Source organism: Dendronephthya gigantea, unplaced genomic scaffold, assembly GCF_004324835.1.
Source record: "Dendronephthya gigantea isolate DGI-Jeju-01 unplaced genomic scaffold, DenGig_1.0 000066F, whole genome shotgun sequence".
NCBI classification, from domain to species: Eukaryota; Metazoa; Cnidaria; class Anthozoa; order Malacalcyonacea; family Nephtheidae; genus Dendronephthya; species Dendronephthya gigantea.
The window spans coordinates 1-58,578 of record NW_021163076.1 but is presented as its reverse complement, the minus strand read 5'-3'; the positions used below and the strand labels follow the sequence as shown (position 1 = coordinate 58,578).

Genomic DNA, 58,578 nt, shown 5'->3' with positions numbered 1-58,578 from the left:
AAAATACAAATGAAGTACAAAGGTTTGGATCCAGCAAAAAAAGAGGAAGTGCTCAATACAAAATTCAACTATAAAAAGACAATGGGAGAAGAACAAAAACAGAAACTATTAGAGAATAAGAGAAAAAAATACAAAGCTCTAGATCAATCAAAGAAAAACCAATTGCTTGAAAAAAATTTGAGTTATAAGAAAACAATGGGAGAAGATCAAAAACAGAAACAGTTAGAGAATAAGAAAATGAGATATCAAGCAATGGATATAACAAAAAAGAGGGAGTTGATTGCTTCAAGTTCTAGTAAAATTATGGAAAATCGCATTTCCTTGGAACCAAAACAAAAAAAAGACTTGCTGAATAGAGAGAATGAAAAACGAATGGAAAAGAAATCCAAGTTTAACAACATTGAATTTTGCATTGAAGAATTTAAGAAACAAATTAAAGCTGGCCCATGTTATGTCTGCTGTGTGTGTAACCGAACATTATATAAAAAGTCTGTAATTATCTTAGAAAAACATAAATATCCTTGCCAGGATTACTTTGTGTTTCAATGTTCTTTTGATGGCAATCATTATATCTGCAGAACATGCCATGCTAAATTACTTAAAGGTCAACAGCCTTGTCAAGCTGTTGTAAACAATTTATTTGTTGATGAAACCCCCACTGAACTTGCTGCATTGGAGAAACTTGAACAAATTCTTATTGCGCAGAGAATAGTGTTTGAAAAAATTGTAATAATGCCGAAAGGACAACAAAGAAAAATGAAGGCGCAATATGTAATGTACCAGTTGAATGTAGTCAAACATGCAATGTTCTTCCCAGACCACCAGACAGATCTGGTATAATTTTACTTAAATTGAAAAGGAAACTTCAATTTAGAGGTCATGTTTACTTTCAAGCAGTTCGCCCTCAGTTTGTAATTTGTGCATTAAACTGGCTTGTAGCAAACAATCCATTATATAGAAACATTGAAATTGAATGTGACAACATCAGCCCAGAGCAGGCATTATAATACGGAATTTTTACAAGGACACACATTGTCTTTAGGTTCAATAATGTGTTCAGTGGCTGTCGAATATGTTCAGGGGCTGTCGGGCGGAAACGCGTCTCGGCCTCTAGATCATATAATTTTAAATTCCCAACTATCCAAGCGTATTTATATTCTTTATAATAGAAACAATAATTATTTTAAATAGTCAAATTAAAATTATATTAGACATTTTTGTCCATGAGGCATGATTTTTAACTACACACTTTTCCATTTACAAGGACACATTCGCCTTTTACAAGGACACAAAGTGTGTCAAAAACACGCGTATTATAATGCCTGGCCCAGAGTTGACTAATTTGAACTGTCCTGTTACAGATCAAGAAAATATAGACGAGCATTTGCAAAGTAATGTAAATCGAGAGCAGCTTGATCAAGATGCTGAAGAACAAGATGATCCATTAAATGAATACCGCTCAGCTGCAAGCGAAACTTGTCTTCAGTCAATTTTGCCAAATTATCCTGTTAATCTGGAAAATATGGACTGTAATAATTCAACTGGAAGAGAAGTTTTCAACATTGCACCAGGTGAAGGTAAACATCCCTTATCAATAATGACTGATAAACTTTGTGAGGAACTTTCATTTCCAGTTCTCTTTCCAAAAGGGAGATTTGGGAACACAGCTGAACGAAATATAAAATTATCTCCAATAAAATATTTCAATGCTAGGCTATTGCATCATAGTGGAAAATTTGCAACCAATCCAGAGTATCTTTTCTTTGCACAATTTATCATGGAGCAGAAGAAGATATCTGATAGTATAAATATCGCTCTTAAAAAAGTACATGGCCGATCAGTCACAGCATTACAAGTAAAATCGAACAGTCAAGCTTTTCAAAATCTTCTTTTGCAAGATCAAGCATATTTGTTTTTACGAGAAATTCCTGGTTCGCCTCCTTACCGGCAAAAATTCATGTATGAAGTGGTAGCAATGGTTAAACAGCTAGGAATACCAACATGGTTTATGACGCTTTCATGTGCAGATTTAAGATGGCCTGAGCTATTTCAGATTATTGCAAAAACCAAAGGCAACAACATGACAGATGAAGAGGTAGAGGCTCTGTCCTATCATGAGCGATGCTCAATGTTAAATTTAAATCCTGTTATTGTAGCTAAACATTTTCAATACCGAGTTGAAACATTTTTTAGGCAGGTATTGCTCACAAATGCAAACCCAATTGGTAAGATAGTATATTATGCACTCCGTATTGAATTTTAAATGAGAGGTTCGCCACATTTACATGCCTTAATATGGACATCTGATTGCCCAGAATTAACAAACGATACAAAAGATGCATACATAGATTACATTGACCAACACGTTCAAGCATACCTTCCAGATATTGAAATAGATCCTCAACTTTATAACTTGGTAAAAATATACCAGACACATAATCACAATAAAACCTGTAGAAAGTATAAGAACATTGCATGTAGATTTAACTTTGGACAGTTTTTTACTGACAAAACTATTGTTGCTGAAACCTTTGGCTGAAGATTTGGATGATGAGATTAAATCCAATATTCTAACCAGACGAAAGGAAATTTTGTCTAAAGTTAAACAAAAAATTGATGATGTGTTAAATCCAAACAAATCTACTTATGAACCAGATGCTACTCCAAATGACATTTTAAATGATATAGGTATTACAGAACAAGACTATAAATGGGCTATATCAATTTCTCCAGATTCCGACTACGAATTGCACCTGAAAAGACCATTAAACAGTTGTTTTATCAACAATTACTTTATTGCTGGGTTAAAAGGATTTGCAGCAAATGTTGACTTGCAGCCAGTGTTTAATCATTTCAAGTGTATCACATATGTTTGTTCTTACTTTACAAAGGATGAAACTGAATGTTCTCAAGCAATTATAAATGCAGCAAAAGAGGCAAAACAAGCTAACTTAAGTGTAAGACATGGCCTAAGAAAAATAGGTGCAGCTTTTCTCTCGACTCGTGAAGTCAGTGCTCAAGAGTGTGTTTATAGATGTATGCCTGAACTCTGGTTAAGAAAAATATTCCCGAAAACCGTCTTTGTTAGCACGGATTTTATTCAAAATCGCGTTAGAGTTGCAAAGGCCCCACAAGAACTTGATGAGTTAGATGATGACAGTACTGATATTTTTAAGTCTAATATTATTATTCGTTACAGTGACAGACCTAAAAACATTCCTGTTATTAATGATATGTGCTTGGCGTTGCACATATCATTTGCTGCACACTATTTCAAAGATTACAAAAGTGATTTTAACGAAGTATCTGATGCTCAACCTGAAGTGCTTAGCGACGATTTCATTGAATCCCAAAATATCGATAATCATACCATTGGACTTCCTGATAGAATAAAACTTATGAATAGCAAAGAAGTTATGAAGTGCAGAAAAGTTAAAGCTGTTATTCGGTATCACACTCCAAACAAAAGAAAAGAGCCTGAAAAATATTTTCACCATCTTCTTATGTTGTATTTTCCATGGCGTAATGAAGAGGAACTCCTGGGTCAAGACCAAACATATATATCTAAGTTTTACGCGCCAGATGTTCAAGCTGTGGTACAACGAAACAAAGAAATATTTGAGCCAGATGGTGACGCTATTCATGAAGCACTAGAAAATGTACGAAACTTTGATGGCGTACTTCACTCATATGATCCAATAAATGACCAGGAAAATGAAGATTTGCGACAAAGTTTACCCTGACGATTCTGATGAAACCAAGTCTTTTAACGAATCGTTGCCACAATATCTTGCGTCAAATCCCGAATCAGTTCCGCCATCCTCAGGAATATGTTCTTACAATCAACCTTCAGACATAAGTGATGATGATTTACGAAAAACTGTAAGATCATTGAACAACGAACAACGATATGCATACGACTTAATTCTTTCCTGGTGTAGAAATAAAATGGCAAACCTAAACACTCTTAAACCTTCTCAAGTAGATCCGATACATATTTTTGTCACTAAGGGTGGAGGTGCAGGTAAATCACACTTAATTAGAGCTATATATCATACTGTTTCAAAAACATTTAGACATGCTCCAATGAATCCTGAATTACCTTCTGTATTACTAATGGCTCCGACTGGTGTAGCTGCCATAAATATTAATGGAACAACCATACATACTGCCCTAGCAATTCCAAGAGAATGTGGCCACAATGTACCTGCAATGTCTGATCAGAAAAGAACGCAAATGAGACTATCCTTGGCTGAATTGAGACTAATCATAATTGATGAAATATCAATGGTCTCAAACATAGGTCTGCTACATATTCACCAAAGATTAAAAGAGATATTTGTTACACCCAGTACCAAACTTTTTGCAGGAATCAGCATACTTGCTGTCGGTGACTTCTTTCAGCTGCCGCCAATTCAAAGCGCAATTGCATTTTCGAATTATAAGAATGATGCATTAAATCTGTACCATCCATGGCATGTCTTCAGAATGACAGAACTAACACAGATCATGAGACAAAAAGACGACATCGCCTTCACTCAACTATTAAATAGAGTGCGCACCGCTTCACATACAGACGATGATATCAAGTGTATTCAATCCAGAAAAATAACTCCAGGTGATGAAAATTATCCATCGGATGCATTACACATATTTGCAGAAAATGCAGCAGTAGATGAATACAATGTTGATCGCCTAGAACAAATTCAATCACCACAGTATGTTTTAGAAGCTTCAGATCAATTTCCACCCCACCTTACAAAACAGGATATCGAAAGAGCATTGTCTAAAGGAAGATCTGAAACAGGAGGGCTTGACACTAAAATCGTTATCAAAGAAAATGCAAGAGTTATGCTCACAACCAATGTGGATATTAGCGATCGACTAATTAATGGCCAGTTAGGTACACTAATAAAAGTTTCTGTTGACAACGTTAGCAATAAACCCTCTACACTTCTTGTTAAATTTGATGACCGTAATGCTGGAGTATCTGCTATACGAAATTCGTCCAGTAGTTTTGCAAGAGAAAACAACCTTGTTCCTATTCAACCTATACTAGCGAGGATTAAAGTTAGACCAGGAAAACCATCATCTCCCGAAATACAAAGATTACAATTTCCTTTAACTCTAGCATGGGCTTGCACTATACATAAAGTACAAGGATTAACTCTAGATAACATTGTCGTCAGTTTTGATTTAAAAAAGCAAAGATATTTTAACTATGGTCAGGTATATGTAGCACTTAGTCGAGTAACATCTTTAAATGGCCTCCACATTTTAGGAACACTTGAAAGTAAACATATTCGAGCTAATCCTAAAGTGCAGGAAGAATACGATAGATTGCGTGAAACTTCGAGTCTGGACCCACATATTAGAACAGATTTGTGTAACAAAGAAGCTGTCTCAATTTGTCTTTTAAATATTAGATCATTTAAGAAACACTGCCATGACCTGAGTAATGACCCAATCTTGTGCAAATGTGATGTGCTCGCTCTAACAGAAAATCAACTTTTAGCCAGTGTCCCAAATGATGACGTCAGCTCAATCCTTAATGATTTTTCTGTACATAGACAAGATCATAATTCTGATAAGTTCTTAAGTTTAGCTGTTTGCTACAAAGACACTATTACACTAAGTGATACAGAATATTTCAGTTCAATAAATGGCTTAAAATTTTTACTTAACTCCAGTGGAAATAATTTATCCTGTCTATTACTTTATCGTAAACACGGAGGTAACATTCAGCAATTCATAGCTTGCCTAAATTACATAATAACTAGCTTGAATATTGACGTCATATTTGGAGACTTTAATATTGATTACTTTAACGAAAAGAGTATTTCTCCTTTGAAAGTACTCGCCGAGTCTTTAAATTACGTGCAACTTGTAAGTAAACCAACATTTGTTTCATCTGGAAGTCTTCTCGATCATGTTTACGTAAAACAGTCAATAAGCAACAAAATTGAAGTGAACATTGTAAGTGTATATTATTCTGATCACGAGGCTGCTAAGATAACGGTGAGATTTTGAGATATACATGTAATTTCAGTACTACGCAAATTTTAAAAAAGTTTCTGTGTAGAACCAACTAAACTCTTATGGTATTAAATTGCAGAAAGAGAAAGAAAACATTGTATATTATAGCTCAAAGGAAAAGCCAGTCATCCTGGAAACTGGCTTGGGGATTCTGATAGATCCCCAAAGTGAATGACGCGAAGAGTCAGCTTCAAATTCCATGCACACAAGGTATATGTTCAATTAGATTTAAATTGCATTTGTATACATGTACATTTATAACTATATAATAACTTAGTTCACCATGTATACCTCAAATACTTAATTTCAAATTTATTTTTTAGAATGGAAAATTTGAGAATGAGACAGTTGGAAAACTATCAACATTTATGCTCAGGTATGTTCCAAAATAGTTGCGATTTATAGTTCATCTTTAAAGATAAGGATTTATCCTAAGATTCAATAGTCTGAAAGTGCAATGCACTGTGGGAAACAATTGGGAAAAAATTTACCTGTATTTACATAAATTGAAAACCGTGTGACGTAAGCACTTCAAGAGACTATTGTCATCTGGACTAACTCCATGCACGTTCACGTACTAAAGCGCATGCGTGGATACAACGCGCAAACACACGGTGTAATCTATACCGTGTTTTACATTGATACATTACTAAGTGCCAAGTTTCAGTTGAGCATTTTTAAATTTGTTTAGTAATATGGTCAACCAAATCACTTAATACAACGAAATATGGTCCACAATTAATTCCCATGATACCTAGAATGGAACGCTGTTATCAATGTTTCAAGTTTGATTACAAAGTTCATCGTGTTATCTCCAAAATTGTACGTTCTTCATACCATGGATATTCCACAAGTTCGATGCAATACAATCATTAACTGTTCGAGGACAATGGCCAACGACTTGGCCAACGTATATACAGAATGTCCTTCTTTACCTTTAATTTTATAGAACGAACATCTGACACCTGCATATCGAAAGTGTGTAAATGTAATTGAACTATCGACGCCTGATTAAACCAAAGATTATAAAGCCAGCTTATACTAGAAATTTTTGCCATTTTTGCTAATGTGCTATCGAATTTCTGTAATACTTTTAATGGTTCTTCGATGTATATCTGAAAGTATTTATATTATTGCTAACCGAACTGTCTCTTTCTCTTCAATAAAATCTTCTAAATTGTATTCGAATTGATTATAATTGCCTTTTCTTGCTGTGTGATTTTGTTTTATAGAATCTTAGCTTTTCTGCACAACAAGATTTTAGTGCCACCAATTGTGATACCTAAACATACCATTTACGTCAGACAATTAAAATATCTATCAAGGAGGCTTGCACCTACTTAGGCTTAGCATCACATTCCTTAAATTGCTGGCACAAAAATCAAATCCAAATATTAATTACTTTGTATTTTTTGCACAACCCTGTTCACTGTCGGCATGTCAGAACTACTCTTGAGTTTTTCAAATGCGCAAAAATCCTGTTCAGCCATCACAACGATAAACTCGCGTGCCCATACTCCGTCATGATAGGAAGCCTTCAAGGTCAAATGCGCTTTTGTTCAGACATGGGCGTAATATATGCAAATATTCTAATTTTCAAGTTGCTGTTCAAGTAACCAACGTTGATTACTCTCGTTTTAGTGTTTTTCCCAAAGATATAAATATAGTGTCTGAATCTGATACTAAAGTATACAGTGTGTCTGCAAATGCAATATGGAATTCAGTCTTGTTTGGCCGAAATTCGAGACTTGAGCTTACATGGCATCAGAGTTCATTGACATTGCGTATCATAACGTTATTGTGTCAATTTACTGCCTCGGGATCTATTCAGTACATATTACTACCAAGTCAATGGAAACATAAAGCAGGAACATTAAACAGTACAATGCATTGGCTTGGTATAACTCTAATTATTATTGCGCTTGCATTGCGTAAACGTTCATAGCATATTAAATTGAACCCAGTTTTCTCGGCAAGTAGACGTCAAAAGACTGGGAACGTCCTAATATTTCGTGCGCAAGCGTCTGACAACGTCCTAGAATTACCTTTTTGGGGAAAAACTAGGTTGTTCTCAGTCTTTCTCGCCCAAAACTATGACGTTTCCAGACACCAAGACATCAACTGTGCGTAAATGATGATGTATTCATTTTATTCCTAACGTGTTGACAGATAAAAACATTCCTAAACCAGAGATTAATATTGTAATAAGGAAACAGCTGCTGATACTGTAAATAACAGGATATAAAGCTGGCCAGTTAGGCATGCAACCAATTTTATGATGGTGAGCATGTCTAAAATACCACATCCTAGTTTACGCTTTATGCTTGCCTAGTTTTCTGTTTTTACCATTTTTTGCCTAGAATTGTAATTCTTATAAAATTGGGTTCCCAGGCACAACTAGCCTCATTTGGAACCCTGTTAAATAAATAATTGTTAAATAATTATTATTTACATAGAGCAGTTTACACGTTTCGAAGTCATGCATCTTCACCTCAATCTTGACCTCATTTTATGTAGTAATCTGAACTTAAAAATGACTCGAAACGTTCTTTAATTAATTAATTTGACATTTGTTATCACCTGTAGCTTAGATTTAAAAACCCGGATTTGCAGGCTATCATCTGTCGCGAGGCAGTCGTTTACCCCGGAATTGTGTGAAAAAGGGACTTCTTCCATAAAAAAGTTGTGTAATGGGTACACCAAAGTCGAAAGGACTACGATTTGTTATTGGTCATACAGCCAGCAAAATGACAATCAAATTTCAAACTGCTTCCGTGCTACGACAGGCATCATAGTTTATTTGAGCTCAAATTGCATGAAAAACAATCAACGGAAATCGAAGCCTGAAACAGTAATTCGAAATCCGCAGTTCTCGAAGTTTCATTGGGTGAGAGCATATCTATGGGTGAGAGACTTTCGTAACACATGATCCAATTTCTCACACAATTCGTTCTTGTTGTGAGAGAAAGGTGGTTTTACAGAGGTTTTACAGCTATTATAATTCTTTAATTATATAAACCTTGCCTTGGTAGCAGCGACAGAGAAATGAGTTCAAAGACAAAGAACAAGGGCAAGGCTACAACGACTTCAAATTCAAAGAGTACCAGTAAACAGGTGAAAACCACCGTGTCCGTCGAAACTCCAAAATTGGTCAACCATACAAGCAAGTGCGCGATTTCCAAGCCAACATACACACCTGCCGTTTCAAGTCCTCTCATTAGAAATGAAATGATTGCGTACGTCCATCAGCTTTCGCCGAAGAAAAGGAATAAGCGAGACACAATGGACTATTCGACGACGATCCTACAAACATCCACATCGACCATAGAGGGCTTGCTGTACTCGTGTGCCAAGCGGCCATTGCTGGCGGAAAGTGAAGGATCCCGCACGCCAATCAAAATTCAAAAATTTACACACACAAGTGATGGCTGCAAGGTGATTGTCAATGATATGACGAAAATTTCGAAACCCGAGCAAACTGAATACTCCTTCCAATTCATGGACGTCCCAACTGTGCCTGCAGCGGAGGTGGTCTCAGTGAAAGACATATTGGAGGCGCCCAGCAACGAAGGTGAGCTCGTGTCAGTCCGTGGTAAAATTATTCAGATCAGTTCGCCAACTCTTCTCGCTGCAAATCAGTTGCAAATCGCTAGTGCTGTTTTAGCTGATGCCACTGGAACAATAACATTAGATTTGTGGCAACAACATATATCCGATGTGCAAGTTGATCATGTTTACAACATATCCCCCGTTCAGGTCCGTAGATGGCAAGGCAACAAAAAGATTTTAACAGTCACCCGCACTGTCATAAGTGTAGACGACCAAGATGATGCTGTCGCGCAAATCCAAATCGACGCCAATATCGCCGAACAGCACGAACAAAAATCAGCTCGCACACTTCAAGTGGAAAACATCCATGCCATTGAGACCGTAGAGTCACATTTGCAATGCGTGAAATGCTCCAGAAAAATACTTCAAGCAGCAGGGCGGGTCGTTCGTTGTGATAGATGTGGGTACACCATGAGAACAAGCAACTGCTCCAAAAGCCGCTTCGCCGCGATTGTTGTAAAAGCAGAAGGAGAGCTGCTCTATTTAAAAATGTTTGATTCTGTATTACAAGCTTTCTTCCCCAATTACGACAACATGACAGATGCACAAGTTGCTGAACAATTTTTTTTTTGGTAGACAATATCAGCCTAACATACGACCCATGAAGCCGTACTATAACTGCAATGACTGTTCAAGTTGATACCAGTGAAGCTTAATTAACATGAGCCTATAAACAGAGGTAAATTACGTTAAGTATTCCTGAGAGAAACTTCCTAGTTCCTATTTTAATTTCTTGATTTCCTGTTCTGAATGTTGTCATGTTAGCTAATTGCAACAGAACAGGAAATTAGGAACTTTGTAAATTCCCTCAAGCAATTTTCAAGTAAGTTCTTCAAGGAACACCTTTAGTTTTGATGTAGTTTACCTGTAATTAGTGTAATAGATACAGTAACGAACATCAAGTTTGACTGAGAACTCTCAGAAAAGTTGTTTTTGTTTACTTTTTGTTCTGTTTTGTTTACTGTGAACAATACTATTTTAGTTTGTCACAATATATATCAACAATAATACTGTAACTACTTGTGTTTGCCTTTTTCAGAGCTAACTCTGTTTAGGTAGTAGCCAGTTGCAACACAATCTGATTTAAATGCATGTTTGCAAAATCTGCAAATGCAAAATCTGATTTAAATGTAATTAGATATTTTGGCTAACTTGATTTGGGTGTTGCAACTTTTACGTGAATATTTTTAAATAACATGCATTTAAATAAGATTTTGTTGCAACTTGCTGCAACTTTGCTGCTTGTATTACTGTACTTCACATTAACTCATCAGAAAAATATTTGTCCATTGTATCCAATGGACATTACAGAAGTGAATATATTAGCTTCATTCATTGTTTTTTATTCTGTTTTGTTTATATTGCACAAGGTTCCTAGTAATAAATTGACAATAATTGCAAATGCATTTACATGCTTGTGACTTCTGTTAAGCTCATGTTAGAATGTAAGGCAACTGTATCACAGTCAGGGCACAGGGTACTCTTCATAAAAGCGAAACAGGGAAATCGGCTGACACTTAAGTACAAATGTTCATCGTACTGTTAATTTCTGCCCAAGCTTGGGAACTACTGGTTCACGCCCCCCCCCCGCTCACCTTCAAAACCTGAGCTCTGGTGCTGAGTTGTATCTGTCGGGTTCCCTTACGCTATTTTGCAAATTGCTGTACATATCTCATTTTGTCATGTTCTTGATCATGAAAATTAGTATCCTCTCCGGCTTCGGGGCGGTGCACATCTCCCAGTAAACCTATCCATCCCATCCCTAATTCCAATGACACTCAAAATAATATATTTGCCCAATCACCTCTACCACTGTCAAAATGTGTTAGTATAGGTAATAGCATGGTTTCGAGTGCAATTACGGATAAACAAGCACAAGTGAGTATTTTAAAGACTGATTTCTAGTCTTTAAAATACTCACTGTACATCTTTAACTATATTTGCATCAGAAACCAAAAGATGATCTACAGTCTGGTCTGCGCATCGGTTCTGCTTATAATAAAAGCGAGACTCTTAATATAAACATTGCCCAAATTTCCATCTTTTGAACTTCTTTCAGAATTAAAACTCTGGTTTATATTCATTTACAAGCATAGCAAACCAGAACAGTGTAAGATATTCAGTTAGTATATCATATTTTACAAATACAGCAGTTCGAAATGTAAACAAACCATTTGTTTACTTCCCGGACTGAAAAATATAGATGAAAAAATTTGCACTCTTACCTTCGCTACTTAAGCATTGTCTTTTTTATGATATGCTCGTTGCATTCTAAACTTATTAATTTCCTCCAAAACTTTCAAAACAAAATGTGAAAAATTCAGATATTCGTTCCCAGGCTCTGTTGACTGTTCTAGTTCTGCTCCCAGTCCCAATTGCAATTTGTATAGGTAATTGCACTCCTTTTTAGCCAATCAGCACACAGGCGGCCCAATCGCGGGTAGAGTGGTTTACTAAAACTATAGATATAGTAATACTATATGTACAATATATTAAACATTATATAATTCTGTCTGTGATGTATATATTTCAAATATAATTTATCTACATGTACCTTGGGTGTTCTCATTTTATTCCTGCTGTGTTCCGTCGAAACTCACGCTCTGTAGTGGTAGGTACATGTAGATAAATTCTATTTGAAATATATACATCACAGACAGAATTATATAATGTTTAATATATTGTACATATAGTATTACTACATCTATATAGTATTAGTAAACCACTCTACCCGCGATTGGGCCGCCTGTGATCAGCAACCAGAAATTTTTGCACCATATTATCAGTTACGAAAATTAAGCCTATATCATTAATACCCCAGCGACTAAACGCTCCACGGAGTGTCTTGTTATTATAAGATTGAGAGTAACATCACACATTGGTAGATTGTTCCGTTGAAGTTACTTAATAAAATTGTAATGTGGATTACGACGAAAAAATATGTACAAAAGTAGGCATTTTAGCATTTTTATGGAAATGTATACAATACATTTGTTAGTGCAACCCGAGTTTACCTAAGTGAACAAATATTACCAGAATTCAGATATAGTACACGCATGCAAATTGCTAAATAATCTGTGCTACCATAATTACTAAGAGTCAATTGCTTGACCACTACCCAGCACTGAATCGCCCACTCAACCAAACGATTTATAAATTTTACTCAATTGTATATTAATAAAACTGCCGAAAAACAAACTTAATAGACTTTTTAATATTTTCATGCTGGTTAACACCTATATATACTCATAAATTCAAAACATCTTTTTTCTGTTGAAAACAATATAAACTACACTAATCAAAGTATTACACTTACACTTGTTCCAAATACCGTATTTTTTTAACCTATAAAGTTCATTAAGCCACAGATTTAAGTCCATTTATCTCCATTTATCAGCTTCCATCCCAACACCTGCAATGGAATAATAATGCAAAGGTTGAAACATCTAAATGGCATCCTCAAACATATCAAAGTATATACTGTAATATTTGCACGGTAAAGCTACCTAGAACTATTTCGCATATAAAGTTAATCAAAGATCGAAACACCATATTGCTTGTTGGCAATCGAAGCCGTCTTGGTTGATTTAAAAAAAAACACGTGGCATGCATATATATATAATTTATATTCTACATTCTTTGTGGTATTGAGCCAGAGACTGTAAAGTATCCATAATGTAATATGTTTCAAACAAACAAGAGAAAAAAATTACTTGATTGTTTCGCTGTAAACAACTGAACAAATCTTAAAATCAACCAAGATGGCGCCTAGTAACGGGTTGCGACATCATGTGCAAGCAAAAATAGTTAATATATGGCAGTTTTTACAAATAGAAACAAATATCACACACAAAATATTACCTATAAACCATCACACACACGAAATTGTCTAATTAAAGGGCTGACAACATACTGCTCCTGACTTTCGTACTTTGTTGCTGAAAAGGCACACTTGGTTGCAATTCGTTGAATCGGTAAAAACCTAGATGTTCCACCTGGGATCAAGTGGGTTTTGCTTGTCACACGGAGAGGGTTTAGGTTTGCAAAGGGACCGGATATTGTATAAATGTACCACGTTACACATGCAAAGACATGCTTTTTGCAAACTCCATTGACAAACATCGAATGACAAAAATAGAAGTCAACAGTGCCAAAACTCTTCGTGGTGCTATCTTGGTTTATGCCCCCATCACTATTTGGCCATGAAGCAAGAACTCCTGTAGATTGTTTGCTACGATGTGCCATTTTGGAACCGAATTGAGTCTGGTAAATGCTTACTGTTCCGTATTTCGTTATTGTCTTGCTTAAATTACTTTTGATGATTTCTACATCAGGAATCATTGCCTTGTAAACTTCCAGTAGAATACATAGATCATCATTATCCAGTAAGCTTTCCTTACAATGTGTTGGTAGAGATAATGCACTTAAATTACTCCTATTGGCTGCATGAAGTGGCATCTTTTCACAAATTTGAAAATATTCTAAGAAATTGGAAAATAAAGGCGTCTTGCAATCATTCTGCCAAACATCGTCCCCAGTGAGTTTCAAAGAAGCCATAATGTTGTGAAAGAAGGGATTATATGTCGCACATAATGAAAATTTCACCAAGTAGTCTGGAGGTAACGATCTTTCTCATTAGCTGCAGCTCAATAGACCTATTGTTGGTAATAATACTTCCAACGATCCCATTGTAAAGTTCGAAGCTAAAGCACCAAAAGCTGTGAATGGGTCTATAATCTAGAATGACATCTTTGAGATGGCAGTGAAGGTGCATATTTGGTGTTACTGCTTTGTTTCCATAGAGTTCTTGAAAATTTCTGCAGAACTTTAACAGCATGCCATCTGCCATGACAATGTCGTCTTGACTGAGCACCGGTTTGCAAAGATAGCCACATGCCAACACAAATGCTTGCCAACACTTTAAATGTTCAGCTTGCAGTGTATCTTTCAGTGCATACATAGAGTAGACTAATGTCCAGTTCTTCCATTGTTCTGCCGTGTACGAACCATGGTTAGACGAGATATTCTTTCGCAAACGTCCTATCTCTGGTGGCACCTCCATCTTAGCCAACCATTCTTCAATTTGTTTTAATTGCTGTTTGGAAAGATTGCCTTCGGAGACCCATAACTTAAAAATATGTTTTGCAGTTCCCAGAAAGAGGTTGTGCATTGGATCTATTGCACAAAATCTAATTACATCGAAATACTCCAAGTCAAGCAGGGCACTGTAATAATTTATTCCAACCTTTTTAGACAGCTTAACAATTTTTGACTGCGTTTTAATTTTCCGAAGCTTCTCTGCACTCCTTCTGTGATCTGCATTTGTCCGGCGAACCCAGCTATCACGATCAAATCCTGAATAATCGCATTTCTCGCCAAATGATCCAGGAAATCTCTTCTTACATTTGGACTAACCAAATTCTCCACTGTGTCCTTTCAAGCTACACAACTTTCTCGATGCTGGGATATCGGATGATGTGCGCAACAATGCTGCTTGAAATGTGAGTGGCACAACAGTGAGACTTGATGGCAGTCGTACACCTTTCCATAGTGCTTTTAGCTCTACAACTGCCGGTCGTAGAAATTCGTTTGGGTTTTTTGGTTCGTGCTTCATGGATGGAACTATGCCAACAACGATTACATTTTCCCACTTAAACCTCTCACTGCGGGGTAAATTAAGAAGCACCAAATACAAAACACCGACAGAATAATCTTTTCTATGTTTCATTGGTTGAAAATAATCAAAATTTAACATTAGACCATAGTTTCTTGGAGCATTCAAAAAATCTTCACCGTAAAAACGTTTGAAAATCTTTCCACAATTGGCCATGGTATACATCCGTTAGAACATCATTATAATTGCCACTTGTTCCACTTGATCTCCATTGCTCACACTTTTCCACAAATCCAGGTTTTTTTACCATCTTTTTCAAGGTAATTATAATACTGTTATAGCAGTAATAATGCAATGGATAAAATTTGGTTACATTGTCCTTCAGTGTAACTTTTTTGACCAATTGGGTATTGCAAACGTGACTTTTTCCTCTGGAATATAGTTTATTCGAACATCGCTTGAAAAAATACTGACCACTCCTATCAACTAAACATTCTCCATATTCATAACACTTGTAACACTTTGGGCAAACAACATATTTGGTAAAATCATCCCTGTCGATTTCTAGAAACTTCCTTAGCATATACAATGACGTTGGAAAAACCGCAATGAGCTCTTCGATAACAGAATCTGAAACGTGGATGTTCAGTGCACGGAAGAACTGAAACAGAAACTTTAATACCATGCCAGCCCACTATCACTTATGTGACAGATACTCTGCCAAATAAGCAAGAAATATAAAAGCCACTGCAACAAAGAGGTGACAAAATGCAGTTTACTGCGCTTCCTTTCAGGAGTAGGGAGTGGTGGAGGTGAAGAGATATCCTGATCAAGTAACTCTCCTGGTATGTCTTTCCAAACTTCGTCTTCAGAGTCTTCAATCTCTCTGTCATTGTCTTGGTCACTATCTTGATCGTTGTCTCCAATCGACGCTTGAAGAATTTTCAGACTGCAAACAAAAGTAATGTTCTCGTCATACAAAGATTAGTTTAAGAAAACAATACTAATATTTTCCTTGCTGATTAGCTTATTTTACTGCAAATAACTAGTGCAAATGCTAACGTTATCTACAAATATCTGGTAAAAATGTAGTTCCTTAGCATTGCTTTTAAGTACATGTGGGCCTGTTTGTTTGTTTGCTTGTACACTAAACTTTTTATCGTTATACGTGTAGATCGATCGTAGTCATTTACGTGTAATATTCAAGGATTCTAGCTAAAGGAGATGTACAATCCAAGTGATGTATATATACAATATTAAGACCTAACCAGGAACGGTTGCGAAGAATGCAACACTAGGTCCTCTGGCAGGAATCGAACCTGCGGCCCTGTGATTGTGGTGCAGTGCTTTAACCAACTGAGCTTAGGTCTACAGGCAAAATATTCCAGTCATTTAGTGCACAATTTATCAAGTTCATTGTTCCCCATTTAGTTGCAGCTCGTTCCTTGCGCGTGGTACTGTATCTTTTGTTCGCGTATTGTAATTATGAATGTCAGTTCCTCTAACTACCGCATAGTTTCAGTCAGGGTCGTGAGTAAGATCGAATATAAAAACACAACGCTGTAATTTTCCTTTAGTAGAAAGATCTAACCAATTCAGTTTCGACAAAGCTTCACTTGATGAGGAGCGCAGTGGTGGTTTATTTTGCAGAATTTGTATTGAATTCATTAATGTTGTTCTTATCACTAAATATATTGCTAGCATACTCTAATATAGGTGTGAACATTGTTGAGATATACAATTTCCTTGTATAAATGGGTAGCAGATGCTTCAACCTTTTTAGAACACCCAACCTTTGTGCGACTTTACTCTGAATCTTTACTCTGAATATGAGTATGCCATAAAGTAGGGTGTACAGTATGGAATCTGAATCTGATCACTATGATTATGCCATGAAGTAGGCTGTTTTATTATTGTAACCAAGTTGCACTGCCTGTTAATGAGTTAATGCTGTCAACCTCATTCACATTAATTGCAATATACTGCATCTTAGGCAGCCTCGTACCCAGGCGCTTTATTGGAAAACATAAAGGCTGCATTCATAGTAATATAGAGATCTGTGGCTGAGATGTGCGAGCGCGCAGGGGTGCTTGGGGAGGACGCGACGGGAGAACGAAGCGCCTGGCAGAATATGCAGATTTCCGGCTCCCACTTTTGCAAAAAGTGATAAATGCGTGAAGGCTACACCGCGACAGTATGTAGATATATTTTGAAGAGGAATTGAACCTGCAATATAGCAAAATTATGGATGATTTGGAACGATCGTTTCAAGAACTATCATTTGAAGGTAGCTTTATACTGAATTTTTTTATTTTACGACTATTTTGACAAATCTCGTTTCGTAAACAGTGTATGGCTATACTCCTCTGTCTCTGTGTTTATACTATGCAGTCGCGCAGTATTTAACACTATTAAATTCGTCTTAATTTCCTTACAAAAGTATCATCAAGCTCGGAGGAGGAAAGGTATACGTTTGGTATCGAAGAATCAAGAATTGAGTGTTAGAGGTGAGTGCTTAGTTGCCTTGAGATTTAAATATTTCCTCTATTGATATTAATTAAACAATAATACATTTTTATTTTCATTCTATATCAAATATGCTATCAAGTTGCAATTTATATGCCTGTTACTAGTAATATACAATAACAAACTCCAGGTCAGATTGTTACCAGCACCCCACAGAAAGAGGAAGGAAAAAAATCATTTCAGCAGGGAAACATGCTTCAACCCCAATGCTTGGAGTTTGTGTAAATTTAAGAATAAACATAAGTACATATTACATATCAAGACTCAATTGTCAGAAACTGGGGCTGTTATTCATAAATTATACATATTTGTGCTTTTCATAGGTAGTGGAAGATATAAATTACCAAATTTATGCTCTGAATTAGAAAGGTTGTTGGACTAATGACAATTCTGAAGACTCCAATGTCCATGAAAAACAGACATTATTAATGAGTTTACATGGCATTCTGATAATAAAAAGAATACTTTGACTCGGGGAATTAAAGAAATTTTCCCACATTCTACAAAAAAGAAAATAGTTGTTGGATGTGAAAATATGTATCTCCTTTTGAGAGTATAATGGAGTAAATAGGACTATGGAACAATATAATTTATACATGTATTATAGTAATTTCTTGGAATACTGTACACAACCTGCATCTACATTGTGTAATGTATATAAGTATATTGCTGTAGGGATGAATTAAGTCTATTGTTTGCTTTGTAGTACACCAGTTGAATTAATTTCATGTACAGTACAGTATACCAAAGAGTGTTGGTGTTATAAAGGAATATTAATGAATTACTCTCTACATAGGTTTCAATAGTTAATTTTTTTTAACATTTAATGCAGTTATTTACACTAATTTGTTAATGAAACCACATGGTAGTAAACCATAATATTTCTGTAATGCAGAATGATAATATTTCTGTAATGCAGAATGAACTTAATGCAATGGAAAATGGCTTAGATGAACAGAATCAACTGCTGCTAATGCTGCATTAGATGATGGAAACATTGAACTGGCTAATGAGCTTTGCAAAAGACCATGTGAAATTGCAACAATTTTTCAAATTAAACTCAGCATGATAAAAACGTACCAGGTCAAAGTCAAAATTCTTAGTGTTTCTGGAGGTATTAAAATAACAGATTCCCAAGAAAAACAAATTAATAAAAAAGTCAAACAGATGGAAGAAATGTGCAACCTAAATCTGATGTAAATCATTGCGTATTCGAGTAGATTCTCTTCTTTCAGCGCTCGTAAATAACTGTTTGTGCCTTAATATTCGAAAATGATGAATAATACAACGCAGTGAGAATTTTTGCACAAAATCTTCCCCAAATGTACCGCCCGGTGGATAGGGTGTACGGCAATTTGCTCATTTGCATCTACAAATATGAATAAGTCGTCCCCCGGCGCCATATTTGTTGCATATTCTGCCAGGCGCTTCCTTTGCCGCGTCCTCCCCAAGCACCCCTGCGCGCTCGCACATCTCAGCCACAGATCTCTATATTACGCTGAATGCAGCCTTTATGTTTTCCAATAAAGCGCCTGGGTACGAGGCTGCATCTTAGGGCTGAAACGCACACTGACCGGGCTGGCCTGCTTAGCGAGACAGCCCGGTAACCGGGATAAATTTGTCGTGTGTTTATATGTGAAAATTTCATCCTGCTTGCCGGGACAATTTTGTTGTTTTGACATTGTTTTGACAGTTGTTAACAATACCTTGCGGCAGCATCTTTGAACTTTCATCCCGGCAACCGGGCCAGCCCAGTCAGTGTGCGTTTATATGGAGAATTTTCATCCCGGTAAGCGAGATCTCGCCTCTTTTAAGCGAAATCTCGGCAAGCGGGCCAGCTCGTTTGTCCATATGAACGGAAATACATTTTTACTATAAATTCTACTACGCGGCGAGATCTCGCTTAGCGGGCTGTCTCGCTAAGCGGGCCATCCCAACTGCCATATAAACAGCCCCTAAGAGACTTTGATGAGTTTGATCTGCAATATTTACTTGAAATATGTCTCCTTAATCTACCTATTATTTGAAATATGTCTCCTTAATCTACCTATATCTATCCAAAAACTAAAGTTACAATAGCTGCTGTCAAACTCATTTATCATTCATAATGATTGGAAATACATTGGAAGAAGTTACATTACATATTACTTTGACTAAGCAACCAGACCAGAAAGTTCAAACTTGGGTTTGAGCTAACACATAGCAAATTGTGATTTACTAGTATTTGTTTTCACATTTTGCTATTGAATGCCTTTTCATATACAGGGTGTATCAAAAAAAAGGTAATCCAACTTCAACAAGCTATTGTACGTGAACTACTCAGTCTATGAGCGAATTGTTTTCACATTCGGAAAGATCAGGCTTTTAACTATCGGATGACATGTTTTTAATACCAAATGGTGAAAAAGTGAGCACATACGAGGCTGATAAAAAATGTTAGTCGCAATCGCATATTTTCACCTTTGAGCCTAATTAAAGCAGTGCATAACAAAAGAAAAAAACAATTAATCATGAGCATGTCACAGCTTGCACTGGTTTTATGCCGCATTGCTTGGAATGTTCTCCTTATTCCTACTTAATATGCATATGCAGGTAGTTTATTCAAAAGCAAAAGTCCCAAAGAGAGTTAATTTTCAATGGTTTTAGTCCCAACTCTCAGAGGTGAAAATATGCGATTTCGACTAACAATTTTTATCAGCCTCCTATTTGCTCATTTTTTCACCATTTGGTATCAAAAACATGTCATTCGATAGTTAAAAGCATATCCTTTCGGAATGTGAAAAAAATTCGTTAATAGAATGAGTAGTTCACGTACAATAGCGCACCAAAGTTGGATTACCTTTTTTTTGATACACCCTGTATAATAATCACCACCTAAAAATTCACTATTTATGTCAAAACACAAGAATAACTACAGTATATACAGTATAGGTACAAATTTGCAATTCACTTTAAAATATTTAATTTGAACTTTTGTTCAAACATTTAATTGTAAAGAGTACTTCATCCAATTTATTTTATTTTATTTCAAAACACCTATGTGGCAAGGCTTCTGGCTTCATTATTATTTTAAACTCGTCTCAGTGTTGAAATTGAAAGAAGTTCTCCTAATTATGTTTAAACTTACTGTATTGTCATATAAAGTCACAGTACCTCATTTTGATGGTCCAGGTTGTTTTCAGATACATTTAAAAGGGAGGTTTTGTTAAATGCATCATCAATGGTGACTAGAAAAAAGTTAATAAGGTAGAAATTAAATTAAATTTTAACAGACACAGATATTTTTCAGTTCACTCCCCATTTGGGGCTTTTCAGTGACCGATTACATCAATTCAAGTATTACTCTTAGCTATATATATGTTTAACCTAGACCATCTATATTTACAACAATTGTGTTATTACTGTCCTAATCTGTTTATACCCTAACCCACTCTTGTCACATTCCTTGTGGGAGGAAAATAGAGTGCCCAGAGAGAACCCACGACTTACAGCAGAGTGTTGATGTACTCTTTTCACATGAGTTAAGTGGGCAACAAGAGAATCGAGGTGAAAGGTGCTTGCTCTGATGACTGCGCCACCAAAGCCCCACTGCACCACCAAAGTTTTATGTTTTTAGCCGGTGTAGGCGAGTAGGCCAGTAGGCCAATAGGCAAGTAGGCCAGTAGGCGTGTAGGCCAATAAGCGAGAAGCTAAGTGTGTAGGGCTGTGGCGCATAAGCTAAAATTTATGTATAAAAGGGGCGTAGGCTGTAGGCTCGTTAGATCAAAGCCATTGCTTCGATGGCGGGGTATTCTATAGTTATTCCTTTGATAACCTACAATATGGAGTGCTCAAGATTGATCTAAGACAATAAACAGATCATTTCCAAACACTAAAAACTTGCAAAAGTTGTGTGCACTGTTTGAATTGAATTTCTCTTCATCTTTCATATTATTTAATAAAAAATTGAAAGAACATTTTGAACAGACACAGCAGTGCTCAGTTCAGCACTGTATTGCTTTATCGTTAAAATAAACAGTGTCATGGTGCTGCAAAGTTCTGCTCAAGTTATTGAAGTTTCTGTTGGAAAACAAAGTAATAGGAGCTCTGAAAGTTTTTTCTAAAGAAATGAATGTTGTTTGTTCTGGATAAAAAGTATGTTGAAAATAAAAAACTTACTGAGCTTGTTCAGTCCATACAGGCCGGATGATACTATATATATATATATGATACATACATACATACGTACATACACACATACGTACATACGTACATAGGTATATATGTGTATATGTATATGTATATGTGTATATATGTATATGTATACGTATATGTATACGTATACGTATATGTATACGTATACCTATATATATATATATATATATATGTGTATAGTCTGCAGGTCCATGCCATGGTGAAAAATTATAATTAGAAAATCGCAAAATTCTTTAACCCATTAATTATAAACTATGTATATGTGTTTTGATTTGTGGTCACCATGTTTATTAATTATTTAATGTTGATGATTAATATATCAAACAGATGATGTCAATGTTTATTCACAAATGCAAAACATGTAATGCACCTATCAACGTTAAGCCCCAGGGTTGGGGGGTTAACCCCAGGGAAATTGATTGTCGCTGTGCTACGTGGGTAAAGATTTTGACAACACTGACATGAACCAGGGTGGGAAGATTGGACATAGCTGCCATTTTCAATATTTAAAACACTAGGAACTAGCAATGGTTTTCCAGCTGAGCGTGCGCAGTAATAAATCACAGTTTTCTCAATTCACAATTTCACATGAAAGACTTTGAAGCTCAATTTCTGACAATATGGATTGAATAAAGGTGAGAAAATATTTGTATTTATCTATAACCTGTTATTAGTAGTCTATTTTTTTGATTTGGGGAGGGAAATATTGACCAATGACTTGAGCCTAGGATTGGGAAATTGACAAAAGACAAGTTGCAAATGTCAAATTGCCCGGGGGCTCCCCCCTCCCCAACATGGGGCATATATGATAGGCGTATAATACAACCAGTGAATACAACAAAACAAAACACAAATATTAAAACACAATGCACCACATACCCTGTGAATGAAAATAGTCAGTATTTGGTCCTTGTTCGCTCTCAGATTTGGACGACAAGTCAGAAATCTCACCATCTGCGAAGCGTTCTTTCATTCCTTGTGCGATATCTGATCTAAACCCAGTTCTTCTAACAACATCCATGTGTCGCCTAAATGTCGACTCCGAAACATAGTTGTTACAATGCGAGCAAAATATATAATCTTGAGAAGACCCAGAATTCATGTTGAAAAAAAAAATTCCTTGTTTAAAAGCTACAAAAGTTTTTACGAACGCTTTTGAATTCTGGCAACAGTTTAAAGTCTTGGCTTCCAAAGTTGTCAACAATATGCTTGTCTGTATTTCCGCTCTCTTCGCCTCGCGGTTACTCATATTGAAATACGCCATCTTAAGAGCAGTGAAGAGCAACAGTTGGCTTTACTGGTTTTATAGTGTGATGATCTTTACCGACTTTATTTGCATTTACTCATGGAGTGTAAAGACGTAAAGCGAATCTTTACGGTCATTTAACGATGAGATGTAAGGATATTAAAATGACTTTTACTCGCATTTACTCAGGGAGTGTAAAGCGAATCCTTACGGTAATTTAACTATGATTTAACGTAAAGGTGTAAAGATATTAAAATTACTTTTGCTTGCATTTAATCATGAAGTGTAAAGGTGTTAGACGAATCATTACTTATACTATATTAAACGATGAAGTTTAAACGTTAAAAAAGGCCTATACCAAAATGTTACCATTAATTCTGTGATAATGTTAAATAAAGCTATCTAACATTTCAATCATGTGGTGTAAAAGTGTAAAGGTATCTATAGCAATATTTACACTTTAACGTTAAAGGTAGATAAAAAAGGGAGCATAACATTTCAGTTTAAAGGAGCAATTATACGCAGTATAATGTTCAATAAAGCAAAATAACCCTATTCTCGTATTTACACATGCGCTATAAAAGTGTAAAGGTACCTTTTACAACATTTACACATTTACATAAAGGAAAATAAATCTCAGATTTTGCCTTGTGAATAAATCAAAAGGAGGCCACGACTCAAAGAGGTCACCTATCCAAGTACCAACTTCGCCTGACTTGTTTAAGCTTCGCAGATCAGACAACAATCAGTGCTTTCCAAGTGGTATGGACGTAGACATTGCCTTTGAGACAACAAGAGCTTTTGATCTATGAATATTTTTGGTTAAAATCAAAAAAGAATATTCCTTTTAAGGAAATTGATGAGAACATTGGAATAATTTTCTCTGAATAAATAAAAAGGAGCTTACGACACGAAGTATTCCTAAGAGGTCACCGACCCAAGTACTAACTTGGTCTGACGTCTTTTAACTTTGGTGATCAGATGAGAACCAGGGCTTTCCAAGTGGTATGGACGTAGACAAGAACTTTTGATCTATGAATATTTTTGGATAAAATTTAAAAAAAATATTCCTTTAGGGAAAATTGATGAGAACATTGGGATAATTTTCTATGAATAAATCAAAAGGAGCCTACGACACAAAGTATTCCAAAGAGGTCACCTATCCAAGTACCAACTTCGTTTGACTTGTTTAAACTTCGGGGATCAGACAAGAATCAGTGCTTTCCAAGTGGTATGGACGTAGACATCTTGTTTGAGAAAACAAGAGCTTTTGATCTATGAATATTTTTGGATAAAATTAAAAAAAAGTATTCCTTTCGGGCAAATTGATAAGAACGTTGGAATAATTTTCTATGATAAATCAAAAGGAGCGTATAACATGAAGTATTCCCAAGAGGTTACCCATCCACGTACTAACTTTGTTCGACTTGTTTTAACTTTAGTGATTAGATGAGAACCTGTGCTTTCCAAGTGGTATAAACGTAGACATTACCTTTTGCGAAAACAAGAGCTTTTTATCTATGAATATTTTTGGGGAAAGTTAAACAAAAATATTCCTTTTGGGCAAATTGATGAGAAGATTGGAATAATTTTCTATGAATAAATCAAAAGGAGCCTACGACACGAAATATTCCTAAGAGGTCACCCATCCAAGTACTAACTTCGCCCGACTTGTTTTAACTTTGGTGATCAGACGAGAACCTGTGCATTCCAAGTGGCATGGACATAGGCATTACCTTCGAGAAAACAAGAGCTTTTGATCTATGAATATTTTTGGAAAAAAGTAAAAAAAAATATTCCTTTAGGGCAAATTGATGAGAACATTGGAATAATTTTCTATGAATAAATCAAAAGGAGCCTACGACACGAAGTATTCCCAAGAGGTTACCCATCCAAGTACTAACTTCGCCCGACTTGTTTTTTAATTTTGGTGATCAGACGAGAACCTGTGCTTTCCAAGTGGTATGGACATAGGGAATGCGTTCGAGAAAAGAGCTTTTGATCTATGAATATTTTTGGATAAAATAAAAAAAATATATTCCTTTGGGGCAAATTGATGAGAACATTGGAATAATTTTTTATGAATAAATCAAAAGGAGCCTACGACACGAAATATTTCTAAGAGATCACGCATCTAAGTACTATATTTTTGTTTAACTTTGCCCAAAAATATTCATAGATCAAAAGCTCTTGTTTTTGCAAGTGCAATGTCTACGTCCATACCACTTGGAAAGCACAGGTTCTCGTCTGATCATCAAAGTTAAAACGAATCGGGCAAAGTTACTACCTGAATGGGTGACCTCTTGGGATTACTTCGTGTCATAGGCTCCTTTTGATTTATTCATAGAAAATTATTGCAATGTTCTCATCAATTGCCCAAAAGGAATATTTTTGTTTAACTTTCCCCAAAAATATTTATAGATCAAAAGCTCTTCTTTCCTCAAACAAGGTGTCTACGTCATACCACTTGGAAAGCACTGGTTCAGGCGAAGTTGGTACTTCGATGGGTGACCTCTTAGGAATACTTCGTGTCATAAGCTCCTTTTGATTTATTCATAGAAAATTATTCCAAAGTTCTCCTCAATTTCCCTAAAAGGAATATTTTTTTTATTTTATACAAAAATATTCGTAGATCAATAGCTCTTGTTTTCTCAAAGGCAATGTCTACGTCCATACCACTTGAAAAGCACTGATTCTTTTCTGATCCCCAAAGTTTAAACAAGTCAGGCGAAGTTGGTACTTGGATAGGTGACCTCTTTGGAATACTTCGTGTCCTGGCCTCCATTTGATTTATTCATAGAAAATTATTCCAATGTTCTCATTAATTTTCCCAAAAGGAATATTTTTTTCTGATTTTATAAAAAATATTCACCGATCAAAAGCTCTTGTTTTCTCAAAGGCAATGTCTACGTCCATACCACTTAGAAAGCTCAGGATAAACAGATTAGGACAGTAATAACACAATTGTTGTAAATATAGATGGTCTAGGTTAAACATATATATAGCTAAGAGTAATACTTGAATTGATGTAATCGGTCACTGAAAAGCCCCAAATGGGGAGTGAACTGAAAAATATCTGTGTCTGTTAAAATTTAATTTAATTTCTATCTTATTAACTTTTTTCTAGTCACCATTGATGATGCATTTAACAAAACCTCCCTTTTAAATGTATCTGAAAACAACCTGGACCATCAAAATGAGGTACTGTGACTTTATATGACAGTATATATACAGTAAGTTTAAACATAATTAGGAGAACTTCTTTCAATTTCAACACTGAGACGAGTTTAAAATAATAATGAAGCCAGAAGCCTTGCTACATAGGTGTTTTGAAATAAAATAAAATAAATTGGATGAAGTACTCTTTACAATTAAATGTTTGAACAAAAGTTCAAATTAAATATTTTAAAGTGAATTGCAAATTTGTACCTATACTGTATATACTGTAGTTATTCTTGTGTTTTGACATAAATAGTGAATTTTTAGGTGGTGATTATTATATATGAAAAGGCATTCAATAGCAAAATGTGAAAACAAATACTAGTAAATCACAATTTGCTATGTGTTAGCTCAAACCCAAGTTTGAACTTTCTGGTCTGGTTAGTCAAAGTAATATGTAATGTAACTTCTTCCAATGTATTTCCAATCATTATGAATGATAAATGAGTTTGACAGCAGCTATTGTAACTTTAGTTTTTAGATAGATATAGGTAGATTAAGGAGACATATTTCAAATAATAGGTAGACTAAGGAGACATATTTCAAGTAAATATTGCAGATCAAACTCATCAAAGTCTCTTAGGGGCTGTTTATATGGCAGTTGGGCTGGCCCGCTTAGCGAGACAGCCCGCTAAGCGAGATCTCGCCGCGTAGTAGAATTTATAGTAAAAATGTATTTCCGTTCATATGGACAAACGAGCTGGCCCGCTTGCCGAGATCTCGCTTAAAAGAGGCGAGATCTCGCTTACCGGGATGAAAATTCTCCATATAAACGCACACTGACTGGGCTGGCCCGGTTGCCGGGATGAAAGTTCAAAGATGCCGCCGCAAGGTATTGTTAACAACTGTCAAAACAATGTCAAAACAACAAAATTGTCCCGGCAAGCGGGATGAAATTTTCACATATAAACACACGACAAATTTATCCCGGTTACCGGGCTGTCTTGCTAAGCAGGCCAGCCCGGCTTCCATATAAACAGCCCCTAAGATGCAGTATATTGCAATTCATGTGAATGAGGTTGACAGCATTAACTCATTAACAGGCAGTGCAACTTGGTTACAATAATAAAACAGCCTACTTCATGGCATAATCATAGTGATCAGATTCAGATTCCATACTGTACACCCTACTTTATGGCATACTCATATTCAGAGTAAAGATTCAGAGTAAAGTCGCACAAAGGTTGGGTGTTCTAAAAAGGTTGAAGCATCTGCTACCCATTTATACAAGGAAATTGTATATCTCAACAATGTTCACACCTATATTAGAGTATGCTAGCAATATATTTAGTGATAAGAACAACATTAATGAATTCAATACAAATTCTGCAAAATAAACCACCACTGCGCTCCTCATCAAGTGAAGCTTTGTCGAAACTGAATTGGTTAGATCTTTCTACTAAAGGAAAATTACAGCGTTGTGTTTTTATATTCGATCTTACTCACGACCCTGACTGAAACTATGCGGTAGTTAGAGGAACTGACATTCATAATTACAATACGCGAACAAAAGATACAGTACCACGCGCAAGGAACGAGCTGCAACTAAATGGGGAACAATGAACTTGATAAATTGTGCACTAAATGACTGGAATATTTTGCCTGTAGACCTAAGCTCAGTTGGTTAAAGCACTGCACCACAATCACAGGGCCGCAGGTTCGATTCCTGCCAGAGGACCTAGTGTTGCATTCTTCGCAACCGTTCCTGGTTAGGTCTTAATATTGTATATATACATCACTTGGATTGTACATCTCCTTTAGCTAGAATCCTTGAATATTACACGTAAATGACTACGATCGATCTACACGTATAACGATAAAAAGTTTAGTGTACAAGCAAACAAACAAACAGGCCCACATGTACTTAAAAGCAATGCTAAGGAACTACATTTTTACCAGATATTTGTAGATAACGTTAGCATTTGCACTAGTTATTTGCAGTAAAATAAGCTAATCAGCAAGGAAAATATTAGTATTGTTTTCTTAAACTAATCTTTGTATGACGAGAACATTACTTTTGTTTGCAGTCTGAAAATTCTTCAAGCGTCGATTGGAGACAACGATCAAGATAGTGACCAAGACAATGACAGAGAGATTGAAGACTCTGAAGACGAAGTTTGGAAAGACATACCAGGAGAGTTACTTGATCAGGATATCTCTTCACCTCCACCACTCCCTACTCCTGAAAGGAAGCGCAGTAAACTGCATTTTGTCACCTCTTTGTTGCAGTGGCTTTTATATTTCTTGCTTATTTGGCAGAGTATCTGTCACATAAGTGATAGTGGGCTGGCATGGTTATTAAAGTTTCTGTTTCAGTTCTTCCGTGCACTGAACATCCACGTTTCAGATTCTGTTATCGAAGAGCTCATTGCGGTTTTTCCAACGTCATTGTATATGCTAAGGAAGTTTCTAGAAATCGACAGGGATGATTTTACCAAATATGTTGTTTGCCCAAAGTGTTACAAGTGTTATGAATATGGATAATGTTTAGTTGATAGGAGTGGTCAGTATTTTTTCAAGCGATGTTCGAATAAACTATATTCCAGAGGAAAAAGTCACGTTTGCAATACCCAATTGGTCAAAAAAGTTACACTGAAGGACAATGTAACCAAATTTTATCCATTGCATTATTACTGCTATAACAGTATTATAAATACCTTGAAAAAGATGGTAAAAAAACCTGGATTTGTGGAAAAGTGTGAGCAATGGAGATCAAGTGGAACAAGTGGCAATTATAATGATGTTCTAACGGATGTATACCATGGCCAATTGTGGAAAGATTTTCAAACGTTTTTACGGTGAAGATTTTTTGAATGCTCCAAGAAACTATGGTCTAATGTTAAATTTTGATTATTTTCAACCAATGAAACATAGAAAAGATTATTCTGTCGGTGTTTTGTATTTGGTGCTTCTTAATTTACCCCGCAGTGAGAGGTTTAAGTGGGAAAATGTAATCGTTGTTGGCATAGTTCCATCCATGGAGCACGAACCAAAAAACCTAAACGAATTTCTACGACCGGCAGTTGTAGAGCTAAAAGCACTATGGAAAGGTGTACGACTGCCATCAAGTCTCACTGTTGTGGCACTCACATTTCAAGCAGCATTGTTGCGCACATCATCCGATATCCCAGCATCGAGAAAGTTGTGTAGCTTGAAAGGACACAGTGGAGAATTTGGTTAGTCCAAATGTAAGAAGAGATTTCCTGGATCATTTGGGAGAAATGCGATTATTCAGGATTTGATCGTGATAGCTGGGTTCGCCGGACAAATGCAGATCACAGAAGGAGTGCAGAGAAGCTTCGGAAAATTAAAACGCAGTCAAAAATTGTTAAGCTGTCTAAAAAGGTTGGAATAAATTATTACAGTGCCCTGCTTGACTTGGAGTATTTCGATGTAATTAGATTTTGTGCAATAGATCCAATGCACAACCTCTTTCTGGGAACTGCAAAACATATTTTTAAGTTATGGGTCTCCGAAGGCAATCTTTCCAAACAGCAATTAAAACAAATTGAAGAAAGGTTGGCTAAGATGGAGGTGCCACCAGAGATGGGACGTTTGCGAAAGAATATCTCGTCTAACCATGGTTCGTACACGGCAGAACAATGGAAGAATTGGACATTAGTCTACTCTATGTATGCACTGAAAGATACACTGCAAGCTGAACATTTAAAGTGTTGGCAAGCATTTGTGTTGGCATGTGGCTATCTTTGCAAACCGGTGCTCAGTCAAGACAACATTGTCATGGCAGATGGCATGCTGTTAAAGTTCTGCAAAAATTTTCAAGAACTCTATGGAAACAAAGCAGTAACACCAAATATGCACCTTCACTGCCATCTCAAAGATGTCATTCTAGATTATAGACCCATTCACAGCTTTTGGTGCTTTAGCTTCGAACGTTACAATGGGATCGTTGGAAGTATTATTACCAACAATAGGTCTATTGAGCTGCAGCTAATGAGAAAGATCGTTACCTCCAGACTACTTGGTGAAATTTTCATTATGTGCTACATATAATCCCTTCTTTCACGACATTATGGCTTCTTTGAAACTCACTAGGGACGATGTTTGGCAGAATGATTGCGAGACGCCTTCATTTTCCAATTTCTTAGAATATTTTCAAATTTGTGAAAAGATGCCACTTCATGCAGCCAATAGGAGTAATTTAAGTGCATTATCTCTACCAACACATTGTAAGGAAAGCTTACTGGATAATGATGATCTATGTATTCTACTGGAAGTTTACAAGGCAATGATTCCTGATGTAGAAATCATCAAAAGTAATTTAAGCAAGACAATAACGAAATACGGAACAGTAAGCATTTACCAGACTCAATTCGGTTCCAAAATGGCACATCGTAGCAAACGATCTACAGGAGTTCTTGCTTCATGGCCAAATAGTGATGGGGGCATAAACCAAGATAGCACCACGAAGAGTTTTGGCACTGTTGACTTCTATTTTTGTCATTCGATGTTTGTCAATGGAGTTTGCAAAAAGCATGTCTTTGCATGTGTAACGTGGTACATTTATACAATATCCGGTCCCTTTGCAAACCTAAACCCTCTCCGTGTGACAAGCAAAACCCACTTGATCCCAGGTGGAACATCTAGGTTTTTACCGATTCAACAAATTGCAACCAAGTGTGCCTTTTCAGCAACAAAGTACGAAAGTCAGGAGCAGTATGTTGTCAGCCCTTTAATTAGACAATTTCGTCTGTGTGATGGTTTATAGGTAATATTTTGTGTGTGATATTTGTTTCTATTTGTAAAAACTGCCATATATTAACTATTTTTGCTTGCACATGATGTCGCAACCCGTTACTAGGCGCCATCTTGGTTGATTTTAAGATTTGTTCAGTTGTTTACAGCGAAACAATCGAGTAATTTTTTTCTCTTGTTTGTTTGAAACGTCTAACATTATGGATACTTTACAGTCTCTGGCTCAATACCACAAAGAATGTAGAATATAAATTATATATATATACGCATGCCACGTGTTTTTTTTTAAATCAACCAAGACGGCGTCGATTGCCAACAAGCAATATGGTGTTTCGATCTTTGATTAACTTTATATGCGAAATAGTTCTAGGTAGCTTTACCGTGCAAATATTACAGTATATACTTTGATATGTTTGAGGATGCCATTTAGATGTTTCAACCTTTGCATTATTATTCCATTGCAGGTGTTGGGATGGAAGCTGATAAATGGAGATAAATGGACTTAAATCTGTGGCTTAATGAACTTTATAGGTTAAAAAAATACGGTATTTGGAACAAGTGTAAGTGTAATACTTTGATTAGTGTAGTTTATATTGTTTTCAACAGAAAAAAGATGTTTTGAATTTATGAGTATATATAGGTGTTAACCAGCATGAAAATATTAAAAAGTCTATTAAGTTTGTTTTTCGGCAGTTTTATTAATATACAATTGAGTAAAATTTATAAATCGTTTGGTTGAGTGGGCGATTCAGTGCTGGGTAGTGGTCAAGCAATTGACTCTTAGTAATTATGGTAGCACAGATTATTTAGCAATTTGCATGCGTGTACTATATCTGAATTTTGGTAATATTTGTTCACTTAGGTAAACTTGGGTTGCACTAACAAATGTATTGTATACATTTCCATAAAAATGCTAAAATGCCTACTTTTGTACATATTTTTTCGTCGTAATCCACATTACAATTTTATTAAGTAACTTCAACGGAACAATCTACCAATGTGTGATGTTACTCTCAATCTTATAATAAATAGGGTGCTCCTTGGCCAACCTCGGTCCCAGGGTACTTTGGGAACAGTAGCGTAGCTAGCCCAACGATTTAGTCCTGCTATGCAAATATTTTCGTGATCATTGACTGTGAAAACAATCAATTTCTAAAGAAATGAATAATGATAATAATTTAAAATCTTCACAGCAGGAGTAAATCATCGGGCTAGCTACGCTACTGTTTGGGAAAGTACCCTCATAGTTATTTGTGGTCACATGGTTGCCCAGATTTTGGGCAGCAATTGTTGGGCTGCCCAAAATCTGGGCAACCATATGATCATGAATAATCAGGGTACTCCTCTCAAAGTACCCTGGGACCAAGGTTGTTCTTTGGCTTATTTCATCCAGAACATATTAAAGCACAAGACTCTTTCCTTGATGATTTTTTTTTCATTTTTGACAAAGTAAAACAATGAAGTAGGGTGTGATTACTGTAGTTGCCTGCAGCTTAACAATTTAATAAACAATCTGCTAATTTGTATTGTTGCTCCAATGACTTTAAAAACTAAGGATTTAAATTTTGCTCTCCGGAAAACACTACATACATATATGTTTTAGCTTTGGGTATGCATGGTGTTTTGCACAAAGTAAAACTATATTCATTTGCATAATCGCTATGCAAACCTATACAAACTGCTTAATACTAGGATTATTACTCTCAATATGAGTCCAGTACAAATTAGCATAGTAAGGTCAACTTTCAATGGTAGGTCGCCTTGATGGTGTTCCATTAATGCATTGAACAGCAATCTTCCGTAAATCCTCATAGCGATTGTAATGACAAATTAAGGAAATTACCTGGCTACATGAATATATATCACTTGCAGCTGACTGTTTTTTGCCTACCACTGACTACTTCAGGAGCAATTTGGGGATGGTATTTCCCATACCTCTCTTGCTCTTTTAGACTTAATTTATAGGTTTTAGCCTTACTCATCTCTTTCATTTTGCCAAAATCAATAATAACTGCTGTATACTGATTTTCCGCATCCCCATATCAATTCCTTACCATAATGTTTTCACCTTTAATGTCACAATGAATGTAGTTCTTGCTGTGAATATGGGAGAGTGCAATGCAGCATTCCTTGAGGATATTGGCCCATAATGACAATCTTGAAAACACCTTCCTTACTGCAGCTTTACTCAGTGTCAGGCATTCTCCATCAAGACCGTACAATTCCAACGCAAGGAAATATGGTTTGGTAGTTGTGTTTACACCAAATACAAATGGTAAGCCTTGGAGAAGACAGAAAACAATTTATTTTGTGAATCATTTTATACCACCCCTCAGGAACAAATCCAGCACAGTGAATCATCATCAATCAAATTATATAACCCTGGATAAAACAGAATATAATTATTGTTCTCCCCAAAATGGATCATCACTGATAACCCCCGGCTGCTAGGGGCAATTGTTAGAAAATTTGAAAAATTACCTACAGTAGACAAACAAAATTAACAAATGGGCTCTAAATGGCCCAATATTGGGTCTTTGTTTGAAAAATGGCCTGCCAAATCTATTATTTGGATTAGATATGGAAATTTTCAATCCTCCTGTATCCCATTTGACCAAGGCTGGGGCAGTAAATCCACCGCTGGGTTAAACCTTTATAATAAAATTATTATATAATATACTTCGAATGAGTGCTTCAGTATTACCTAGATGGTCAAATCTCATATCATTTTTGCTTCGTGTTCCATATCACTTGAAGACCTTGAATGTGATTTGAAGTACTTGACAGCCACTATTTGTCCCCCCGTACATTTTTTTTCGCACTTTCCAAACACACCCTCACCAATTTTCGTTTTCCTATCTTCTACGTCTACCAAACTATCTGGGTGAATATGATGCATCAGGCTACAGTTATTAAACAGTAAATTCACATGAGATTGATAAAAATTTGGTTTATATTATGGGCAGGAGAGTAGCTGAGCCATGTTATGTTAGAACTACTGTATTTAACAACTGACATGTACAGTACATTACATATACACTCAGACAAAAACTGCTTGACAATACCAGCAATGAGAATAAAAACTTACAATAAACATGAATGCATGTGGCAAGTATCCTGTGTAAGTACAGTTTTCATTGCACTCTACTCCCAGTTTATACATTCAATATTGGGTAAGTGCTTGAGATTATCTAATTTTTTATTGGCTGCAGTCCTACAGATAATTTCTGATATGGTGCACACCTACAGGTCATAATGTTGTGCACATAATTATTATGAAGCCAAGTTTACGAAAAATATTTGTCACACAAGCAGTGAAGCAAAGGTAGTTTGTATGGACAAAAATAGATGGCGACACTACACTATAACTCTATAGGAAAGTTCTTTGCACAGCCTGTGGTTTACTGGTTTGGTGGCAAACCAGCGCCCATGATCCTTGCTTCTCGGTGCATATTCTAATGTACTTTGCAAAAGTCATGTAGAGTTATAGTATAATGTCTCTGAGCAGTTTTAAATGCAGCATTTCCAGAGAATAAAGTATCCGATATTCAAATCATTTTGCAAGAGATTCAAATACGTTTAAAAAAATACAATATTACTACAATCATAATTTAGACTGGGGCTCCTGTGCAATTCCTGATATCGAAAAACCTCATCCAATTATTATTCACCAAGAATATTCTGGATCCCCCCCCCAACAATAAATGTACAGTGGTGCTAAAACCCTGGTTTCTTCCTCATTGATCCCAACAGTATTGCAGTAAAAGCAGTCACATACCAATTACACAATCCATGATAATTCATATACGTAATAATATATTTCTAAGGTTGGCAACTGGCAAGTAATAAGGAATATATTATGTACAGTATATGAACTATGATGGATTGTCAATGGGCAGCCTACGATCGTACAAATACATGTACGTCGCTAAATAAACTGCAAACATTGAAACATTTTATATTGACAAAGTAAATGCACTGACAGTCCTTGATCATGATAGGGAGATGCAGTGCCAGTATTAAAAAAAACAGACAATTATTATTGAATATTTGTGAAGGGATTACTTACGAAACAACACTACTCCTGTCACATCTTTCTTCCTTCCACTTCTTCCAGAAAACAACTGCTTTCTTCCAGTTAGTTTCTGCACGCAAATACGCTTCCCTGATTTCGACAGCTTGAGCTTCGTTGACCTGCTTCGTTACTCGAGCCACAAGATTTAACTTCTTTTGCTTCTTTGATATGTTTTTTTTTTTCTTCTTGACACTTTCTCTTTCTTCTCTTGCGTTTCTTGAGCTGAATCTCATCACTCGTATTTGGTCGTGAGAGTCGACCTTGTTTAGCGTTCCTGTTCTGTGCTGTTGGTGCTGGGATTTCTCCCAGATTGCTGCACATCCCACTGTTAGTAAGTGCGCCACTCACTGTGTGGAAAACCTCGCTAGAATGCGCCATTCCGGCCGGTTTTGCTTAAGCTCTCAACCACCAGACAGTTCAAAACGCAAACAACGCAAGAAAACAGATAAAATTGCAATCTTTTGTTGATCTTTTGCTTCTAGCTTTAACACAATGAAGAACACTTTTAAAATGTGGAAAATTTTGGCGGGTGAAAGCGCGTTTTTATTTTCATAAGCTTGTGCTTCCATTGTAATGAGACCAGTACTTTTTCCTATCGACACAGCACGTATCGGCATGTAGCCATGTACAAATTCTCCTATAGTTTACCGTTCAATTTTGTTTTCAAGTTTTCTTATAACCCTAAAAATATATGCAATTCTTCAAGAATCAAAAGATTCATATTTCAAAAGCAAACGGTGGTTGGTAAAACTCTGCGTCTCTTGACACCATAAAAAGCTAGTGTTTCTATAGTCTGTTTATTAAACAATGAGCGTCGGAATGTCGGATCATTATGTGTAGTAGCTGGAGAAAGTTGTGGAATAAAATAAAGCTCTTCGGGAGCAAATGAAGCAGATGGCGGACAACGAGAAGGTAATACTAGGCGACCTGCACAAGAAGATTGATTGTCTTCAATCACAAAACTCCTCAAGACGTGCACGACAGACAGGGCCATCTTTACGAATTCCAAAACTCTGCAAGGTATGTATGTACCACTGCTATGTTGAACTATGTGCATTAAATATTTATATCTTCTACATTATATGTATTAATGAATGTCCGAAGCGTTAATTTTTTACATCGCCACAAGGAAACACAGCAGTTGAGGTATTTCTTTTGTTTAACTTTTATCTTATATTGGCATTTTATTCAAAATTGAGAGTTTATAAGGAACTTAAATAAAGTAATATTTTTTTGGATATTCAACGGAAAGTGGCGATATGCGTTATTATAATTAGTCAGTGTTCTATATTTTAGCGCCAAAAATGTCCTGCTGTGAAGATATTTGGTCACCTGTTTGTTTTACATAGCATTAGCTTTATCTGTATAATATAGCATTTACCAAGAGCATACCATTATAAAATTATAAACTAGATTTACAAGTGAGTAACTAGCTCCTTATTATACATGTTTTATACTGTACAGAATGATGTCCGAAGGAAACTGAAGCTACTTGAGGATTCAAGAGAAAATGAGTTTGTTCGCTTGAATGAAAGGTATTGAAACTGCCATGCCCCATGATAACATAATAATAAATGTTGAATTTAGGTGATAGTTCAGAGATGCATGATATTTGATAATGGCTTAGAACTAGTCCAATTCACCCTTTTTACCTCGCGTGCGTAGCGCAGCGAGGTCTTAATTTGCCCAGCGTTTATTTTTCTGTCGTGTCGAGAATTTTATTGGTTGAGGCCAAGATCCGGCGCCATATTTGGAAAACTGAATGCGAAATTAAGCGCCATATTTGGAAAACTGAATGCGAAATTAAGCGCGTGATCGTGGCGTGATGGCCACGACGCATGATCTGCTCGCCCTGCTGTTTTCAATCTCATTGCTTCTCTATTCCTGAATCCTGATCAATAGCGAGCAATTTCGACAAGCTCTTTGAGAAATATGGCTATCCTTCGTTTGTTTTTCAACGACAATCCCTTGACTCGCCAGGGAGCTGTATGTAATCGCAGAGAAAGGCGAGGAGACGGTCAACGTGCTGTCGACAATTCCTTAACATGCCAGGAAGCTTTATGCAATGGAAGAGAAAGGCATGGAGATAGTCAACGTGCTATCGCTACCGACCCCGTTCACAGGTCGACCACAACGGTGGGTGATTGTGATCAAAGACAAAGCAAATCTATGAATCTATCGAAATCTTATGAGAAACTGAATCTACCAGACAAAGACAGTACACATGATACTGAAAAATACATGAAATCACGCAGACAAAATGTCACACGCAGAAAGCGCGATAGAGAGCCGTCAAGAATAGCAGTGAATTACGACACTGAAACAAGACAATCACGAAAGTCGCATGTCAGAAGACGTGATAGAGTACCAAAAGACTCAATTTGTCCACGTGAAAGCAAAACCAGAACCGAACAAGGAAATCGTGAATTAAATTCGTCAACAACTTTTACTGGAGATGTCAATACTCCTTTACCAGTCCGTGGACAAGACCTAAGATCACGCCATGATAGATTTCTGTACGACAAACCTATGGACAAACGTTGCAAAATGTCTGTTTACTCAGTGAAAATCGCAAAAATCAATTACAGTGCAAAGCACCATGTTCGCCCACGTGATCGAGAGCCGAGCAGATTTCCTGCTAAAAAACTATGTCGTTTTATGAGGAAAAGCAGAAAGATGAGAAGTAGCTTTCGAAGATATATTAGGAAGAATGTACCGAGATCATCTCGTATCTTTCGCTTACTTGATGCATCAAGTCATGAACGCAAACGATTGCTCAATGAACAAGTAAGGTACTGTTGTTGTAGACTAAGTTGTCGTCATATAAAATCCAAACAAAAACAGTGTTTGCCACTACGTCTAACATGCAAAATTGGCAACTGCAAGAAGCGTAAATTATGTAAAATAGTTCCTAATTATTCAACAAAATTTAAATGCAGTACATACAAGAACCTGAACCACATGATAAATTGCTGCAAGTTTTATCTTAGTGGAGACATAGAAACGAATCCTGGACCTGTATTTGTTGAGCCTAGTAAAACTATTCATGCGCCATACAGTCAGGCTAATGTTGCTGTATTTGGCACCAACGCAGGTCAACAATGTGTAGCTATGAGTTTATGTGCTTTGATATTTAAGTACAGTAATACATCAATAACCCAACCAGAAGATCTTATTGAAATTATGAATGTTGGAAATGAATTGTATTCTGCTTTGTCAAGGTTATCTAGACAAACATATTTACTGTTAACTGAATTACCGAACACGATTACATTTCTAGATACAAATTACCAACTTGAGTTCAGTGAAAGTTACACTGGTGGCCTCCATGTATATAATATTGATGAAAACGTTCCTTATGTTATGCCTTTTGTTTGTGCTATGCAAATTTTGTTACAAGAAAATTATGCTTCATTCCTTGTTACAATTGGATGCAATACGGTGTCAGTATATTTGATTCCAAATGGCTCCCTAAAAATATTCGATTCACATGCAAGAGATTCCTTTGGTATGGCTCAATCACATGGGACATGTGTATTGTTAGAAGTAACCTCTGTTGATAACTTAGCTGAATATTTCAAAAGCTGTTACAGAGGTGATGTTTTGTTTGAATTGAAAGGTGTTAAAATTGCTACAGCAAATGAACAGTCGACAAGTAGCATAAATGACCATGTAAAACCAGATGGGTTGGTGTCAACTTTACCTGAAGGAACTGACCAAACCGACACATTCACATTTCCAGAACTTTGTGCAATATACATTTACTCTATTTGCTTTTCCACAATTAAATCATGTACATACTGGGATAATTTAACAAGGGATGCTATAGCAGAAAATGCTAAGTTATTTTATGAATCCCTGAAAATAAAAAATAAGATTATGCCTGAGGACTTCCCACAAAGGTTATCAATACTTGATGCTGAGGTGGACATAGTATACACAACAAGGCAATATGGCATTTTATCTGTTCTGAATAAACATCTACTTGTGAGGTCAATCTCAATGAATACTGCAAACAACACTGGGTTTTTAGTGTGGTTTTCTGATTTCTGTTTAGCTGGCATATTCAACCATAAAAAATCTGGTACACAATACTATTTAATTGCATACAATAGATTGCTGGAAAAAATTGGAATTGAAATTTGTGATAACTCAAGTTTTCTCATTGATAAACTGTATGAATTTTCTATGAAAGTAAATTGTGAAAATGTGTCATATGATATTCAATTTTTACTATGTTCACACAAGTTGTCAAATTCAGATAGACAGAGAGTAGTAAGAAAACACAAGTCATCTAGAGACAAAAGAACAATATCAGAAAAACGTAAAAGTAATTATAAAAATTTGGAACCTGCAGAAAAAAAACAATGTTTAGAAAAAAAGCAAACAAAATCAAAAGAAAGTTATAGATCTATGGATCCTTTAAAAAAGAAAGCACTTCTTAGTATAAGATCTGAAGTGTACAAATCAACAAGTGATATGAAAAAGAAAGCCCTTATTGAAAAAAATGCTAATAAATATGGCTCAATGAACCTTTGTGAGAAACGTGAGCTTCTCAATGAGAAAGCTGAAAAGTACAAATCCATGCGATCAGACATAAATCACTGTATATCAAGATTTAAAACTAAAATAAAAGAAGGCCCATTTTTTGTATGTTCAGTTTGTCAGCGGTTGCTGTATAGGAAATCAGTTATTTTATTGCAAAATCATACATATGACAATAGTATGGCTGAAGTAATCACAGATATTAAATCATTTGATGGAAACCGGTACATTTGCAAAACATGTCACTCAAAAGTTTCAAAGGGTAGAACACCATGTCAAGCAGCGTGTAATGACATGTATATTGACAAAGTACCAAATGAATTGATGTGCTTAGAAAAACCAGAGCAGATTCTGATTGCACAAAGAATAGTTTTTGAGAAGATTATTGTGATGCCAAAAGGACAGCAGAAAAAAGTTAAAGGAGCAATATGTAATGTGCCAGTTGAATGTGACCAGTCCTGTAATATTTTACCTCGACCACCAGAAAGATCTGGCATCATTATGTTAAAACTGAAAAGGAAACTTGAATTCAGGGGTCATGTGTATTTCCAGGCAGTTCGCCCTCAGTTTGTTTTGAATGCCTTAAACTGGCTTAAAGTCAACAACCCATTGTATCATAATATAATAATTGATATTAACAGGCTTGGAAATAATTTGTTAAGCCTCCAGGTTCAGCAATACTGTAATAATGATTGCACAATAAACAAAGATGACATGCCAACAACAGCACCATCACATATTACAGATGCAAAGGATCATGATGTTGATGATGACATTGAAGAACAAGATGACCCTTTAAATGAGCATCGCCAAGCACCTAACGAGACATGTTTCCAATCTGTATTACCAGATTACCCAATTACAATTACACAAAACAGTAATAATTGCTCCTTAGGTACTGAGGTATACAACATTGCACCTGGTGAAAACAAACACCCTGTTTCATTAATGATGGATAAAAATTGTGAAGAGCTTGCATTTCCAGCATTGTTTCCAAAGGGTAGATTTGGCTTCACACATGAACGGGAGATTAAATTGTCACCAGTAAAATACTTCAATGCTAGACTTTTGCATTATAGTGGAAGATTTGCAACCAACCCAGAATACCTGTTCTTTGCCCAGTTTATAACAGAACAAAAGAAGGTATCTGACAGTATCAACATAGCCTTGAAAAAAATGCAAGGACAGTCTGTTACTGCATCTGAAATAAAATCAAATGTAAACAAATTAAAAGGGTTGATATATCAAGATCAAGCATATTTATTTTTAAGACAGATTCCAGGTACACCACCATATTGGCAAAAATTTATGTATGAAGTAGTAGCAATGGTGAAACAATTAGGAATTCCAACATGGTTCATGACACTATCATGTGCTGATCTCAGATGGCCAGAACTATTTCAAATTATCGCAAAAACACAAGGTAATGACATCACAGAAGAGGAAATTGAAGCATTATCTTACAATGAAAGATGTTCAATGTTGAATCTTAATCCTGTTGTTATTGCAAAACACTTCCAACATAGAGTGGAAACATTTTTCACTGAAGTGTTACTTTGTCCAAGTAACCCGATTGGAAAAATAATCTACTATGCACTTCGTATTGAATTTCAAATGAGAGGATCACCTCATTTACATGCATTAATATGGACCTCTGATTGCCCTAAACTAACATCTAATGATAAGGACACCTATATACAATTTATTGATAACCATGTTCAGGCCAACCTTCCAGAGAAAAACACAGAACCAGAATTACATGAGTTAGTCAATACTTATCAAAAGCACAACCACTCAAAAACCTGTAGAAAATACAAAAATGTCAGTTGCAGGTTTAATTTTGGTCAATTTTTCACAAACAGAACAATTGTAGCAGAACCTCTCAGTGATGAATTAGACGAGGGAGTTAAAACTAACTTACTTGAAAGGCGAATGCAAATCTTAAATCCAGTCAAACAAAAGATTGATGACATTCTTAATCCATCCAAAACAACTAGTTATGATGCCTCATTAACTGAGTCAGATATTTTAAAGTCTTTGGACATCACTGAAGATCAATATTACTGGGCATTATCCATTTCTCCTGATTCAGACTTTGAGCTACATCTTAAAAGGCCTGTATATAGCTGTTTCATTAATAATTATTTTGTTGCTGGTATCAAGGGCTTTGCAGCAAATGTAGACTTGCAACCTGTATTCAATCACTATAAATGTATAACATATGTATGTTCATACTTTACGAAAGACGAGACTGAATGTTCACAAGCTATTATGAATGCAGCAAAAGAGGCTAAAGCTGAAAACATGAGCATTAGAGATATATTAAAAAAAGTTGGTGCTGCCTTTCTATCCACAAGAGAAGTGAGCTCGCAAGAATGTGTTTACCGTGCAATGCCTGAACTTTGGTTGAGAAAAATATTCCCCAAAACAGTATTTGTTAACACAAATGTCCCGGAACAGAGGATCCGGATGACTAAAACTGAGCAAGAGCTTGATGAACTAGATGATGATAGCACTGATATATTTAAATCAAATATCATTGAACGTTACATCATTAGACCAACATCTATACCCATAGTTGACAGCATGTGTCTTGCAGAATTTGCTGCATACTACTACAAAGATTATAAAGTAGATTGTGAAACACAAGATGCCCAGCCAGGTCTGCTAACAGATGACATAATTGAAAACCAAAGTACAGTTAGCAATACAATAAAAGGTTTGCCAAAAACAATTAAATTGCTTAACAAAAATGAGTATATGAAATGTCGAAAAGTAAAAGCTGTGTTAAGGTACCATACACCAAGTAAAGAAAAAAAAACAGAATTATATTTCCACCACCTACTTATGCTTTATTACCCGTGGCGAGATGAAAAGAATTTGTTAGCTTCTGACCAAACATATACATCCAAATTTTATGAAGCTGATGTCCACGAAACTGTGCAACTCAACAAATCAGTATTTGAACCTGATGCAGATGCCATTAGTGAAGCATTTGACCTACTGAAAGCTAACGAAGGCAATGTTGGTCCATCATTTGATGCACTTAATGACCAGGAGAATTCAGATATACTAGATGAGATGCCAGACGATATAAACCAAAATGAATCATTCAATCAACAGATTCCATCACATCTTGACCCAGCACAATGTAATAATGAGTCCACACCTGGAGCCATAGCAACATACCACCAACCAACTCAGATATCTGATGATGTTTTACGTCAAAATATCAGATCCCTAAACAAACAACAGCGTCTTGCATATGATATATTCCTCTCATGGTGTCGCAATAAAATGAAGAACTTAAACAGTCTAAAGCCAGTTGACATAGACCCAATCTATCTGTTCTTGACTGGAGGTGGTGGTGCTGGAAAAAGTCATGTCATTAAGACAATATATCACACAGCAGTTAAGACATTTAGACACCCTCCAGTTAACCCTGAGTTACCAACTGTACTGCTGATGGCACCAACTGGTGTAGCTGCAATAAATATTGATGGAACAACAATTAATACTGGTCTTGCTATCCCTAAAGAAGCTGGTGATATTGTACCACCATTGTCTGACCAAAAGAAGACACAATTAAGATTAACATTGTCTGAGTTAAAACTTATTGTAATAGATGAAATTTCTATGGTAGGAAATACAACTTTACTTCATATCCACCAAAGATTGAAAGATATATTCGGTACACCAAGTTCTATGTTATTTGCTAGAATCTCTATTATAGTTGTAGGTGATCTTTGTCAACTACCACCAATACGTAAGAAATTTGTTTTTGATACTTACAGGAATAATATTTATAATTTATGCCATCCATGGAGAGTATTTCAAATGATAGAGCTTGTCGAAATCATGAGACAAAGAAATGATAAAGCATTTATTGAACTTCTTAACAGAGTAAGAACTGCCACACAAACAAAAAATGATATAAAGGTAATCCAATCAAGATCAATATCTCCAGATGACCCTAATTATCCATCACATGCACTCCATATTTGGGCAGAGAACTCACCAGTTGACAAGCACAACAATGAGAAATTGCAAGAACTTTCTGGACCATTGTTTATTCTAAAGGCTAAAGACCAATTCCCACCAAATGTCAAGAAACAAGATATTGATACAGTTCTAGCAAGAAAACGATCTGAAACAGGTGGACTTGATTTGGAAATTCATATTAAACAAGGTGCCAGAGTGATGCTCACAACTAATATTAGCATTGCAGATAGACTTATCAATGGACAAATGGGAACTGTCTTTAAAGTTGATGTTAATCCAATTAACCGGAAACCAACTGTTCTTTACATTAAATTTGATGATCCAAATGCTGGTAAAAATCTTCTAAATACCACTAGCAATGTTTTGGCAAGAGAACATCAAGTTGTCCCAATTGAACCTGTGTTGGCAAAGATCAAGATTAGGCCAGGTAAACCATCATCTCCAGAAATACAGAGAGTACAATTTCCTGTGACACTAGCTTGGGCATGTACTGTACATAAAGTTCAAGGTTTAACACTTGATCAAGTGGTAGTCAGCACTGAGTTAGTAAAACAGAGAGCATTTAACTATGGACAAATTTATGTTGCCTTAAGCAGAGCAACCTCTATACAAGGTCTGTACATTTTAGGGGAGATTGCAAGTAAAGATATCAAAACAAATCCAAAAGTTCTTGAAGAATATGAGAGACTGAGGAAAGAGATTGTTTGTCATCCAGTCACTACCTTGCAACATGATAATGAAGCTGTAACCATAACACTTTTAAATATCAGATCTCTTAAAAAACATTGCATTGATATTAAATGTGATTCAAGACTTTTTACTAGTGATGTTATAGCCCTTACTGAAACTCAGTTGGTTCCATCTGATTGCGACAAAGGAATTATTGATACCCTTAGTCCCTTTAGACTGTATCGCCAAGACCATGTCAGTGATAAGTATTCAAGTATGGCAATCTGCTCAAGAAATACTGTTGATATCAGAGATTTTGAATATTTCCCTTCACTAAATGCAATGAAATATGAAGTGGTTAACAACATCTCTAATGGGACACAAAATGTTCTTCTCCTCTACCGAAAACAGAACTCTAATGTCTCACAATACATAGAATGTTTAAGATATCTCCTCACAAGTAGTACAGTTGATATAGTTCTTGGGGATTTTAATATTAATTACTTTAATGATAATCAAGTTGAACATCTTAAATCATTAATGGAGTCTTTGAATTATATTCAAATTGTAGCAAAGTCGACATTTGTATCTTCTGGAAGCCTATTAGATCATGTTTACATCAGATCAACAGCAGTTCAAATAATTGAAAATGATGTCATCAGTGTTTATTATTCAGATCATGATGCTGTGAAACTTACAATTATCTCTAAATCCTAAGCTATTAGTTTAAAATTTCAATTACTGTATACCAAGACTACTACACCTACTGTGACGTACATAAAAAAAATAAATGTTATCCCACTGTAACTGTAACCGTTGTGATGCTGCTCTGCCAATATATGGTTGACCATCAATCAGTCTTCTACATTATTACCTATACAGCCTATTAACAATCTCTAAGGTTTAACTGGTTTTTTGTACTTTTCAGTTCTGTTTGATGTTTTTATTAGTAAGCGGCCTAGCACAACCAGAACCAAAGCACCACCTAATGGTGTGTGTACTGGTATCATGCAGTCCTGAAAAGGATTGATACATCAGTCCTGAAAATGACTGATACAAAACCTACATACATGGGCATCACCGACCCCATGATGACAAGTGACAACACATGGTAAGTATATTGTGTGGTTATCATTATTAAGCAATGTAATGTGTCACAGGCCTGTCAAAGTTTAATATTCTTTGTCATAAAAGCAAATTGATTGCAATGGTGTTAAGTCTAATCATATTTTCCATGTGTTTTACAGACATCAAATTAATAAGTTCACTAACTGTATGGAACTTCTGACAGCATCTACACTGCCGAGCCGAAAGGGGTACGATGAACTCCATTCAAACATTACTGCTTCAGTATAATTTATGTGGAGATGGCATGTTGTGCCAAACAATGGAACAATTTTACAAACGTTGAACCCTGGCCTTGCGACACCATCTACAGTCTGCCTATAGACAAAAGGGATATGATGAACTCCATTCAGACCAAACATTTCTGCTTCAGTGTACCATGGAGATATTTCTGCTTCAGTGTACATGGAGATGGTACATTGTGTCACACAATGGAACAATTTTACAATTGTTCAACCTGTGGTGCTCCCCTACTGACACCATCTAAACTGCCGAGCCGAAAAGGGTATGATGAACCCCATTCAAACCAAACATTTCTGCTTCACTCTACATAGAGGTGGTACATTGTGCCACATAATGGAACAATTTTACAATGGTTGAACCTGTGGTGTTGCTTGGAATCCCTAACTTTATCATCATTGGAATTTTTGTACTTGTTATTATACGATTTTTTTCTCTCACTTTCTTTCTTTTTGAATTCATTATTCATCCTTCTATTTTTCATATATTCTTTCATGTATTTTCTCCTTTTTTGAATAGTTTTCGCAGAAACGAGATTTTCTGAGATAATCTTATTACTATCTGATACAGAATTTTGTGGTTTTGTTTTACTAGCTCCTATCTGATTTTCTATTTGTCCACGAAATTGATTAATTAGCCTGGTAGAAACATAATGTAGTTCCTCAAGATGCCCAATGTAAATTTCTTTTACATTTGCTACAGACTGAGCATAAATAGAAGTCACAATTGTAGTTTCATTGAAATTTTGGGAACTTTCTGTGATGTGAATTCTTAAATTATTTATATTTGCAACAGCTTGTATGATAATATGGTCGGCCCATGACCCTAGCTTTGACATGTTTTGTAAATATTGGGACCATGATTGTTCAGTATTAGACTCTATGAAATATTCTGGGCAAAGAATTAAATGTTGGATTGCATTAGCTCTTATTTGGGCATGACGAGTCTCTGTTCCATAAAGCTGATGACTTATACTACGAAAAAAACAGTTACCATCGCCGACAATGTTCACTGGTTTTCGTCCTATTCGAGCTAGTCTTGTGGTCAATACTTACATATTTGATATATTTTCAGGACCTGGGTTTAATTCTACATCACCAGACAAAAATAAGATATTTCTGGCAGATGTTTTTACTCTTTGCATATTATATTTAGTAGTGTGTATAAATTTGATATGTCTAGCGCTGTTTGGCGTACTAAACGATTTGTGTTTCTTCGTTCTCGTACGGTTTCTAGCATTTATATGTATCCGACTTGGCATGTTGTCCGTTAAGATATGTTTATGTGCAATTCTCTGTTCTTTCTTAATAAACTTTGCAAGAAACCGCCTTCTACAGTTTCTATATTTCCACATATACGCATTTGTCTGCTGCTGAATAACATTTTTCCGGTACCTAGTTGAAAGCAATTTGTGAAAGCCGGATGATTCAGGAATAGACTGCTTAATAAACCGTTTTATTATACGCCTACATTTTTTATTTTTGTACATTAAATGGACCAACTTTCTAACAGTAATTCTAGACGGCTCTCTATCTCGCCTTTTAACATGTTTTAATTGTTTATTTCGCGATCTGCTTCGATCAAATTTATTCCATGGACGACGAGTACCTGGCATGTATAATGCTTCTTGTACTATATTTCCATTTAAATTGTCACATTTTGCTAATGCAGTATAGTTACGGTTCTTTGTTTCTGTACTAAGATATTGACATGTTTTAGAACAAGTCTCATTCACCTCTGACTTTAAATACGCAAGGTCATGTTGTGTTACATTAACCATTTTCATATTGTCATTCAATGTCATTTTAGGTTTCAATTGTATTACAAATTGTATAGCAGTGTTTATAGCAGTTTTAATAAGCTTTGATTCACATAGTTTCTTAAGCTAAGATCCCATAGTCATAGATTCTTCTTTGCAATGAACACAATTTTCCACCGTTGTGCTAGACCCGTGAACAGGGTTTGTGACGGTAACACATTGGCTACCTCCTTGCCTTTTTCTTCTATTGCTTAAAGCTCGCTGGCAAGTCAAGCGATTGACGATAACACGTTGGCTATCTGCTTGCCTTTTTCCTCGATTACATGAGGCTCGCTGGCAAGTCAAGCGATTGGCGATAACACGTTGGCTATCTTCTCGTCTTCCTCGTTTTAATAAAAAGCTCTGACGAGTCAAGAGTTTCCTAATATGAGTTTTGCCTTGTAAACAATTCTTCCTTGTAAATGCCATTCTACACAACCTTGTTTACACTTTTACAGACTCTGCTATTTTTGATCTATGAGCGGCGGTGGTGCGTCGCTGCCGTCGCATAATAAATGATTAATAAATTTCATACGCAAGGCAATCAAATTTTTTATGAGCAGCGTGTTGTTCACGCGCGCTGGTCATGATTTTGTTACTTTGACATGCGTGATAGTCACATGTACATTTACTAAATAGCCAATAAATATTACATTTGAATCACATGTTTTTCGCATGTTATGGTCGTGGCTTGGATAATTTTCTTCCGTTAGTATTTCCTGTCAGGCCTGGGTCACTTTATTTAGGCGTCAATTATTCATCACATCAACATTGCCTGCTCCATGTGGCCAGAACATACGGTACAGATTTAATAGCGACTAGACATACAGAGTATAAAATCGAGTTATTTTCGTTAAAAGAATGTCTTCAAGGAAGAAAGTAACGAAATGTCACGAAAAACTCTCGAAAGTAACGAAAGGCGTAAAACAATGCGCTCCAATTGGCACAGAAACTGATCGAAGCGGTGTTGAGCATGAATCGCCAGGCACTTCGCTGAAAAGTTGGGCGTCAAAGAGTGGGGATGATTCAATCATTGGTTATGTGCATAAGCTTTCTCCACAAAAGCGGAACAAGAAAAACACTCTTGACTACGCTACTCTTACGCTGCAGACCGAAAACGAAAGGATTGACACTATTGTCTATTCCAAAAGCAAAAGACCTTTGCTTTCCGACAGCATCACTAGCCATACGCCAGTCAAAATACGAAGATTTACGAAAACTTCTGACGGACAAAAATTGATTATAAACGACATGACAAGAGTATCCATCGCTAACCAAAGTGAATATTCTTTTCAATATAAGCCGTTGGATTTCAAAATCTCCCAAATCAAGGAAGTGTTAGAATCAGGTGAAGAGTGGGATACGGTTTCTATACGTGCTAAAGTAGTTCATCTGTCTGAAGTAACCGAGGTGGGTGGCCAAAAGAAATTAAAACTGGCGCAGGCAACATTGGCTGATGAAACGGCATCAATTACTGCTGATATTTGGGAACAACATATTTCTATGATCGAAACTGAGAAAATGTATCTACTTCAGGATCTTCGCCTTCGAATTTGGTATGGTAATAAGAAAATTAGCACGACCATAAATTCAACTATCACACCGTTAAACGACGACAGCTTTGAACCAATTACTATCCAACAGCAAGATATCCAAAATGACTTCGTTAGAAGTATTACCGTCCCGAATATATTGTTCGTACAGAAAGTTGAGTCGTCGATAAAATGCTGCGCCTGTTCAAGAAAAGTGTTACAATCTACCGACTGTAAATTCGTTTCTTGTGACAGGTGTGGTTCGACCATGAGGATACGAGACTGCAACAAGCAAATTTGTGCGAACGTTGCTGTCAAATGTGGAACTGATGAACTGAATTTGACAATTTTCCAGAGTACATTGTCAAGCGTTGTAGAAGGCGATCTTTCGGAATTTGATAACGAAAAAATCGCGCATATACTTCTAAATTTTGAAAATTTGCGCATCAAATACAATACCTCCACTATGGTGGTCACTGAATTAGCTGTTGAATGCAAGGAATGTTAAAGAGTGGCTCAGTGGCGGAAATCTACCGTTATGCGTTTCTAGACTTTGACACAGATAGTATTAGAACACTCTATTGATGGGAAACATTGCACGATATTCCGTTGCATGTACAAACATTATAAATATAGAATTATGTGGCAATATAGCAACAAGTCGAAGGAATATTGCTCGCAATGGAACACCTGGTTTGACTGTTATATTGATATTTTGGCCAATTTGGGGTAATTAAGTATTAAGTAATAAACTTTTAGGGCATATTTTGGGAACAAATAAAAGCGATAAGTTTGATTTTATGACGTTTCTATGCTATTTCTTGCATTATTTTCAATCTACATGATTGCCTTAGCTTTGTAATTTAAATTACAAAGCTAACGCAATCATGTAGATTTATAATAATTACTTGAAAATGGTGCAAGACATAGCATCGAAAGTTTTTTATTTGTTTCCAAAATTAAGTTTGTGGAATAATTGCACCATGCTATTGACATGCAGTATTCATATTGTTATTTTTATTTTATTGATATTTTGTTCTCTTTGCCGAAACTGAAAAATAAAATTGCAGATTCACTGTCATTATCTTTGTGTTAACGTTGCGACGCATAAAACTCGGCAACAATTAAAATTTCCTCGGCCAAATTAAAATTTTATAAGCAATGTGTTGTTTTGTCAAATAAATTATGGATTTTGAAAAGAATCGAGGTATTTATTATACATGCCTACATCATCATTTACTATTTAAAAACACGCACAAATGGAGATTGGCATGCCCAAATCCCTAGTGTTATAGCTATCCCCCCTTATTATACCCCCCTATTCGTTTGTACGATGTATCATATATTTTTTTGGTTTGTCAAATAAATTATATGGATTTTAAAAAGAATCGAGTAAAAAAATTAAAAAAAAACCTTCAAATTTAAATCAAAACTTCACCATCAAACTCAAAGCCAGGAAGTTTAAGAAATAAATCATTCCTCGTCATGGTGATGGTTCAGCGTTTCGCATCCCCGTGTTTTAGGTATCCCCATGCTCAGATCCCAAGTGATATGCGCATCCCCGGTTGGCATGCTGAAACACTGAATGACTATAATAGCCGACGCTCCTCATGAGTCATGCACGTATTGTGGTATCGCGATTGAAACAGTAAATACAGAAAGGATGCTTTCGATGGCGACAGTTATTGCTGGCTGAAATCGAAACGCTGAACCATCCAATTCCAAAATCCAATTGACCTCACTTGCGGCCACGAACATTTATCTGTTTATTTATCTACATGATTCTCTGTTTGTTAACACGAGGAGCGGACACATCCACACATTGTGTGCCTATTCTTATAATAGATGGACTACCACCAATCAGCGCTCCATGCCTAGCACAAGCAACGCGAGGTTAATGCCTAGCGGGCATCTTGTTATTATCTTGAACTGACATGCCAGTGTATGTAGGTAGAGAAAATAACAAAATGCTTTGGTTGAACTGTGTACCGCTTGCTACCTGGTAGCAGTACACAGTTCAATCGAACCCTTTTTATTATAACTGCCCATTAATATAATGCACAATATGCACCCTGCTTGTTTTTTTTTACCATGCCTATCACCAAGCAAACTTACCCATCAAGGGGGTCTTGGCAGATAATGGGTTAACCAAGAAATCTGCCAGCTTTAACATTAATACACAATTATGCACCCCATGTACCTTATTTTATTATTTTACTCTGTCTAATGCCACATAATTTGACTAAAACCAGACAATTTTTGAACATGGGAAGGGAAGAGTCCTGCTGGCTGATGGGTTATTGTTGATTTTGATGTGTTAACTTTTTTCTTGTCTGATTTTTCTATCTGTAATTCAGTACTTTTTATTATCAAACAAAGTTCTGCCAGCATAATTTTATGTGTTCAAATACACATGAATGATCATGAATGTGCATAATAATATAACTTCATGCTACATTGTGTCATGGTATTTATTGAAATACCATAAACCTCAAAATATAAGCCCCCCTGCAAAAAAATATATAAGCCTACCTGAATAAGCCCACTATGTTTTCTATTGCACTCAAATTACTCACTATTTTCCTGTTTATGACTGACAATAAATACTTTACAGTTTCTCTTGATTGTCCATGTAAAACCCTGCCCCCTGTAAATAAGCCCCCTGTACTGTATAAGCCACCAAAAATGCTTAAATGAGTGAATATTAGGGGGTATATAGCAAATATCCTATATGCATAAAATAACAGAAGTGAAAATTGTGCCAGCAGAAATTATAATATGCCTATACTAATAACTAAAGCCTTGTTCAAAAGGACCCAACATTGTTGACCCAACACAATCCAACAATTTTCAAATGACGTTTTGTGCTGTTTCAATCCCAATTATTTAAGGGCATAGGATTTCAATGCGGATAAATCTTATAAAATTTAAAAAAAAACTAAAAAATAAGCAGTTCATAGTTGCATGATGTTGGGCCAACATTGTTGCATCCATATAAACAGGTCCTAAGGCCCTAGGCGAGATCCCGCTCGCTAATACATTTCCCTATTGAAAGTTGTTTTCGTTTATATGAGAGGAGAGCCAGCCCTACCAGCCCTCTGATTTTGGACGCCATAATAAAAATAATGAGTTGCACAGAAGCCATTAAGTGCAACTTGCAAAACGAAGCCAGCCTTAGAAGTAGGGCTGATATTTCTCATGTAAACATGCGGTGAAAATCAGCCCTACTGTTAGGGCTAGCCCTTTGTGTAGGGTTCATATAAATTACAACAACCCCTAAATTCTAATTATTCCATTCTCACAGCATAGAATCAGAACATAACATAAAAGTGTTTCACACTGTGGTGACTGAACTGAAACTAGAATATGGGGGTGATGATAAATGCCCATAGACATTGTTGCAGTTGAAAGGTATGCATCTGATACTCACAAGTATTTGAATTGTATGGCTCCAGACAACATGTAAATGGAACCACAATGTGTGACAATTAATGTAACATTACAAGTGATTGACTTATTGTGTTGTTGAAGTATTTTAAATATTTTGTCTTGTTTGTTCCAATATATAACCCCCCCTGTGGATAAGGTCCAATCATATATATCATATACCCTTCAGAAATTTACGGAGACCATAAATGTTCCAGAAGACAGGGACTGGAAACGCAAGCTAAAGCGGTAACGTTGCTGATGCCACCTCCATGATACAGCCTAATTTAGCCTTATTTGGAACCCTGTAACTTCACTAAAAATATATTTCAGGACTTTGTATTTACATATTTTAAACAAGAATGGCAATGCTGGTGAAACTATCGACTTTTTACTCTTTTAGGGTATAACAAAGCTAAAAAGCACCATTGAATGCTTGTATTTTTATTGAGTACAGAAATAGCAGCATTGTTGTTATTGAAGAAGTTTAACGAAAACATTCAATGGAGATTTTTAGACTTGTTACCCAACCACCACCCCACCCCCCCGCCGGAGAAGTTTGAAAAGTCAATAATTTCATCGATATTTCTATTTTCGTCTTTACAAGAGTAAATGTAAAGTCTTGAAATGTTTTTAAAGTGAAGTTACAGGGTTCCAAATGAAGCGTATCATGGATGTGGCGTCAACTTTAGCTTGCGTTTCCAGTCCCTGTCTTCTGGAAAGTCTCTGCTGAGACTACTGAGAGTATTCTCCTTCAGAAATATGGGTTTTTGTAGACAGCCTACTGAAATTTCTCCAGAACTACTCTACCCCATAAGTAATTCATTATGGATGGGGTAGTTTTTTTATTAAGATTTTTTTTTTAATTTGGGCAACCCCTCAGAAAACTCTTCCATATTTCCACAGGGGCATGTGTATATTAAAGGTGACCCTTCATAAAACCATATCCACAGGGGGGGGATGTATATTAAATGGAATGGCCCACAGTATATCAGGCTTCCCAGTAGGAGGTGTTTTGAAAGCAGTAGGCAGCTGTATGTGGTAACAAAGGTACCACTCCCCTGCAGGAGGAAGGGGGGACATGGGTGGGTCTGAGGGAGTCTTGTTGTGAAATTTTAAAATTTATACCATCTAGCGTAGTTTTGGAGATTTGTCATAAAGAAATCTTTCCCTTGACATTTCTGTGGCATGGTTTGAGACATAACGGGCAATTATCTATGTACATATGCTATAGACGGGGAAAATTGCCAGGTGCCGGCTTCTATTGGGAACCCTGAGTATATATAGGGCATGAAAATAGTTAATCCAAATCTGTATTAATTTATACTCTGTGGATGAACCTAATTTTGCATTATCATAAAGTTCAGGCTTCAGTTGTTAAAATTATGTTTCTTGTGACATTTATTTCAAACTATCATGTATGTATATACAGGTAGTTTCATACTTAGTTTTGCTCAAAATGTCACAGACAACACATGATTCAACAGCTAAAAGCTTGGACTTTATGATATACATAGGGCCTTGCTGCCTACTGTAATCTCTAAATATCTTTCGTGACAGGTGCCTTTAAGACTTATGTGAAGTCTCGTAAGGTGCAAGAGAAAAGAAAGGAGAATGACTCCCATGCGGAACATGTGAAGAAATGCAGACGACAAGCAAGGAAGAGAGAAGTAAGTAGTGAACTGAACATATAGTGGAATGTTAAATATTTATACAGATTTAGAAAGATTAACTCGAGTTTATATTAATAGTCCAATGCCAGCAAGTACTGACTGACTTAACATCAAGTGTGATTTTATGAATTACGGCGCTGAGGGAATTGCCCCGCAATGGCTAACTACTGTAGATATTAAATTTGCGTGGTCAGGGATGTAATTGCACTTTGCAACTTGTCTTAGTTGGATTCTATTGGCTGGTTGTCTTTGCCAAACAAGTAGCGAGTTGGATGTTACCCTGCTGTGTGGCTTGAATGCGTTCTAGCTTCGCGCCAATCGCTTCAAAAGTTGAACATGCGTGCATAACACGATTCTTCGTTTTGCAAGATAGATTGGGATACTTGCAAGACAAGTTGCATAGTTGTTGTAACATCACTTATAATTTATATTTAAGAATCGTTTTCTATATTTAGAGTAGCTCATGTACTCCGATAGACCAGAAAGACCACCAATGGATACTTGTTTTAGTCAATTCAACACCTTTCATACTTTATAACTCTAACACATTTTGTCCTTTGATTTATAGAAATTGGGAAAACGCCTAAGATGCCTGGAAAAAAAGGACTGGTCTACCGAAAGAAAGGCTAAGTTAGTGAAGGCAATGCGAATGGAGTATATGTCAAGCGAAGAGAGCGAACATGAAAGCGAGTCACCGCACAAGACGAAGCAATATATTGTCAGGCCTTTAACGTGGCAAAGTAATGAGCTCAAGAGGTTTAAAAGAAGATTGGACAAAGGCCATTTGGATAGTTTGCCTGAACTAATAAAGAAACGGACATTGCCAAGGAGTGTAGGAGCACCCTCATCTCGAGAAACCCCCGATAATTGTTCAAAATGGGCATGTAATCAGTCTTCCAGTGTGAACTCAAGCCTACCATCACCTTCATCAACCTCAAGTACTAGTTCACCGTTAATCTCAAGTACACCGTTAAGTAGTAATGGGTCGAATGAGGAGCAAGCCATTAGCCCCTTAAGTCGCCGGTATGTACTGCAAGATTGATATAAACAAATATGTCTCTCCACAACTGCAGATAGTACAACAGTTTGGACATATAGAGTAGTTTGGACAGTAGGGTTTTGCAAACAGTTGCAGACTTTGTCTGATTATTTATGGGATTTTTTTTGAGGGGGCGTGATTGGTTAATTTGGTTGCTACGGAAACATAGTACTCTATCTTTGTATTTTATTATAAATATGATTTTTAAATTACATTTTTGAGAACATTTTGGTGTGAGAAATATTTACTTACCGTTAATTAATGAGCCATTACTAAGCATACTGTACAATTTAAAATTTACATTAATTGCTTATACTTGATTTGTGCATCAAAACAAGTATCATTTATGTACAATTTAAATTATATGCAATATAAATGCACATAAAAGTCGAATAACTCATTTAATTGTTTTGGTTACATGTGCATGAAAATATACTTGATATATAACATATATACAGCAATGATTTTAAAGGCATTGTAAAAGTGAATATTCTTTTCTCTCATTTATCCATTTTGGTTAAATGTGCGTAAACATAAACTTGATTTATAGCGATGATTAAAGGCAGTGTAAGAAGAATATAACTTCCTTTACTCTCATTTACACGTTTTGGTAAAATGTGCGTAAAAATAAACTTGATTTATAGCGATGATTAAGGCAGTGTAAAGAAGAATATAACTTCCTTTACTCTTATTTACCCATTTTGGTTAAATGTGCATGAAAATAAACTTGATTTATAGCAATGATTAAAGGCAGTGTAAGAAGAATATAACTTCCTTTACTCTCATTTACCCATTTTGGTTAAATGTGCGTAAACATAAACTTGATTTATGGCGATGATTAAGGGCAGTGTAAACAATAATATAACTTCCTTTACTCTCATTTACACGTTTTGGTTAAATGTGCATGAAAATAAACTTGATTTATAGCAATGATTAAGGGCCGTGTAAAGGTAAATATAGCTTCCTTTGCTCTCGTTTAAGCATTTAGGTTAAATGTGCATAAAAATATACATTGACTATACAGATGATTAAGGGAAGAGTAAATGTGAATACAGTTACCTATACTCTCATTTACGCATTTTGGTTAAATGTGCATAAAAATATACTTGATTTATAGCAATGATTAAGGGCAGTGTAAAGGTAAACATAGCTTCCTTTGCTCTCGTTGAAGCATTTACCTTAAATGTGCATAAAAATATACATTGCTTTATACAGGTGATTAAGGGCAGTGTAAATGTGAATACAGTTACCTATACTCTCATTTACTCATTTTGGGTAAATGTGCAAAAAAATAAACTTGATTTATAGCGATGATTAAGGGCAATGTAAAGATGAATATAGCTTCTTTTGCTCTTCTTTAAGCATTTAGGTTAAATGTAGCTAAAAATGTACATTGACTTTACACATGATTAAAGGGTAATAAAGCTTACTTTATCGCACCTTTACTTGTTGCTTAATGACCTTCATTCGAGTGACGTAAAAGAGCCATTAGCAATATTTAACCTACATTTACTTCAAATCTGTAAAGACGTCATTACCAAACTTTACAATTTTAGTGTAAATGTGTGTGAAGGGACTTTTCCAATCTTTATAGCGACAAGTTAAAGCTTAATAAAGGGACCATTAACATGCATTTATTTACCATTAACATGGTGTTAATGTTGCCATTTCGCGCTGTGATTCATAGAAAATTATTCCAATGTTCTCCTCAATTTCCCCAAATTGAATATTTTTTGATTTTATACAAAAATATTCATAGATCAAAAGCTCTTGTTTTCTCAAAGGCAATTTCTACGTCCATACCACTTGGAAAGCACTAGTTCTTATCTGATCACGGAAGTTAAAACAAGTCGGGCGAAGTTAGTACTTGGATGGGTGACCTCTTAGGAACACTTCGTGTCGTAGGCTCCTTTTGATTTATTCATAGCAAATTATTCCAATCTTCTCATCAATTTGCCCAAAGGAATATTTTTGTTTAACTTTCCCCAAAAATATTCATAGATCAAAAGCTGCTGTTTTTGCAAAGGCAATGTCTATGTCTATACCACTTGGAAAGCACAGGTTCTCGTCTGATCACCACAGTTAAAACAAGTCGGGCGAGGTTAGTACTTGGATAGATGACCTATTGGGAATACCTTGTGTCGTAGGCTCCTTTTGATTTATTTATAGAAAATTATTCCAATGTTCTGATCAATTTGCCCTAAAGGAATATTTTTTTTATTTTATCCAAAAATATTCATAGATCAAAAGCTCTTGTTTTCTCAAGTGCAATGTCAACGTCCATACCACTTGCAAAAAAAGGTTTTCGTCTGATCACTAAAGTTAAAACAAGTCGGGTGAAGTTAGTACCTGGATGCGTGACCTCTTGGGAATACTTCATGTTGTAGGCTCCTTTTGATTTATTCATAGAAAATTATTCCAATCTTCTCATGAATTTGCCCAAAAAGGAATATTTTTGTTTAACTTTCCCCAAAAATATTCATAGGTAAAAATTTCTTGTTTTCTCGAACAAGATGTCTACGTCCATACCACTTGGAAACCTTTGGTTCTCATCAGCTCACCAAAGTTTAAACAAGTCGGGCGAAGTTAGTCCTTGGATGGGTGACCTCTTGGGAATACTTCATGTCCTAGGCTCCTTTTGATTTATTCATAGAAAATTATTCCAATCTTCTCATCAATTTGCCCAAAAGGAATATTTTTGTTTAACTTTCCCCAAAAATATTCATAGATTAAAATTTCTTCTTTTCTTAAACAAGATGTCTACGTCCATACCACTTGGAAAGCACAGGATCTCGTCTGATCACCAAAGTTAAAACAAGTCAGGCGAAGTTAGTACTTGGATTGGTAACCTCTTGGGAATACTTCATGTCGTAGGCTCCTTTTGATTTATTCATTGAAAATTATTCCAATGTTCTCATCAATTTGCCCTAAAGGAATATTTTTTTTAATTTTATACAAAAATATTCATAGATCAAACGCTGTTGTTTTCTCTAAGTGTGCTGCTCCTTCAGGCAACGTTGAACATGTGTTGCCCTTCAGCAGCCGTATAACGAACGACGAAGCAATAGTTTTAAAATCTTTATTTACTAACGTTTGTCCGTAAAAAGAGTGTGCTTGTAAAGCGTAAATAATACACAAGCAAAAACGAAGGAAGGGCCCCCCCAGGTAGAACCCAGCGAGCCAATGAGAGCCGCTATAGCAGTAAATTAGCGCGAAATGAAGAAACAGGAAATACTAATATGTAAATGTAGTGTAGGGCCAGAACACTCCCCGTCTGGTACAACGGTACCACTA

General features: G+C 36.0%; 1 protein-coding gene, 1 non-coding gene and 9 pseudogenes across 2 annotated transcripts; 7 read left to right on the top strand and 4 right to left on the bottom strand.

The window, feature by feature from the left end:
• Positions 1 to 24,125: 24,125 nt before the first annotated feature.
• LOC114530845 lies at positions 24,126 to 24,244 on the bottom strand (annotated as a pseudogene).
• A 593-nt stretch (positions 24,245 to 24,837) lies between these two features.
• Positions 24,838 to 24,956, bottom strand: LOC114530824. The gene has a single exon (XR_003687792.1). It is a non-coding gene; the product is annotated as a 5S ribosomal RNA (ribosomal RNA).
• A 124-nt stretch (positions 24,957 to 25,080) lies between these two features.
• Positions 25,081 to 25,201, bottom strand: LOC114530825 (annotated as a pseudogene).
• Positions 25,202 to 25,434: 233 nt separating this feature from the next.
• Positions 25,435 to 25,553, top strand: LOC114530840 (annotated as a pseudogene).
• Positions 25,554 to 32,898: 7,345 nt separating this feature from the next.
• On the bottom strand, positions 32,899 to 34,059 carry LOC114530776 (annotated as a pseudogene).
• Positions 34,060 to 43,638: 9,579 nt separating this feature from the next.
• On the top strand, positions 43,639 to 44,209 carry LOC114530771 (the record flags this gene model as incomplete). Its single annotated transcript, XM_028552392.1, has 1 exon — positions 43,639 to 44,209. A coding segment is annotated over exon 1 (571 nt), but the record flags the coding sequence as incomplete, so codon positions are not given.
• Positions 44,210 to 57,073: 12,864 nt separating this feature from the next.
• Positions 57,074 to 57,192, top strand: LOC114530836 (annotated as a pseudogene).
• Positions 57,193 to 57,315: 123 nt separating this feature from the next.
• Positions 57,316 to 57,434, top strand: LOC114530848 (annotated as a pseudogene).
• A 122-nt stretch (positions 57,435 to 57,556) lies between these two features.
• Positions 57,557 to 57,674, top strand: LOC114530842 (annotated as a pseudogene).
• Positions 57,675 to 57,799: 125 nt separating this feature from the next.
• Positions 57,800 to 57,918, top strand: LOC114530838 (annotated as a pseudogene).
• Positions 57,919 to 58,042: 124 nt separating this feature from the next.
• LOC114530832 lies at positions 58,043 to 58,161 on the top strand (annotated as a pseudogene).
• Positions 58,162 to 58,578: the final 417 nt, after the last annotated feature.